At 36.3% G+C, this 72089-nt stretch overlaps 4 protein-coding genes and 1 pseudogene across 5 annotated transcripts; 2 read left to right on the top strand and 3 right to left on the bottom strand.

The window, feature by feature from the left end:
* The first annotated feature begins 23079 nt into the window (after positions 1-23079).
* Positions 23080-25799, top strand: LOC145166263 (uncharacterized). The gene is made up of 6 exons (XM_079085204.1): positions 23080-23208; positions 23380-23494; positions 24105-24356; positions 24431-24574; positions 24653-25360; positions 25453-25799. Exons 2-6 carry the CDS (start codon positions 23381-23383, stop codon positions 25675-25677), a joined length of 1443 nt encoding a protein of 480 aa, XP_078941330.1. The 5' UTR covers positions 23080-23208; position 23380; the 3' UTR covers positions 25678-25799.
* A 351-nt stretch (positions 25800-26150) lies between these two features.
* LOC145166262 (mitochondrial import inner membrane translocase subunit TIM50-like) lies at positions 26151-29827 on the bottom strand. 2 transcript variants are annotated; one of them, XM_079085203.1, is made up of 11 exons: positions 29683-29827; positions 28670-28987; positions 28326-28414; positions 27978-28014; positions 27829-27890; positions 27619-27732; positions 27412-27516; positions 27240-27338; positions 26994-27150; positions 26810-26912; positions 26151-26474 (listed from the first exon to the last, which is right to left on the bottom strand). In XM_079085203.1, exons 2-11 carry the CDS (start codon positions 28944-28946, stop codon positions 26429-26431), a joined length of 1089 nt encoding a protein of 362 aa, XP_078941329.1. In that variant the 5' UTR covers positions 28947-28987; positions 29683-29827; the 3' UTR covers positions 26151-26428. The 2 variants fall into 2 exon arrangements, with proteins under 2 accessions (XP_078941329.1, XP_078941328.1); XM_079085202.1 differs by having other exon boundaries at positions 28670-28991; positions 29683-29826.
* Positions 29828-48485: 18658 nt separating this feature from the next.
* LOC145166261 (24-methylenesterol C-methyltransferase 2 pseudogene) lies at positions 48486-49846 on the top strand (annotated as a pseudogene).
* A 5781-nt stretch (positions 49847-55627) lies between these two features.
* Positions 55628-57433, bottom strand: LOC145166260 (chaperone (DUF3353)). The gene is made up of 3 exons (XM_079085200.1): positions 56971-57433; positions 56034-56391; positions 55628-55930 (listed from the first exon to the last, which is right to left on the bottom strand). The coding sequence occupies exons 1-3, from the start codon at positions 57331-57333 to the stop codon at positions 55755-55757; spliced, it is 897 nt and encodes a 298-aa protein (XP_078941326.1). The 5' UTR covers positions 57334-57433; the 3' UTR covers positions 55628-55754.
* A 2593-nt stretch (positions 57434-60026) lies between these two features.
* Positions 60027-62967, bottom strand: LOC145166259 (putative 26S proteasome non-ATPase regulatory subunit 3). Its single transcript, XM_079085199.1, has 8 exons — positions 62855-62967; positions 62678-62768; positions 62268-62458; positions 61660-61794; positions 61440-61576; positions 61177-61342; positions 60829-61068; positions 60027-60748 (listed from the first exon to the last, which is right to left on the bottom strand). The coding sequence occupies exons 2-8, from the start codon at positions 62760-62762 to the stop codon at positions 60236-60238; spliced, it is 1467 nt and encodes a 488-aa protein (XP_078941325.1). The 5' UTR covers positions 62763-62768; positions 62855-62967; the 3' UTR covers positions 60027-60235.
* Between the last annotated feature and the right edge of the window lie 9122 nt (positions 62968-72089).

Raw genomic sequence — 72089 nt, 5'->3', positions numbered from 1 at the left:
TGGGTTGGGAGGAACGATGGAGGCTGGGTTGAGGCAAGAAAAGTTGTTTAAATAGGGTGCAAACCCTGAACATTAGGGTTTTGTCCAGACAGCTCCTACTCGTCGAGTCGGTCCCACGACTCGTCGAGTAGGTTACTAAAACTCCCGCATAATGTCGAGTATACTCGACGAGTTGGGCCTCCAACTCGCCGAGTCCTAGAGTAATACCAAATTTCTTGAATTTGAATACGTACCAAGAACCGGGTGCTACTAATCTCCCCCACTTATTTTAGACTTCGTCCTCGAAGTCTGCTGCTGAATCCGGAAAAAGCTCCGGGTAGTGCTCTCTGATCCCGTCCCCCGACTCCCAAGTCCATTACGAGCCCTTGCAGTGCCGCCGTTGCACCTTCACCAGCTCCACCCTTTTGTTCCTTAGATCCTTCGACTTCTTGTCGAGGATAGCTATTGGCCGCTCGTTGTTACTCAAGCTGTCACCCTCCTGAATATCCCCTAAAGGCACCACTGTTGAATCGTGAAATTTATACGGACCACCTCCTAAAACCAACAGAACTTCGAGCTTCCGCAAGCCACTTTTGTCTCCCAAAGTCTGAATCCCATGCTGGTCTGTCTCCCTGACGGACCGCCTACATTCCAAAACTACCATGCCAAAACTTCATCGAGTAACTGACCAATGCACACTCCCTAGTACCAATTTTCCAGACGCTATCATCAGAACAACTCCATGTCCATAACTAGCTGTAGCATACTGATACTTGACAGAGGACTCAGATAATCCTTCGAGTAGCAAATTCATCCCTGTAACGGTTAGACTCATATGAGAGCTGCGCTACAGGGTCAAACCCATTACTCTGAGATTATTCAGTTCGTCTGTAAGTGACTTAGTGCCTTCGTTTGGTGAGCTAATTCGCGCACCAGGTTCCTTACAGTACTCCCTTCTATCCGATCATCCTGCTGTCTCTTAACCACTATTCGGATGAACTGATACTACCTTGCTCGGCAACTGATCTGACATTACTTGGATTACCGGACTCCCACCGGCTACTAATTCCAAGTACAATCTCTCAGTCGCTTCCAGCGACCTCCGACGAAATTCAGCTATCGAAACCCCTCGAACCACACCCTTACTCACGGCTCCAGCATTCCTGCTGACCCTCTCGATCGTACTGTCTGACTACTCATTTGCCAGCGAATCTACTACTAAAGGTGAATGCTACCCAAAACCGTTGTATTCTTACATCACTCCTGGTCTCCAATGACCTACCGCCTTCTGAATCCAATCATAATGTGGCCTACTCACATCCGAGCGGCTGCCCCGCCCTATTTTAACTATCTGAAAGACCCTGCCAGCGAATCACGTATCTGATACATTCGTACTATCGAATAGGGACCGATGAATGCTACGGGCTACCCCGTAGTCTTATTATACTTGTTCTGCCAACTAGTGAATGCTACAGGCCACCCCCATAGTCTTACAACACTTATGCGCTACCAGCCAACTAATGCTACGGGTCACCCCACAGTCTCACCACACTTCTACACTATCTACCGACTAATGCCACGGCCACCCTGCGGTCTTACTATACTAATACTACGGGCCACACCGCAGTCTAATTATATTAATGCTATGGGCCACCCCGCAGCCGAACTATACTAATATACGATTGCTACGGGCCACACCGCAGTCTTACAACTCCCCTACTCTATCTGCTAACTAGTGAATGCTACGGGCCACCCCATAGTCTTACAACACTCCTACACTATCTGCTAACCATTGCTACGGACCACCCCGCAGTCTTACCACACTTCTCATACTATCTGACCACCGGTGAATGCTACGGCTAACCCATAGTCTTACAACACCTTCCACACTGACTCGACCGCTAACCATGGTCTTTTGCTGACTCCTAATCCGTATACCCATAATCGAGCATACAAGCACAATCTAGTACCCCAAGCTGTACTCATGTCCTAACTGAAACTCCCAACCGATTCGTCTAAAACCTGCTATTAGACACCCCGAGAATGCGATCTCATAATTGGCAAGTTTTCCGAACTTCCAATTCACACTATCCTCAATTCATACAGCCACATGGGCCATCTTTACTCCCTGACAGGAGAGCGAAACTTATCCCAGTTTCAAAACCGCTTCTGCTCCCGTAACATGACTGTTTCTCCCCCACTTAGCCTCGACTAAGTCTTTACGGCACGCGAAAATCCGAGGATTTCCATTCCTTCCTCTCTTATACAATAGGCGTGATAACTACCATCGCCTTAATCATGCTAGCGATGCGTCACTAGCCCACCCCAAATACCGTACGATTACCGAATACTAGATGAACACTTCCCACATCCCCGATACTGATAATCCCCTGAGCTCAAACTGACGTCCTTAAGGTCCGACTAACTAATGCTCAGAGCAACCTCTTCAGTGATAGACAACTTCCCCTGATGCTTCCAAAAGCTATCCCAACCACCAAGACTAGAACCACCGAGCCCTGATGATGGTGGATTCCTACTCCATGGACCCTGCCCACCGGCCTCCACGTAACGCTCCTGAACCATTTTCGTCCGTAACCGAGATAATACTGGACACTTCGAATCCGAAGTGAAAGATGACCTTACACTAGCTACTAATAGTTTATGGTATGCAATTGGCATATGACAATTCTGAAAATACAATCCGAATACAAGCAGAGATACAACTCACATATACTATCACCCGAGACCGAGGTAAGAATAATCCTAATACATATAGAATCACAAATAGCCATTTATACATACCTGCAAAATTCTCTGCTGTAATCCAGATCTCCCTCATCCGTCACTGCAAGGCCCTACCCTCTCGCCCATCCGCAATCCTCAAAGTCGTCGGGGCAGACGCACTCCCTGCTCCTCCCCTCATCGTCGGGCAGTCGGCCTTCTTGTGGCCCACCTGATTGTAGTGAAAACATAATGGGCTCGCTCCCTGTGGGCAGTCCCTGCTGACGTGACCATCACTGCCACACTTGTAGCAGCCTGAACCCCTGGAACGGCAAACTCCCTCGTGCAGTTTCTCGCACTTGCTGCACTGGCTTCGGCCCTGCCGAGCTACTAATCGCTGATCTGAAGTCTTGGGTCTCTTCCCGGGACCCTCCAAAGTATACATCTGATCCGACCTCCTCTTCGCAATGTGCTCCAAATCAATATCCCTTTCCCGCGCCCTGGCAATCATAGAGTCCAGGGTCGGGCATGCCAAGAAGCTAACATGCTCCCGAATATCAGCTCTCAACATGTCATGATAGCGGGTCCTCCGCATCTCCTCATCCCCTGCATACTGAGGCACCAATAAGGCCCTCTCCCGGAACATGGCAGTAATCTCCGCCACCGACTCTGTCGTCTGTCTCATGTCTAGGAACTCCTTGGCCAGCTGCTGAAGCTCCACAGCCGGTGCAAACTCCGCCCTAAACCTGGTCACGAAGTCGGACCAGGTCATAGCCTCAATGGCTAAGGCTCCCAAGGAATCACCAACTGACTCCCACCAGTCTCTAGCTCTGTCCCTCAAGCATCCTGTAGCAAATCGAACCTTCGACCCCTCAGGACAGAAACTCGTCAACTGTGCAGACTCAATGTCTGCAATCCATCTCCTGGCAAAAATGGGGTCCTTCACCCCGTGGAAGTCTGGCGCGCCACTCCCCCTGAAGTCCTTGAAGGACAGTGTGCGCGATCCTGACTGGCTGGATGCCATATCACTCCGGAACGCTCTGAGGCGATCCTCCATCAGCTCAATAATCCCTTCCTTTATCGACCCGAAAATCACCGGGGTCGACTCAAGGATACCTCTCGTGATCTCAGATGCAATGAACTCGCGTAATCCCTCATCCATTGGCTCGGAACCTGTACCCGAACCTGATCCTGATCCTCCCGCTCCGTGTCGCGTAATCATCACCATTCCGAAACGAAACACATGATTGTCAGGGTCGTACGTAACCTCAGAAGGTCTCACATACTACAAGTTTTCCTGGTTCTATCTCGGCCCTCCTTGACTCGAGTACGGATCCTCTGCTTTCAGTAGTACGGGCCCATACTACCTTCCACATCTATCCGTACTTTCCTCAAGGATTGCTTCGACTTTACCAAGTCCCTTCTACTACTGCTGCTCTCTGCTACCCATCTCATCCTAGGCTTACCCTAGGGAAATCTCCAATCCCAAACCCAGTCCTCAGCTGCTGAAAGACTCTTCATAATGCCAATTAACCACCACATGAATGTCATCACATGTGACGAGGCTCGGATAATCCTTCGAGTAAAGGACTCATCCCTACAACGGTTAGACTCAGACAAGAGTTGCGCAATAGGGTCAAGTCCAGCACTCTGAGATTATTCAACCCTGATCACATGTGTCTTAACGCATTCATCTAGTAGCTAACTCCCACCACTTAAAGTCCCACAAAGCACAAAGCAAGCAGCATTCAAACAAACGGAAAATCTAACCAAACAAGCCATTCTATCCTCTTATTAGGAATCTACACTAGCATGCAATTCAAGGGCTCATACAATCAGGCATAACCTAAACAGGCCATCCTACAACCGGCTGATCAGTTCCAGCATGCAATTCTACAAGTTCACATAAGCATACAAAGGCATCTCTCCTAGATCCTTATCCATAATCTAGCATGTGAATCACATAATCATAACATATCACATATCTAACATGTATTGGTATTTTGGGAATCACTTACATGAGCTCGGCCGATTACACGCATAACACACCTTGTTCTTTTCAAAGTTCCTTTCTCTTTTCAATACTTTTCGAGTTTCTTTTGAAAATTTTCATATTAAGTCCTCAGTTTGACTCCAGACACACCCGAGAGTGTGCCTGAATCCCTCAAACCAAGGCTCTGATACCAACTAGTAACATCCCAAAATTTAAGGCCAAAAATTTCGTTTGAATTAATTAAAAACCACTTAGTAAATCTCGCTCAAACATTTGAAAACGTTCCTAATAAGACAGTTATCAGAGTTTTAATCCCAAAGATCATCTATTGCGGAAAACGTAGTGTGATGCGCTGTGATCGCCCCGAGCTCCTTCCTTGGAACAACATTAGTACCTGAAACAAATAGCTGAAAGCCGTAAGCACGAAGCTTAGTGAGTTCCCCAAACACCACATACCATACATATCAACTGAGCCATACATGTCATACATACTACAAGCCATACATATCAATCATAACCATAACAAGTAAGGTGCTATGTGCCGAACATAGTCTTGCCATTATGCCACGGGTCGCCACGTGGTCTTTCTTGCCAAGCCTGGGCCACTCCCTGGGTCTTACAGACAAGTGCCAAGGGTCACCCCATGGTCTTCCATGCAAGCATCACAAAGACAACATACATACTACTCTACGTAGCTAATCAGCATATAGCATGCCAGGAGCCACCTCCGGGTCTTTCATACATAATAGCATACAGTGTGCCAGGAGCCACCTCCTGGTTTTTCATACATAATGCCTAGGGCTAACCCCCAGGTTTTCCTTACCATATATAATAACATACTGAGTGCCAGGAGCCTCCTCCTAGTCTTTCATGCATAATTCCTAGGGCTAACCCCCAGGTCTTCCTACCATACATAAACTAAATGGGCCGGCATTATGGCCGTAGACCCATACACACAGTGAGGAGACTCACCTCGTACTGCTGAACTGCTGATAACCCTCTGTCTGCTAACCAACTACTCTCTGAACTGCTGCTCCTCTGGCTCCCCGAGCTACCAATACCAAATAATAGTAACACTTAGCCTAGCTGTCCTCAAGAAGTCAATTAAGTCAACTCTGGTCAAAGTCCTGGTCAAAGTCAACCTTCCAGTTGACTCGAATCGTCGAGTTGTTCTGCCAACTCGCCGAGTCCATGCTCCTCAAATCCCAAAACAACCCCGACTCCACTCGTCGAGTCTAGCGAGAACTCGACGAGTTCTCCTTCATCTAACACTTCGGGACAATCTTCAACCGACTCGCCGAGTTCATTCTTGAACTCGTCGAGTTCATCATCATCGTATGAATATCTAGGCCATGACTCGCCGAGTTGTATGAACAACTCGTCGAGTTCATCTTCATAACTAAGAAGATTGTCTTGGACTCGCCGAGTCTGTTCATACACTCGCCGAGTCCCATGATTTCCAGGTCCAAGACAAACCCCTAGCAGGCTGAGTGTTCCTTCCACTCAATCTAAACCATTTCCAGAAGACGTTTTGGGGGAAAAAGCGTCCCGACTCGCCGAGTCACCCAAGTGACTCGCCGAGTCCCTCTTTGTCCAAAACTATACAGTCGATTACAATGGGTCTCAATGCATCAAAACCATAGATCTGACCTCCTAGGGTCAATTTCTTACGTAAAGTTCCAATCTTGACGTCCATGCATGGGATTTTTGGCTCAAAAGCCATAAAAGAGGTATATATATGAAGCATGGGTCTCCCATGGCCATAAAGTTGGCACCTTTATGCCATGGGAACCCTCAATGGTTCCAGATCTGAAGTACAAACCCACTTATGCACACAATTCCGACTATAGCTTCACTAAGGCTTAGGAAAATGTAGAAAATACCCCAAATCAAGATCTAAGCAAAGAATAGTCAAGGTTTCAGCTTTATACCTCAAGTGAGCTGGAATTGGGGCACAACCTCTGGATCTACTAACTTCCACTTGAACTTCCAAGTTTCCTTCTTCTTCTTCAACTTCAAATACACACAAAAGGCACCAAAAGTCTCAAGAACACTCAATAATGGCTTAGGGTTTTGAGTTAGGGTTTCTCTGGGTTGGGAGGAACGATGGAGGCTGGGTTGAGGTAAGAAAAGTTGTTTAAATAGGGTGCAAACCCTGAACATTAGGGTTTTGTCCAGACAGCTCCTACTCGTCGAGTCGGTCCCCCGACTCGTCGAGTAGGTTACTAAAACTCCCGCATAATGTCGAGTCTACTCGACGAGTTGGGCCTCCAACTCGCCGAGTCCTAGAGTAATACCAAATTTCTTGAATTTGAATATGTACCAAGAACCGGGTGCTACAAATTTGCCAGCCACAGGGACCATTTTTGCAATTTTGTCTAGATATAACATGTTTCATACTATTGGGTTTTTTCAAGACAAAACTGCACAAATGGTCCCTGTGGTTTGCTGAAAAATGTCACTTTGGTCCAAAAAGTTTTGGACTAGCACCACAGGTCCACATTTTTCATTTTGTTGCGAGTTTGGTCCAATTTACTTTAAAAAATTTTGTAATGACGATTTTACCCTTCTTTTTTGTTTTTTTTTCAGTTTTTTTATTTATTTAAATATTTTCATAACTAAAAGAAAAATAAAAAAGAAAATAACTCTCTCTCTCTCTCTCTCTCTCTCTCTTCCCCATAAATGACCATTTGTGTTTTTTCTAAGACCCAAAAGAAGGCAGCAGCCTCCATTACCCACTCGTCGGAGAAACACCATCCAAAACCCCTCGTTGCTGCTTCATTCCCTAACCACCGGAAACACCAAGAGACACCTCAACACCACCGAGGACCACCTTGCTCCACCACAACATCACCGCTGCCTTCACCGATCAAACCCAACTCAACACCCTTCCCTTCCTTCGTTCGTCGTCGTACAACAAGAAAACAGGAGACTGTGAATAGTACCCAACACAAGGCAGCAGAAGGAACGAAAGTGTCATTGCAAGTAGAGGAGAAATCGAACACCAACTTCGATTTTGGGGGGTTCGCTCCTTGGTTCCTTGCTTGTCGCAAGCCAGAAAGGGGACCGAGAGAGGTATTGGCGATTGCAGATCGTGAGGAGGGAGAAGTCTCTGGGTCGACGAGAGCGAAGCGACGCGGGTGGGAAGAAGCAGCGAGCGGATGTGATTCCGGGGCTGCTGGGTCGTGGATGAGTAAGGGGAAACACCCTCGTTGTTTCATCTCCTTCATTATTCAATCCACTTCTAAATCAAACCTTCGATAATCAAATATCAATTTTTGACTATCCGAAAGTCGAACCAGTTCAAAATCAATTATTCAATTTGAATCCTTTGTTATCCAAAATCGATTTTAGTCTCGTTTTGCTTCAAGCCTTCGTTATCACCTTTGTCAATTGAAAATTAGAGACCATCGATGGGTTTTTTGGTGAGGAACAGAGGAAAGGGAACATATCTGTTTGTGCGTGTGTGTTTTAATTTTTGAAATCAAGTTCCAGAAACCCAACAAACGAAATACAAAATCAGTTTCATAAATGAAATACAAAATCGATTTCAAAAACGAAATATAGGTGTGCATCTGATGCTTTTGGTCTTGAGTTCTTGAGTTACAAAATCGATTTCAACTGTGTGTTTTTTTAGGAAGAAGACGAGAGAGAGAGAGAGAGAGAGAGAGAGAGAGAGAGAGATTTTCTTTCTTTTTTTTATTGGAAAAGTATTTTTAGTAAATAAATAAACTGAAAAAGAAAAAGGTAAGAGCAAAATCGTCATTATAAAAAAGATCAATAGAAGTTGGACCAAAATCACAACAAAATGAAAAGTTTGGACCTCTAGTGCTAGTCCAAACTTTTTTGGACCAAAGTGATAATTTTCAGCTAACCACAGGGACCATTTGTACAGTTTAGTCTTTTTTTTAATGTTATTTTTTTCGAATTTCCACTTTATCAAGTAAGACATGGATTAATTTAAATCCCCTAGATCTACAAAAGTCTCTGGCACGTGCCTTTCCTTTGTTGCTTTGTTTGTGCACTTTTCCTCGATATTTTGTTTTTTTATTAACGTTCGTTAATATCTCTCTGGATTTGGAGTCTCTAGTTAGTGATGTCTCTCTATCACAAATTTGCAATCATAACCTTAGGATATTGTCTTTGGTGACCACATCTAATTTCATCTCATCTTCAGTAAGACAAAATAAAAAAATGAAAAAGAAAATCTATTCGTTTGTAGCGACTAAGGAGGGCGTTTGGCAAAGCTTACAAAAAGGGTTTTTTGACTTATTATCTGTTTCATACCCAAAAAAAGTATTTGAGTAAAAAACAATTTATAGCTGTTGGTAACCTCTAATAAGTCAAAAAATGATAAGTAACATACCCCTTACTTATTAAAAACTCCTTATTTTGACCAAATAAGTTATAAGTCAAAAAGTCATAAGTCTTTTCAAATAAATTTTGCCAAACACCATCTAAATAACTTAAGAGGCCAAAAGTTGGCTTGGTTTAGCCTAAGAGCATCTTGCTCTGATGCTGTTGCTCTCCAATGGGGATTGTACGGAGGTGATATGCATTGAAAAGTGATAATATGGAGTGATGAATGGTATGTTCATATATCTTATTAGGGATTTTATTTTATTTTTATTTATTTGTTTATTTTTATTTTTTGTGTGTGATGTATATGGGGATGAGGTGGAATAGTATAGGAGTTTTATGTATTGGAGAGTTTAAAGCTATATAGAAATGGAATGGTCATGTGGAACATGGTACGAAGGTTGTAGGATTGCAAAAATGGCATTTGTTCGTATGTAGTAACAATTGCATCTATTTTTCATTGGAAGATCTTACAGACGGATGTCAAGAATGCATTCTTAAACATTGATATTCGTGAAGAGGTCTACGTTATATGGTCTAAAAAAAACCTAAAACTTCGTTTGATAAATTCTTCACAATGATTCTTTCTCTTTGTTTTCCTCCTAGTAATCGTGATTCAGCGTCGTTTGTTAGATGCACGAGTGTAGGTCAGGTCCTCTAATCCATATATGAAAATGATGACCATTGAGTCCTTGAAGCATGATTTGACTCATTGTTTTTGCTACAAAAGACTTGAGCTTGTTCGTTACTTTTCGGCTATGACTATGACTACTTGTGAGATTGTTTGTTTGTGTTGGCTTCTTGCAGATATGAGTATTAATGTTTCTCAGTCTATCCTCTTATATTGTGACAATAGGAGTGTGATGCAGTTTGCGAAGAATTTTGTTTTTCATAAGCTATTGAAATTAACTGTCATTTCACTCGTCATCATTAACAACTTGGAACCATCTCGCTATCTTTGTTCCATTGGCCTCATATTCATGAATCGGTCGGTCTACCGGTTTCGCTTCTTGTCCGACAAACTCTCAATGTTTATTTTGTCGAATTGTGAGTTTGATAGGGATGTTAGCATAATAAGTTATCTGGTTCCTTTTGTATTGCATTTTTATTTAGAGTTTTAGCTAGTTTTACCATAGATTGTTTTCCTATTTATGGTATTTATTTCCCTTTCATTGTAATTCACTTTTCTCTCAATAATGAAACATTAGTAGTTTTGTCATAGATCGATTTATCACTACTCTCCACCACCATATGTGGCGACAACCCCCTCCCCTCCCACCTACCATACTTTTTATGTAGTACAACACTCACAAATCAAAGGATATGATCAAGTTGTAAAAGTCAAGTAAGGGGTCGTTTGATAGTTGCTAACTGGGTTAGAGTTGACTGAGTTAGAAACTGACTGAGTTGGAAGTTCTGACTGGGTTAACTTCTGACTGACTGAAACTTGTTGTTTGATTTTGCATCTGACTGATAGTGGAAAATGACTATATTACCCCAAACAACATTTCATATAAAAAATTCTTTTATGATTTACCTTTAATTGATAACATTACATTTTTTACTAAAACATTCAATGATGTCAAAGGTTATTGGCTTGATATAAAAACATTTCTCTATAGAAACATATATCTGATCTTCAATCTTTGAGCTAATATTATAAAATAGTTTATCACTCTATAGAATGATATTTAATTCTTATGTCCTGCCTCCATGTCTTTGTAAAGACTCACCAATTGTTATACCCTGCAATACACAATTACACATACATATATTAGAGATAAAGTCGTGTGCAATACACAAGTACACATTCATATATTAGAGAAAAAGAGCTCTTAAAGGAAGCAAGATGATCTAATGATCCAAGTCTTTTGAGTCTTGCAATTATCCCTATGATTTCATTATAATAAAACTAATTACACTGACAAAAGGATCCAATAATGCCACAAGTTCACAATCCAACATTAGTTTGAAGAATAAAGCTTAACGATAAATCAATAATCATACAAATACAACTTTTTGTCCCATAATTCAACTACCTAATGTAGCAAACCCCCAAATTGGAAGTAGAATATAAATCTAGATAGAATTGAAGTGATGATTTAAGGAGAAAGGTTTTAACAGAAAAGGTAATCGTATCACATACATACACATATGAATCTAATTACTCCATAGAAGGCTAAATAATTACCGTATATTCTTTCAGAGACATCGACAAGTCCATCGAGCGACTTCTTATAAAACAATTTCCGTAACAACGCCATTCAAATTGACCGAATTCGGAAACCCTAAAAACAATTTTAAAAAATCCCCCGACAGCCCGACCTCTGTAAAACAGATGTATTTGCGCGATGTTTTGGTGAGGCTGAAGTCAGTGCTGGAATAAAGTCGCCATCCTTGGGAGGCGCTGGAGTGAAGTCCAACAATCGATTGTATGAGAACCAGTGGTGGTGGAAGGAGAAGTTATGTGTTGGGTTGAAGGAGAACCAAGGTTCGGCATACGAACTGCAAAGTAGGAAGCGGGGAAGAGGGTATACATGAGAACGACACACAACAACTCGGTCAGCAGGTATTTTTCCTTGGACTGAATCAACACAAAAATGGGGACCGGATCCTTGATTTGGACCGATTCCAAAGGCGTAGAAAGGGAAACAAACAAGCTGACTTCGGATTGAGGACCGGGTCCTAACTTCGGACCCAGTTAGAAAGCAAATCAAACAACCCCTAAATAATATAAACATCCGCGATGTTACTTCATCACATCAAACTAGTACCATCAAGTGAAGTTCATCTATCATCAATATACCACACTCCACACGTATTAGAATTATTATTATTTTTTTTGAATTATTTTATATTTATAGTCTAAGATTATAAAGAACATGCCATGCCTCTTCTTGGACTTCAATGTGTGTTTAAACAACTTTTTTTTTTTTTTTTTTGTCTAGAATACATATCCAAAGTAAATTCATTTCTGTGATCATATGTATGATTTGTATCAACTCTTGACTAAGTTATCCGACTGAACACAAAGGAAAATGTAAGCGAATAATTGGAACTTAGATGGATAATCAAAAAGCCAAAAAGCCATTATAATTTATAAGAACGAGTATAAACTAAATTGAAACAAACGCCGTAATCTTCATTCATTAATGATGATGCTTTAAAACTTAATCTTCACAAAATGCTCCCATCTAGAAAGTTCCAACAAGCGAACAAGAGACTTCTAAGTACACTCAAAAATAACAAAAGGTATGTAATAAAGTGAAACAAATGTCATAATCTTCACTAATGTGATGATTCAAAACCTTTCTTCACCAAAAAAAAAAAAATCGCACCTAAAATGTTGCAATCAAGCATATGCGAGACTTCTAAGGACACTGGTCCTTTTGTGATCATCCATTTCCAGAACAACGAGATGATGATACACCCAGTCGACTAACTTGAACCGTGGCATCAATCGGTCGCCTTCTTGAGGTTCTTCATTTGTTGTCTCATCACTTGTTGCGATAGCCATGGTAGACTCAGATGATTGACCATTCTTCCTTGACTTTTTGGTTGGCCTTGTGTCTCTTTCTGCAACTGTATCTGCAATGTTGTGGTTCACTTGAGCACTAATTGGTGGGAGAGAAAAGTCGGTCTCGATCTCCATGGTCCTAACTTCATAGGAGCCATAAAACCTTCTGGCAACTACACGACTGTACTTCACTGGATTTGGATTGCGTGGTACAATGCCTTCAGCAAAGAACTGCCAATCATCAACATCCCTCACTCCAAGATTTGGAGTACATGAAGTTCCAAGAATATAAGCAAGGTTGAAATCCTCATGATTGTAGTTACCTTCAGGAGGAAATCAAGAGCATACACGATTTCCAGTGTGCCAATCGAACAACCAACAAGGTCGACCAATCGCATCATTAGATAGGGGAGTGAATTGCCAACGACTTTTTGCTTTCATGATTTGGGTAAGACCACGAAAGAGCGCTTTTACTGGTGTGAAGTTGTTGATGCCAAAGGGATTTGGATTGTGGACATTGATATTGTCGACTATGATAGGTATGTATTGGGCGTTATCAAGCGCATTTTTAATACAAGTTGGACGGATTGATGCGTTGAGTAAAGTAAGATATTTGTCGTACTCGTGGGAGAATCGGAAAAGTTCCTCCTTGATATTGCTCATGGAATGCATCTGCAGAAAGCTTCCTTACAGCCTCACGGATAGAAACATAAAGGTCGATGAACCACATGGAGATGTAGCATCGAGCAGCATAGATTTGTGGAGACACGCCTGGTGGAGGAGGAGGAAATGATTCCATGAATCTTGTGTAGTGATGCCATTGAGCCATAAACATTTGGGCATATAAATTAACCAGGTTGTCGAACATCTCTTGTGTTCGAAGGTTAACACAGCGATGACGAAAAGGACGGGTGTTTCCAATTTGTGAATTTTCAAAAAGATATTCCGAAAGTTTGATTAGGTTTTCAGGCCATTTTTGAGAGGGAACGCTGTTGTTTGCAGTCATTTTGTTAGAAGGAATGTGAATACAGATTTATGCTTAGGGTTTTAGAACATGTCAAATATAACCATCAGGAGACAATAAGCTTTCTCTGGTGTATTGCTTCAACGCTGAGTCTTCCCTCTTCTAAGGAACTACTGCCACAGATCAAAGTCGATATATAACATGATTGTTCAAAGTTAAAAGCAAAATGACGAACGACAAAACAATTCTACACACAAAATTCTCAAAACCATAATGAATGCAGAAACACATAAGCACTTTCACTGAAGAAACAACAGAAGTTTATCCAGGATTCTTTGGTGAATTAGCGAAAGACTTCAACATCGAACTCACAAGATTGACAAGCGGACCCCTTGCTTCGCAACTTGTAGGCCAAGAATCGACAGTGACATTAAAAAAAATAACAAAAATCTCAACAGTGACATTGAACAATGGAAGAAAAAAATAAGGCATATTCACCAATAATAATATTAAACAGTTGCATTACAAAAAAATAAAATAAAAGGATGGAATGCAATTTCACCAACAACTGAAGAAAACGGTAAAATTAAACAATCGTGAGTACCTGAGACGATAGAACTGAGAAGATGAAGACGATGAAGAGAGCAGAAAAACGACGATTGGTCAAAGAACTGAGAAGAAGTTGAGACGGAGGACCAAGAAAAAGAACCGTCAAGATGATTTTTCATTTTTGGGGAGATGAGTAGATGACTGATACGGCTGTGAAAAAGTAAAATTGGATGGTGTTTGGTAAAAGAGTAGTGAGCTAGTAGGATACAGTTACCGACTTCAATTTTTTTTTTTCCAAAAAAAAACATTGTAAAATACTAAAAAAATAACGTAAATAATATTCTCATTTTCAATCTTATAATTTTTTACATAAAAAATATATTTATTAATATAATTATTTTAAGTTATATAGATCGTTAGCTTTCTATAAATTTACTTATTTCTTTTTTCTATGATAACTTTATAGTATATATTATTACATAGTATAACTAAATAATTTATTTGTATACTATTAATATGAACTATTTTTTATTATTGAATTATATATTTTTCATCTTTGAGAATGCCAGTAAGTAACTTAATTTTTAAATTACATATGTTTATGGAACTTTTATTTTAAAATTATTTTAATGTTCAATATTTTTATATAAGGATATATGATTCGACATGTTTTCACATACAATCAAAGAAAAGAAATATAACAGATATGTATGTCTATATTATATTTTTAGCCATACATTTGTCCTAAAAATTTGCAATTTGATTTTATTTTAAATGTAAATAATAATACAAAGGTTTTTCTGAACATAAAAATAATATAAGTATTTTTCTACATATACATGTGTAATTAATTGTGTTTTTACATACATCTCATGTAAGTATGTTGCTATAATCAGTAAATAACCAAGCATGTTGATATTTGTGGTAAGGAGATGAAAGTACGTTACTTATGTGGAATATCCATATACTTCATATCTTGTAATACTTTTCTTTTTCGGATCATTATATGCAAAAATGATTAAATACAAATATTATATTGTACCAAAGTACTTGTAGCCTAACAATATCAGGAGTTAAAAAAAAATATATGTCACTCATCTGAGGGATTGAGGGTTCAAGTTTCATTTGAGACATTAATTAGTATAGTTTAGGATTAGATTGGGACCTTAATAAAAATTGTAGAGCTCTTCGAGAGGATTCCAGAGATATAAAAAATGTCAAAATTATATGGGGTGTGTCTCAGATTAATCTTTTGTATATGGAAACTGTTTTTCATCAATATAATTTTGTTTCAAAGAAATAATGTGTTACTATGTTTCATTGTGATTGCATACTACAAGACCAACAAGTTGTATCACGGCAGTATTTAGAATTATCTAAACCGATATATGAATCTTCCAATCATCATGTCTCCTCTCACTTAAATACCTTTTAATCAAACTCTATTAGCAAGTGTCATTGCTCTCCAATGAAAACAAATTCATGATGTGGCTTAGCAAGACCCTCATGGTGTTGGAAACAACGTACTACAACATGTTAGAGATCATCATTGATGAGCTTTATCATCTCATGAGTCAAGTCATCAAGGAAGGAGTGTTTGTTCAGAGCCTCAGAACTATAGTGACTTAATGGGCTAATTATAACAAGCGAAAGGTTAATCTTGATAATAGGGCCAAAAGCTAGGGGTGGAAAAATTCGACACGACACAACAAAAATAAACGACACGAAACGAAATTTGGGACGAAATCGGATGTAACACCCCGTTTATTTATTAAATAAATAAATGAACCTCGGGATGAGAAATGTATTTCTATATTATTTTTTCGAGCCTTAAATCCATAATTTTTGGGGATGTTAGTCATGGGAGTTAATTGTCAAAATTGTTGGAATTTTAGGGTTAAGTGTAAATGTTGGAGCCCTTTTTGTAAAGATTTATGAGGGCAAGGGCTAAATGGTAATTTCCAAAATTAATTTGTAAAGATTTCTGAGGATGGGGGCTATTTGGTAAGTTTTAGACCTAAAATGAAATGAAATCATGGAATCAGGGGTAAATATTGGATTGAATTTGAAAAGATGAAAGACCCACACTTTCATATTTGACAATTGTTACTCCAAAACATGCTACTTGCATATTCATAAATAATATTTTACATTGATAACTTGTTTACATAAGACTGGATACAAACCGACTATTACAAAGTGTTATATATTACATAACTTCCCCAGGATACTATAATTTATACATACATGAGTACAAAATACAATAGTTTCAAACTATTCAAAATCTTCCAACAGTATACGATTATATTGGTTACCTATCTCCTGCAATTTGTTAAACATTGAGATGGGTAAGAGGTGACGCTTAGTGAGTTCAATAATAGATACAATATAATGTTATGTCATATATATATATATATATATATATATATATATATATATATATATATATATATATATATATATATATATATATATATATATATATATATATATATACTTCAATATGGCCGAAGCAAAGAGGAACAAGGAACAACAAAGGCATATGTGAATCATGTGACAAACTTTCCATATCAATCAATGATTTGACTCAAAGATATACAATCAATGAGACATAACAATTTCCATACTTGATATACATCAATAAAGCTTCGGCTCAAATGGCACAGAAGACATATACTTTCTGATTAAACATTTTGGTAGATTTCAGGCTTTTAGCCCTATCTAACCTTCTACCAATACCATAGAATAGAAGTCATTCTCTTACGAGACATGCTCTAAATGGCCAGAGGCTACATACCAGTACCACCGTGAATCTAAGTCCTTTCACTGATCACATGGTCGAAGGTATAACTTTGTTGTCATAAATAGCAGAAATAATAACAACAGAAAATCACATAGCACATATAACACATAACATACAATTGTTCCTATATATTGAACTCACCGTGAATTAATCGGGGGTTAAAATAGTAATTTGTCCAGCACTTCGTTATAATAAATAGCTTTCTTCGCTGAAAACCGGGAGCTTTATTGAAAATCGGACTTTGCGAGGGTTGAGCTTCAAAACCGAAAAGATAAATTTTTTCGGGTCTTCGGGCACTTCGGAACGTATTTCAGGCGTTTGGTATGATTTCGGGGGTTCGGGGGATTAAAAGTGGCTTGAAATCGGGTTTAGAGGTGAAAATTGTGAGAAGTTCCAACCAAAACCGGGAGATCTCGCACTTCCCTTTATATAGGGGAGGCTTCGGACCGAGGGGGAACGTGGCTCGCATGCGAGGGTGCCAGGCGTCGGATGCGAGGGTTGCACACGCGGCTGATGCAAGACCGAGACACGGGGAAGGCAGGTGGCGGCTTCTGATTGGCCGAGCCTTCGGTGCGAGGAGGGTGCGACATGGGTCGACAGCTGGCCTCGGATGACTCATCAATTCAGACACGCGGCATGCTGCGAGCGAGGGTGATGTGGCCGAATTCAGACCATGCGAAATTCCTCGGATTTTGGGGTTTTTCTCGAATTTTGTGCCCCAAACTTCAAAAATCCATAACTTTCGCATACGAGCTCCATTTTTGACGTTCTTTATATGCACGCGTAGATAAAATTATGCTTTACAACTTTCGTTTAGACTTTGTTAGCTAATTTTGACTCTATTTTTAATATTATTATTTTTAACAGACCAGGACAGGAAAATCCGTTAAAAATTCATAACTTCTTCATCTGACGTCCATATTCGTCATTCTTTTTACCATTGTACTAATATTGACGAGACCTTCGATAATCGTTTAGGTTGCGTCGGCTAAAAATCACTCGATCATTATTTCGAGTTTTTAGCTGTCTACTGCTATTCCGAAACTTAGAAAAATCATAACTTCCTCATACGAAGTCAGATTTGGACGTTCTTTTTATGAAAATTTTCGGTTTAACAAATACTACGACTTTAGTTTAGATCACTAAGGCTAAAAAGCAGTTTATCAAAAACTCACTTTTTACGTCATTCGGTGCATTGTCGGTTTTGTCGCGGATCTTCGATTGGTCATAACTTCTTTGTTATAACTCGGATTTCGATGAGGTTTTCGCCTAAATGTTTCTAACGAGATTCTTTACAACTTTCAATAATAAAATTTTACTTATTTCAAATTTTATATTTTCGTTAAATTTCGATATTTGTCTTTTGATTGGAATCTCATAAGACTTCCAAAACATTCTGAATGATTCTAAACATAGTTTTACTTCATTTCTAGTAAAAACTATCCGTTAGAACTCAATACTCATAATTATATAATATTTCATAATATTATTCACTTTTAAAATTTACAAAACACGATTTCAAAACGTGTATGTTACAAATACCTCCTCCTTTTGAGGATTTCGTCCCCGAAATCACATCGATATAAATAACTGGGGATATTTTGCTCTTATCTCATTCTTATTTTTTTTCCTAAGCATAATTTGGGCCTCGATGGTGTTTCCACTTGACGAGCACCAACTCCAAGACATATGCACAAAGCATATCTTCTACTGTTTGGATGGTTCTCTCCGTCTGACCATCCCCTTCTTCAGTTCTCTGACTGAAATTTCGTCACTACACAAGACATGGTTCTCAGATACAATCAATTCACTTCGCAGATCTATATTAGTTGGACTCGATTCTTTACGACCATTTAGGTCTGAACGAAAATCATCTTCTTAGTCATCACCGAAACGAAGGTAATGACATACTCGAACAAAAATGGAATCAATTACTAGCTTCTTGATAGCCTTGTGACTTTCTCTAATCCAAGTGTGAGTCCTGTGCTTCCAGTAGTATAGGCCTCTACTACTATTCACACCTACTCATACTCGTCCCAAGTATTGTCTCGCAGTTCTCAAGTCACCATTCATAAGTTTTCACAAAGAAATTTTTCATGCCTAAGTGTGTTATTTAACAACCATTCCATGCCGAGAATAATATCAAAGTTGGGTAAGGAGATATGAATCAGATTGGCAAGAAAATTATAGCCTTCAATTTCTATGATACAATCTCTATAGATTTTATCATCAAATAATGATATACTTCCTATGATATCTACGTGAAATGGTTGCGCGAGTGCATAGCAAGCAATTTGAAAAAATGTGCAAATTCATGAGACACAAAAGAATCTGAGGCACCAGAATCAAACAGTGAGGAGACTCACCTCACAAGCTGATTGCCGAATCCCGCGAATGAACCCCTCGCTGCTAGCTGGCAGATCCCTGAACTGCTGATCTCTCGACTTCCCGACCTACCGGTCATCATACAACTTAAATAAGTCCATGATTCTTATAACTTAAACATAAGTCCTCACTGGGGTAGAAGACCATTCCACTCCTCACATACTCTTGTCCAAAAACCTTCATAAGTCAAACTAGGCCAACCTTGGTCAAAGTCAAAGTCAACACACCGAGTTGACTCAACTCGCCGAGCTGCTCCATTAACTCGTCGAGTTCCAAAACTCAGAATCCCAAATTCGCGACCCACCTCGTCGAGTCAACCCCTATCTCGTCGAGTTTCCTGGATACTCATGGTCGTGACTCGTCCCATCAACCCGCCGAGTCACTCCTCGGACTCGTCGAGTTCAAATATACAGAATCAGGACAATCCACCTCGACTCATCGAGTCCCTTCCTGGACTCGTCGAGTCCCTCAGTCTGATGAGCTAACTTAATGGGTTAAGCCCCTATACTTCAGATCCCAACTCCAAACTTCGAATACACCCTGGAAATGACCTTAGAAGGGTAAAGTTTCTAACTTTACCCGTTAATACCCTCACTTAGAGGATATAACTCAAACCCTAACTCTTAAGGGCCTAGATCTTGGTCTACAAGTCACCCATACACCACATTAATGCATCCAAACATAGATCTGGACCCAAACATCTCATAACCATGCAAAGCTCCTGCCTTTTTCCTTCCATACATGGCCTTTTGAGCTAAAAAGGCAAAAAGATTGCTCTATTGCTTGCATAGGGGCTCCTATGGCATAAATCTTACACATTTATGCCATAATAGCCCTTAATGGTTCTAGATCTGAAAACATTAGCCTTTGGGACGTCCATTTCTCACATGCTAGGGTTCTTGGAGCAAAAACCCTCAAAATTAACAAAGAAGAGATCTAAGTGCATAATGATCAAGGTTGGAACTTTCTTACCAGAAAATGATGAAGAATGCAAGAGGTCTCTGGATCTACTAGCCTCTTCTTGTATCCCAAGGATTCTCCTTCTTCTTCAAGCTTCAACGCACTCAAAAATACTCATAAATGGCTCACAAGCTCATGGAATGCACTAGGGTTTTGTGGATTAGGGTTTGGACTGTGGGGGCTGAGAATGGGGCTGAAAGATGGAGAATTAGATGCTTAAATAGGGGACAAAAGCCCGAATTTAGGGTTTCCCAAACCCATACCAACTCGCCGAGTTGGTCCTCCAACTCGCCGAGTAGGTCACTTAACCTGCGTCACAAAAACTCACTCCTACTCGTCGAGTCATCCCTCTGGACTCGGCGAGTAGACTTCTTGACTTGAGGTTTTCCTTTCTTTTCTAGGTCTTGTGAATTCGGGGTGTTACACAAGAACTTATGTATGACAGTATGCAACTTGATACTCTTTTGTTATTTTGGTTGTGCTATTGTGTTTTTCGTGTTTGTTGTGTTTTAATTGAGTCGTGTTCGTTTTAACGAAAAAACACGTTATCGTTAGGCAAAAACACAAAACAATTGCCCGATTTGTCATCCTAGCCAAAGCTACAATATGTAATGCATTACCATACGATGTGTATCACATGGTTTAAAACGACAACTCTGTAAAATAAATGAGCACTCAACTTATATTTTTATCCATATAAAATGATGACAAGTGTTTTAAAATATTATTAATTATATCAAAATACTTGTTACCGTTTCATATTGCTACAAACATAAGTACCAAGAAAAACTTGGAGAATATTAAATTCCTCATTAGGAAATTAACTCTAAATTTCATATATATCTTTGTTAAGCTTCAAAATATTGTATTATCCAGTCTAAAATTGAAATATCTTATTTACCTTTCCTAACTTTTTAAATATCATAGTTGCCCAAATATATGTTTAAAATGTTTTATAATTAATTTTTATATTTATAATCATTATAATTAAAAAATAGATTAATCGTATTGCCTCTGAACATCAACACCCTTTTAACATATAAGTCTGGTCTCTTAGCCTGACATTCTTGAATGATTAGGAGATCAACATTCCATGGAACGAGAGTCATAGTTTAGTGCCCAATCTTTATTAACATTTTAGGTTCCATTTTCTCTTGCTATCAATCTAGATCAATGACAACCGCTTGCAACACCGAATCGTTAGCTACAATCTAATCTAAGGCATGGGACTCTTCTTCGTTTGTAGCATTGATTGGGAGCAACAATGGAATTTTGGGGTAAATCGATTTGGATTTTTGGAAGTGAGAATTTAATTTATTTATTCTTTTACTCCATGGCTTGATTTTGTAATACTTATGTCGATCTTGGTTGTAGTTGTTAAGGTTCACAAAGTTGTAATGTGGAAAGGAAAATCGTGAAATTCAGAGCAGAAAATCAAGATTCTAAAAAGAGTATGTGTTGGATTCCATAAAACTAGTATCTATGCTACATTGGAATATGTCATTCTTGAAGGATTTCAAGGGGATCAAGGTGAATCATGAATAATTTGTAGATGGCTTATCTTATTATTAATATCATATTTATTTATTCTATGTTTTTAGTATTTGATAGTTTTTTGGTTCAAATTTACAATTATAATACTTTAGTTTGGAAATTGGAAGGAATATTTATGTGTTAGAAGAAGATGGTTGTCTCTATGCTAATGGAAATCCCATATATTGATTTGTAGAATCTGAATTAGTACCTATAAATGTCATTGATTATGGAAAGGTTGGGACGTTTAACAAGTTACATAAGGTTAGTCTCGTATTTTATTGGTGTATGTTTGGTGATCATTGGTTTGGTTGTTAGCTTCTAAGTTGTATCTATGTGTATTCAGAAAACGCCACAAAAACGCCACAGGGAAATTTGGGTAACTAGGGTAACTCATTCAATCCAATATATGACAAAAGGGTTTTATATTAAAGGGCAATTTGGTCGATTATTATTATTTTTTTTGGATAAATTAAATTGATTATAAAATATAAAAACTGATTAAAAGAGATTAAAATTGTATAAAACTAAATTCATGTAAATATGATATTTTAAAATCAAAAAAATAAATATAAAATTTTAATTTTAAACGGAACAAATACCATATTTTAAAGTTTAACGATGTAATATACCAAATTATAAATAGAGAAATTTCATCGAATGACCAAAAGGAATGGGTGTTTGAACATTTTGACCATGAAAATTTGAGTTGTGTAGAATGACCAAGGGATCCTCAGAGGGGGCTCTGCAAAAGCCTTTTATCTTCTGAGGAATGTAAATAGTAACGAGAAATTGAGGTGGCTGGTAAAAAGACAGGAAAAAAACCCATTTTTTTTGTCATGGTTAGCTGAAGAACAGTTCCTCAGAAGTGTGCTGATGAAGAACAGATCCTCAAAGTCTCAGCCACCTTTCCTAAGAGCCCCCTCTGAGGAACTATGCAACAAACCCTTTATTTGTCTTTTTCCCAGCCACCTCAATTTCTCGTTACTATTCGCATTCCTCAGAAGGTAAAAGACTTTCGTAGAGCCCCTCTAAGGATCATTTGTTCATTCTACAAAACTCAAATTTTCATGGTCTAGGGGGTGTTTGGATAGGAAAAAAATAGGGTATTTATTGCTTATTGCTTATTTCCACCACGATAAGCTAAGTTTAAGTGTTTGAATAAAATCCTTAAAAATTAGCTTATTGTGTTAGAAATAAACTAAATAAGCTGATGTTAATAAGCATCTTCCCTTAGCTTCCTATAAGCTAATCCACCCCTCAATTTCAAACAAACTTTCCTTTTGTTCATTTGATCAAATTTCTAGGAATTTTCAATTGACATAAAAATGTACGTGCGTGTGAGAGACAGAAGTGGGAGGAGTATAAAGTGAGGTGTGTTCATCTCCTGTCGACACATAAGGATCGTTTCAATCCTTTTCAGAGGTCGATCCTTCTACTTCTAGGTATTTACTTACACTCAAATTCAGGTTTTCTTTTCATCAACAATTCAGTTTGTTAATTTCATTGATCCACGATGTCAGATTCAGTTCCACGTGAATTCGTTCATGGATTAATTTTGATTTGAAACAAGAGAGATCAAATTGTTGCGTGTCTAATAGTTTTTATCATTGCAGGATGATGAAGAAAAGGAACAGAGCGAGCGTCGATACGGCGGTGGTTGATATATGTCGCCGTGAAGTCGGCCATCTTTCCACCAGAAAATTCGCCCATCGTCTCGCTGCTTCCGAGGTATATGTTTGATTTTACTTAACCTGTTGATCTGATTTTGTTTTAGGGCGGATTTATTAGGGATGTTGTCTGTAATCGTAAACCCTTTGTATGTCAATCACGCGTAACATATTTTCCTGTGTTTTCCGCTTTCTTGTATGCGTAAATATCAATTTCACATGAATCAGTGACCAGATTGACGCACATTGTTAATACACCAGTGATTCCTTGGTGTACCAATTTGTACACTGGGAATATATCGAAGATTTACATATAGACAACAAAGATTCCTAATCTATGTACTTGAGTGAAAATCGATTTTGATTTGCTTGATAAATGATAATCCTAGTTATTTTCAAGTTGTTTGTGTAACAGCATCACAATGCATTGAACTCTATAGATTTTACTGATTGCAACGTCATCATTGTACTTTTCATTCAACTCTATCATGTTTCTCCTACAATGCATTGAACTCCAAGGTGGCATCCAACAAAGGTTGAGTTTAATCCATAGAATGCCAACTAGGCTTTCCAGCACATTCAACTCAAAACTATGCATTGTGGATGCTAGTCCTGAGACTTGATCTTAATAGTAATAATCACATACATGATCGATTGCTTTGATGTGGTAGGATCTAGTCCTGAGACTTGATCTTGTAAGAAAGCTGGAAAAACACAGAGGATGTGTGAACACTGTGAGCTTCAATGGAGATGGAGACATTCTGGTATCTGGTTCAGATGACAAAAGAGTTATACTCTGGGACTGGGAAACCGGAAGTATTAAACTTTCTTTCAATTCTGGCCATAATAACAATATCTTCCAAGCAAAGATCATGCCAGGAACCGATGAACGAACCATTGTCACTTGTGCTGCTGATGGCCAGGTATGCTTTTAATATTTTTAAATAAATAATTTCCCAATTTATATACTTTTTTTATGATCATTTGATTATTCTAGGTGAGGCATGCAACCATCTTAGAATGTGGAAAAGTGGGGACAAAATTGCTTGCAAGACATCAAGGAAGAGCTCATAAACTAGCCATTGAGCCTGGAAGTCCACACATCTTCTATACATGTGGCGAAGATGGATTGGGTCAACATGTTAGTCAATAGTCACACTCACAATCAATCTAATTACTTTAACTCAATTCTATATTTCATAAACCCTACTTTTTTCAGTTTGATCTGAGAACAGGAGAGGCAACAGAACTTTTCAGTTGTCAACCGGTTCATGGTAGAAGCTTCATGCAAGTTGTAAACCTAAATGCTATAGCAATAGACCCACGAAACCCTAATTTATTCATGATCGCTGGATCCGATGAATTCACTAGATTATATGATATCAGAAGATACAGATCGAATTCGAATTTGAATTCTTCATCTGCTTTTGGTCAACCAGTTGACCATTTTTGTCCCAAACATTTATTAGGAGATGAAAATGTTGGAATTACCGGATTAGCCTTCTCGGATCAAAGTGAACTTCTTGTTTCATACGGTGAAGAGTTCATCTATCTTTTCTCAAAGGATATGGGGTGGGGTAGTAATGTAAATTCAGTCTTAGATGTTGATCGGACGATGGAATCTGATTCCAAACCGGGCCCACAACAATACAAGGGGCATCGGAATTGTATGACAGTGAAGGGAGTGAACTTTTTTGGGCCTAAATGTGAGTATGTTGTGAGTGGATCGGATTGTGGGAGAATATTTATTTGGAGGAAAAAAGACACGGAAGTTGTTCGTGTTATGGAGGCTGATAAACAAGTGGTGAATTGTATTCAACCGCATCCACATACAAGTATGCTTGCGAGTAGTGGGATTGAGAGTGACATCAAGATTTGGACACCTACTGCACTTGAAAAGGCACCTCCCCCAACAAATATTGAGAAGGTGTGTTGTTTCTTGTTATTCCATTCCATCATATCAAACAGACGTTAACATCTTTTTTTTTTTTTTTTTTTAATGTTTTTTTGGTTATTTAGTCGAGGCCTAAGATGAATACTTGGATGTATCAAATGGTGTCACCGAGAGAAATGGCACTTCAATTGCTGTCAATGCGAAGCCAACAAGCAAGCCCAATTGAGAATGTGAGTGTGAATAGAGAAGGTAATATGTTGGAGTTTATTTTGAGTTTTGATGCTAATAGCTCCGAGGAAGATGATAATGAAGAGGGAGGGCCCACAAGTGCTCATGACTACTTCTATTAAGTTGTTTGTGCCATTTATTGGTAAGTGTACATAGAGTGTAGAGAAATAAGTTGAAGAGAGGTCTTGGATGATGAGTTTGTGAGACCTTCAAAACTATAAATATAATACATAAATTTGGTTCATCTATGGTTGTTTCTCTTTCTTTTATGTTTTAAAAAAGAGTATATACAACACCCACCCTTGGCATTATCTTCTAATGTAGATATTCTTTAGTATTTTATTGACTTTTTGGATTAGGAACATATTTGGTGTAAGAATTGGTATTGGGTTATTACAACTGGAACAACTTTATAATTGATGCGGTTATACAGTTGTAAAAAGACATAAAATATCTCCCTTGGTGAACTTCTGTTTTTCAGTCATTGATGAGACCCACATTCATAAACAAACTAAACTTTACATAGTAAAAAAAATGAAATGAACAAATAAAAATAGGAAAGAAACTAAAAATAACCTTCAACTACAAGCAAAAGTAGCAAAATTGGCAATGGGCCATGTACGAGTGTATGTATATTTATTCTCAAACTTGAGAGAAAAGTAAGAAAGACATTTAGGGGATCCAAAAATGGTTATACCAAGCGACAACAAAATGAGATGGAAGAATCCAATCTCACTAACTAAATCATTCTCTATATTTTATGATATCATATCATCATATATCATACGCATGCAATGCAGCCTAACAGTTTCATACTCATTAATTCATTATATCATCAATTCTCAATCTCAAATCCTCCGCTAACAGATTCACTCAGCGTCGCCACAGACGCCCCGGTTGCTTCTGCTCCTGCATTCTCCTGAATCATCCATCCCAACAAATATGTCAACTTATTTAGTCAAATGTCCAAAATGCCCTTCAATCGTTACCAAATTTAGGGATCTTTTGGACCATAAATTGGTAATTTTGCAAGCATCCAATTTCAAGACAAAAAAGTCTCGCAAGGATTGGGGACCAATCCGTAAGTTTTGAGAATTTCTGTAACTTATAATAGTAGTTAAGAGGCTAAAAGAATACAGTAGTGAAAGTAAGTTGTAGTTTTTAGTATTTTGCCTAGGACATTTATTCAGGTCCCATATGATTAGATTAGTTAAGAGTTAAGAACAATCTTGAAAAGTTTTTTATTTTTTTTACCTTTGATGTTCTTTAGAACGTTCAATGAATTCTTTGGCTATATCATGTCCTTGATATGAAGCTAGTACAGGCCGAATATCAGCAGGCCTATTGCGTGCAACATCTGCAGTTACAATACATAAATCCTAAACCCAACATTATAATTAAATATTTATAAAGTGAAAAGTAAAATTGTTGTGCTTACATTCAAGAAATGGTATAAGATCCACAAGTGCAGTGTCTTCAGCTTCACATTTCCATGGTTTTACTGGTACACAGTTCTCTGGCTGAAGGCAACTCTCAAGAGCATTACCACTCACATACAGAATTCTTGAAGGATCTCTGTTAAGTTTTGACAAATCCTACCAAAAAGTAAAAAATATATATATATTTTTTTTTATGTCTTGATAGTATTTATTATTTAATAAAAAATCATATTTAAAAAACATACTCTGTAGTGCTTCCCATCTTGATATCTAGTTGCAGCCCTTGAAAGCCTGTACCTTATGCAGTGATTTCCATCCAATCTATCAACAATAGGATCAACATACTGCAATACAAAAATAAAAAGCCTCAGATTTGTTAATTAAAGAAAATGGAGGAAGGGTAATAAAGTAATATACCATGGCCTGCTGATCGGAATAGACTATGATTTCATAATACCGAGCTAGTTGCTCTAAAAAGTCATCAACTCCTGGTCTTTTAAATGTTCTCCAACCTCGATCACGCTTTAATAGAATTACAAAAAGTTACTTATCAAATAGATATAATTGAAGATCAAATTAAAGATAGAAAAAGAAATGATGGAATATTTTTTATATATAAATTACCTTCCAATCGGAGTATAGTAAAGTTTCATTGAGGTCTAAAACCAATGTAAATACATGTTGTTCTTGTGGGTGCAAATCTGGAAGGAGCTTATCTGACAAGGGTTCAGTAAAACCCTAGAAAACCACAATTTTTTAAGCAAAAAAACAAAGTGAAAAATAAATAATATATATTATTGAGGAAAGAACAGAAGGTTTATATTGTATACACACTCGAACATGTTCTTCTGTAGATGCACGCAGATCCAAATAAAGCTCAACTAACTTAGCAGGAACTGAAACATCAAGAAGATAGAAAAAGTTAAAATATAAATATAAATAATAATAAAGAAAACAAAAGGAAAAAGATAATAATGGTAAACCTGTCATTGCAGTTGATTTTAGCATAGCTTGAAATTTCTGCATTTACAGTAAGTTATATGTTAGAATAAGATGGTTCACACTCCAAGATCATTATAGACCCTGTTATATGATAGAATGCTTCATTCATAAATAGTGAGGTTAAACCTCATATAAATAGGGATACATAAGAGACCTAATCTAAACCCTAATCACTAACAGAGCCTACTCTTGATGCTATGCTATCTACTACCATACAATCAGAAGCAACAGATTCATTATCATATCACTAAAAAAAATAGTTACACAACATATGTCAGTCATGCCATTAAACACATAAAAATAAGGATGGAATTTTAAGTCACACTCACCTCAAAAGAAGACAAATCATCACCTATAGAGACTTTGGTTGATGCACGAAAAGCCTTAGTCTTCTCATCAACTTCTTCTAAACTGTATGCTGCAAAAAGGAGATGTATACAGAATATAGATGCCTGATGATGCATAAAGAAAGGCATGAAAAACAAAAATATACTACTTGTTACTATGTGTGTTTGATGTTGAGTCATTTCTATATTTCTCCTTCCATTTGGAGTGAAGAAGATGATAAGAAAGGAGCATCAAGCAGAATTACAAGTGATTTAACTATTTAAGATTTTAGCAATGAAACTTCTGAGATTCACATGTTGTAGATGTAGAGGGAAAAAGCACATACCATAGGTTGCATACCCAGCAGTGGCAACACCTCCAGTAACTGCTGCAATTATAGAATACTTGAGAAAACTCCATGGCTGTCCACCACCTCCTTTGGCGGCTGCTGCACTTTCCGGTGGTGGAGGTGGAATTGAAGATGCAGCTTGATCACTGAGGATAGAAGAGGAGATAATGGGTTCTTTGGGAGCATTTGCAGTGACACTGGAATACAAACGAGGATTCTTATTGCTCTCCAATACTATGGAGAAAATCCGTCTGGATCTGCTAATAATCGACATGGCTCTTTATATTGAAATCTTGGGATCTTGGTGTCAATGATCTGTCTTCACCATTACAAAACAATGAATTATTGATAATCTTATGTTATTAAACCATACTAATTTGCTAAACTTCAAAGGACATAAAAGGGTTGAAACTTAAATTTTGATATTTCAACGAAGTGTAATGTAGCACTGTGGCAGTAGTCACAAAATGATTGAACTAATTGTTCATAAGACTAAAACAAAACAATTTTGTCATGACATGCATTCTATTAACCAATTGTAGACTTACTCTATGAGAACTACAACGTTTTTAAGCTATAAGGAAATGTCCTAAGATGAATACATTATAATTATTATATATTTGTAGCTATTTGCATTTCTCCAACGATATGTATCACACCACCTGAGAACAGAGATTACAGTTTACAGAAGCTTCTAAAATTTTAATCCAACATTGAAGCTCGGAAGAATCACACAAGAGTCTTCACAGAAAGGGCATAATGTTAAGCTTCAATAAACCTATAATCAGAGATCATGATACAATACGAATTTAAACATCACAACAACATTGCGATGTTACTGCTACAGCAATATGCAACAACCAGTCGTACAATACATGCAATACATTAACTGCGATTACATATTTCAAAAGTAGTTAATTCCTAAAACCCTAGATCAAAGTTAAACCTCGGATGGATTAAGTGAAGAACACGTTACATCCGCGATTGGTACTTGGTAGATAAGAGAATACCTGTCCAAATTGCCCGAATACGGAGAGCCGTTCACCACACAACCGGCATAGAGCTTACGGGTGAGAGCGATGGCGGTAATTGTGAGCTGAAAACGCCGGCGGCTTGGTATAGAAAAAACTTGATACGTCTTCGATGGAGGAACGTGGCGTTAAGCCCAAGTCTGTTGGTTCAACCCGAAAACCCACATAATTTAAATCGGGTCTCTTTTTAGTATTTTGCCATTTAGCCCAAAATGTGATCTTATCATACAGCCCAAACTTCTTACAAAAATCTTTCACGTTTTTCTTTACAAATTAATTTATTTTTAAAAATTTTGACTTGAAATTTTAAACAACTTTGTTAATTAATTGTCTCTCCAAGACAAGTTAATCAATCCAACTATGAATCATAACATGGTATGATGGTAGGGTAGGGTATGGTATCCTATCTTCAACCTTGAAACTAAAATCTTTCTTTGACCCTTTCTGGTACATCATTAGATGTTATAGAGACGTCTTATTTCCAAGTGAGGTTGCAGCTTTTCTTATTCTCAAACCTGAACCCCAAATGTAATCTTTGAACATCATACACTTGTATATTGAAAGACTATATACTGATCTTTAAAGTTGGTTGTAACTTCCTAAATTTAAAATTTAAGACTAGAATATTAAATTAATAAGGTAAATAGATAAAGGGTGATTAATATAAATAAATCATTATAGGATAATCATATCATTAATTGATATGAAATTTAGAAAGTTAAAAGTGGAAGTAACAGCACTTTATAGTTTAAGGGGCAGAAATATCAACTTGGCATAGTGAGTTGATAAAAGGGTTGATCCACTTAATGAAAGGTAGGCCACCAAGCCTATAAAATGTAAGATGAATGACTTATTATGTTAAAACTTGAGTTAAATCACAAATATTGAGGTTTGTTGAGTTTTAAACAAAAGATGTAAACTACATGGACCAAATGTGAAAATATTGGGGAAATAAGATGCATCTATTTCCCCCTCATTCATCCATAACGTGTAGAACAAGTGAAGAGCTTCTCTGAAATAAATGGTTTCAACTTCGCTTTGATTCATTCATTGATCGAGAATATATATCACATATTGTTCTTATCACAAAGAATTCAAATTAATCTAGATATAAAGATAAACATAGAAACTTTAAACTAAGATATGATAAGGTCTAACATCCCCCCTCAAGTTGGAGCATGGGGATCAAGAATGCCCAACTTGTCAGTTAGACGATCAAAGTGAGTTTTGCCAAGCGCCTTAGTAAGAATATCAGCCAGTTGCTCAGAGGTATGAACATAGGATGGAGCGATCAGACCGTCAACAATAGCATCTCGGACAAAGTGACAGTCCACCTCGATGTGCTTCATACGTTCGTGAAAAACAGGATTCTCAGCCAGGTAAAGAGCGGCCTGATTGTCGCAGAATAAGTGAATAGAGTGAGGATGACGAATACCGAGACTCAAAAGTAAGCCCTTCAGCCATTTAAACTCACAAATAATAGCAGCCATAGACTGGTACTCTGCTTCAATAGATGACCGTAAAACAGTGTGTCGTTTCTTTGTTTTCCATGCAATTGGAGAATCCCCAATATAGACAATCCAACCAGAAAGTGATCTTCTAGTGATTGGACAAGCCGCCCAATCCGAGTCACACCAACCAGTCAAAGAGAGCTTGCTATCAGCTCGTAATAGGATACCACGACCTGGAGTACCTTTTAGGTACTTAACAACTTGCAAGGCAGCCTCCCAGTGTTCAATTCTAGGAACTTGCATGAATTGTATCACACCCCGGACCAGAACGGCGGAAACGTCCGGAGGCGGGTGATGTCACACCCCCAAACCAGACGGCGGAAACGTCCGGGGGTGGAGGACTTCATTTGTAGTATCACAGCACATGCATCATAGTAATCAAAGTACAAACAACCATTGTATTTAGAAAGTATAAGTATTTACATATGTTCAATCATTGTATATTGAACCCAAAATAGTTATACAAAAGAAGAAGATATTACTCAAATTAGCTCCATCTTCTCAAAAAGCTCGGGGAGTACCTGTTTATTGTTTCCCTGAGAATACAAGTAATTCGACAAGAGAGCATCAACATAAAGTTGAGTGAGTGCATATGTATTTATGTTTAACAGGATGTTTCGGTATCTCGAATATGTAAACTATTCTAGAAAATCCTATATTTTCTGTTGTATATGAAAAATAGTTTTATTCCCATAAAATCGTTCCGTTTGTAAACCAGTGTTCTGTATTTGTAAAACTTGTAACTGAGAGTGTGTCTGGTGATTTGGACAGGTGGTGATTTGGACAGTGTTTTGTTTCCTGGAAAGGAGTTTATTTGACGAAAAACAGGCTTAAATCGAGCAGAGTTTCGACTGGAGAAAGTTGTTTTTCTCGGGAATCTCGGGGCTTCGAGGCTTGATTAGGGTTTTAGACTTGATATCGGGGCTTTAGGGGTTGTATGTAAGTTTGTGGAAATGAAAGAAGTGAAAAGAAATGGAAAATGGGGTGAAAAAGTGTAAAAATCCGGAGAGTCTCGCATGCCTTATATAGGCCGAAGCCTCGGATCCGAAGTTGGGGGAAGTTGCCGCGTGTTCGGACATGTGGCGAGGGGAGAAGGCTAGCTTCGGACAGCTGACTCGGTGTGTCGGATGGCCATTGGACCGAACTTCGGTCGAATCAGAAGAAGGCGCGTGTCCGAGGGGCGTGTTCCTGCGAGGGTGTCGGCTGGCTACTGGACCTCGGCTTCGGTCCAATCAGAAGGCGACACGGACAACTTCGGTCCAATCAGAAGGCGACACAGGTCCGACACGGGGAAGCCTCGCATGCGAAGGTGACGTGGCCGAAGGTACATCATGCGAATTTTCCTGGTTTTCAACATTTCTCGATTTTTGTGCCCAAAACTTGCGAAAATCATAACTTTTGCATACGAGCTCCGTTTTCGACGTTCTTTATATGTACGCGTAGGTAAAAATATACTCTACGACTTTCGTTTAGACTTCGTCGGCTAATTTTGAATTTATTTTTAATATTATTATTTTTAACAGACCGGGACAGGAAATCTGTGAAAAATTCATAACTTCTTCATCCAACGTCCCTTTTTGTCTGTCTTTTTACCGTTGTACTACTATTGACGAGACCTTCAATTCTCGTTTAGGTTGTGACGGCTAAAAATCACTCGATCATTATTTCGAGTTTTTAGATGTATACTGCTATACTGAAACTTAGAAAAATCATAACTTGTTCATACGAAGTCAGATTTTGACGTTCTTTTTATGAAAGTTCTCGGTTTCACATAAACTACAACTGTCATTTAGATTGTTAAGGCTAAAAAGCCTTTTATTGAAAATTCAGTTTTTACACTGAATAGTATTTTGTCGGTTTTGTCGCGGATCTTTGATTGGTCATAACTTCTTCGTTATAACTCAGATTTTAGTGTTCTTTATATTTTTGGAAACCTTGTTACAATCTCTACCACTTGGTTCATCCCAATCGAGATTGTTTAATACTTTATTTTTGAGGGTCAATTATGTAAATATACACAGTATGCTGAAATTTCTCTTTATTATTATAAAAAGAACTACAAATTGACCTACATTATTACATAGGTTTGAAATACGGTTTGTTACAGGTGACTTCGTTGTGTAGTATCATAACAATTGCATATAAATGATACATAGCGGATCCAAACATCATACATCAATATAACAAACTTGCATTGTTTTACATCATGTTTATGTTCTCAAATTTTACACAAAAGAAACATCAGTAAGCAATTCCCAAAATACAGCAAAGTAATCCTGAGTCCGCGATCCATAACCTGCTTATTGGTTTCCTGAGAATACAAGTCGTTTGAAAAGCGTCAACATAAAATATGTTGGTGAGTTCATAAGCATTTTCGTGTAAAACTTCGATGATAGTTTAGAAATCCAGAAAATCCAATATTTTCTTATCAAAATAGTTGTAAGTTTTGTTTCAAATCGAGTATAGTTGCATGTGTGTCTTAGTTCGTCATTTTCGAAATCGTATAAAATCGTTTCCTCCAGAAAATCCTATATTTTCTGATGTGTAAAATAGTAGCTTTAACAAAACAATAACACTTGTGTGAAAAATGTCTCATTTGAGGTAATCAAAACATAGTTGATCGTAAACCAAAGGTGAAATATGTATAAATACATTTCTGATAAATTCTAGTGAGTCGTTATAACCATACTAATATGACAGAGTGCATGTTATGACGTTCTTCAGGCGTCGGTTTTGTTTAAGACATTTGTCACCCTAGACTGACTGGTCTAGCTGTAGCGAACAACGAAGGTGCGGGGTGTCAACCCCGTATAGATCTATACACAAATTCTCGCTCCCCCTCCAGGAGACTCTGGTTATAGCTCTTACATGACTTTAAGCGTACACTATTATATATAAATATATGTACTGTGAAGATTTGTCTGACTAGAATACTAACAGTTTTCTGAGCAAATCGTTGAAATCCATTATTTACTAAATAAATAATAATAGTTGTATTCGTTGAATAGATATTTCGTTGAGTTTTGTTTCGTTTGTTAAAATAATCCACTTTGAATATTTATCAAATCGACCTAGTATTAGCGAAGTCAGCAAGACGGCTCTTCCCTTTATAAAATATTGAGTGAGACCCAATTTGTCAGAAAGTGTCAAGTTATGATTTGTATACAACTTTAACTTGTGTGAATTCTAATGACAACGGCTTTATGACATGCAAATATTTCTGCCATAAAGGCTCTATTGGTACATTTTCTTAATGAAATTATTTATATCAAATATTTATAAAATACTCCCTAATAGTTTGCAAAAAGTCATTGACAGGGTATAAAGTTCCAAACTTCGAAGATTCTATAAATAGTGTCAACTTATAAGGTCTATTTCAACAACTTTTATTTCTAGACATGGAGACATAGAATAAGAGAGTATACTGGACACACTCAAAAACCTTGGGAGGCTCTTTTGTAAACACAGTATTCTTTATGTGGTGATTTAGATATTTTCTGATTTTCATGAGATTTGTGAAATCTCACGTTCTTGAAAAGTTATAATAAAATAATAATATTTCAACACACACACTAAACATACAAATACATGCAATTATCCAAGGATTTAGACAATATTTGACTTGTATTCTCCCCCAAAAACAAATAAAACTTACAAAAAGGTGGGGTATGAAGCTCACCTTGATTTAGCTTGCTGGGTAATTTGAAGAAATGTTAAGGAGTTTCCAAGTTTCAACACTTGAAAGGTTCTTTGAACTTTAGAAGATCCTAAGAATAATTTTATGTGTAAATATAATGAAATCCTTGGAATAATGTGGAGAATTACAATCAAAGAAGATGAATTACTTACAGAAAGAAACTTGGGAATTTTCCTTGAAAGAGTGGGACTTGAGGTTTGAATGAGTTGAGAGCACTCTTAGAAGTTTACTGAATGTGAAAGTGAGAAGTGGAATATGGGGAGAAAAAGAGGAGTTCACGTATCAAGAAGGAGGGGGTAAGGGTGACATGACACTTGCTTAAAGAACTGGTGTACAAGGCTTCGTTATCCATGGACATTTTGTGTTTAACTGGGATTTGCATGGGAAATGAAGGATTTACATCACATCACAAGGTCAAACCCATTATCTACTTAGGATCCCTTAAATAAATATTGGGTATTATTTTATATAAATATGTTTAAAATAATTAATTTTGGCATAAAATAGGGGTTTAAGGGGTCTAAGATATGAAAAATACGAGTTTGGAAGAATTCCCGACGTCAAAATGCCTTAAAATGAAGAAAAAGTCCGAAATGGACAAAAATTCGGAGTGGAGTCCGGAGCCTGTAAGGGTCCAAAGTCAATTCCTAAGTTTCGGAGCCATTCTCAAAGATCCGGAGTCATTTATCAAATTTCGGATTGTATCCTCAGATCCGGAGGCACATGCGAGATCCGGAGGTCCAGACTGGAGGCGCGAAGCGGGCAGGGTATTCCGAAGCGGGGCTAGTCTTCCGGTGCGAGGTTTCGAAGCAATTCTGAAGGCTCCGAAATGGTGTGGTCCGGATGAGAGGCTTCTCCCTAGTCCATCAGAGGGTCCGAAGTAGAGAGGGTTCCGGACCAAGAGGGTTCTTTTGGGTTTTCTCCTTATGTTTTAAGTTGTTTTCGACTGAGGAAGGTACATAGAGAGATTTGAGAGAGATTTAAGATACGTGGAGAGATTTGGGAGAGATTTCATATTCTTGGAGAGATTTGGGAGATATTTCATATTCTTGGAGAGATTTGGGAGAGATTTCATATTCTTGGAGAGATTTGGGAGAGATTTGCTATACTTGGAGAGATTTGGGAGAGAGAGAGAGATAGAGTGGGAGAGATTTAGAGAGACTTTGTCGAGGGGGCTATATTAATGTTTTTCTTCGTAGAACAAGGACCTTAAACTTAGTTACACCCTATTTTGAGTGTCATACACCCCCGAATGGCATGTAATAGTGTTTTATAGAGTTGTTACTTCCCTTATCCTGATTAGGATCTAGAATTTTTGAACATTTGAACTTTCAAGTGATACTTCTCATTAAGATTTAGAGTCATACATTAGTAAACATAAAGTACTCCTAACATATAAACACTAGTTGAGTTGACCAGGTTGACCCGTTGACCTTGACTTAACTTTGACTTGACCAGAAGCTTGCCGGTTGTTACAAATTGGGACAAGATATGAACCGAATAACTAAGATCGGGGCGTGTAACAGACAAGTAAATTAGACGCCCGAAAAGTCGTCGATAGGCCTCTGGATCGACTAAGACAGTGCCCTTGGCAAGACCAAGTTTGTGATTCTGTTCAAGAGGAAACCCACTTGGTTTAGCACCAAGAAGACCCGTTTCAGTAACATTATCCAACGTATACTTGCGTTGACATAGGAAAATACCCGCAGGACTCCGAGCAACCTCTATACCCAGAAATTATTTCAAGGTGCCAAGATCCTTCATTTTGGAACACGTGTTGAGATACCTCTTGAAGGTGCAAATAGCATTGGAATTATTTGCCGATATGATCAGATCATCAACATATACCAGAACATTCATTTGTACCTGTCCCCAAGTCTAAGTGAACAAAGAATAATCATAATAAGATTGTTTAAAACCGTATCTCTTGAGGGTTGTGACAAGCTTCGCAAACCAACACCTTGAGGCTTGTTTTAAGCCATAAAGAGACTTACGAAGCCGACACACCAAGTTTGGGTTGGAGCTTTTGAATCCGGGAGGAAGACGCATGTATACTTCTTCTGTTAAATCGCCATGCAGAAAAGCATTGTGAACATCCATCTGATGAAGTTCCCAATTTTTAGAAGTTGCAACAGCCAAGAAAACACGAACAGTTGTCATCTTGGCTACTGGGGCAAAGGTTTCATTGTAATCGACCCCGACTTTTTGATGATTTCCAAAGACAACTAATTGTGATTTGAGGCGCTCAACATCTCCATTCGATTTATATTTAATCTTGTACACCCATTGACTTCCAAGAGCGTGTTTACCAGACGGAAGAGAAGTCAAGGTCCAGGTGTCATTGTCTTCAAGGGCACGTATTTCTTCTTACATAGAAGCCTTTCAACGTTCATCTGTCATGGCTTCTTTAAAGGATTTGGGTTCTTGACTCGAGACTACAACTGCTATAAAGTGTTGATAACTAGAAGAAAAACGATCACAATTAATATAATGTGCTAGGGGGTAAGGAGTACCTGAGGAAGCCGATGGAGATGGGTTTACGGGAGACGGATTGTGAGTAGTAGACGAGTTGAGAATAAAGTCTTTAAGCAGAACTGAAGGAAACTTGAGACGCTGACCACGTCCCATCTCAGGTGTAATGTTGTCCGAATCGAAATCAGAGGGTGAACCCGTAGGTGAGCCGTAAGATGACCCGGGGGAGGTTGTATCAGGTTGTGAAGTTGCTAGCGGTGTGGAAGTCGGGTCCTCAACCTCTTCATCGAAATAAGAGGGAATTTATTGGATAGTAGGAGTGTCAGTCATATGGTTGGGATCCATATTCGTGTAAGGGAAAATGTCTTCGAAAAACTTAACATCACGAGAAACAAAGAAATTTCCGATGTCTAAATCATAAAGTTTCCACCCTTTCTTGCCAAATGGGTAACCTAAAAAAATACATTTTCGACTACGAGAAGCAAATTTGTCACCCTTGGCCTTTTGATTGTGAGCAAAACATGAGCACCCAAAGGTTTTTATCGTGACATATGAAGGCAAAGTGCCAAATAAAAGTGTAAAAGGAGATTGATTTTGTAATAAAGGAGAAGGAGTACGGTTTAGAAGATGAGCAGTTGTATGAATACTTTTTCCCCAAAAACGTATGGGTAAGTTGGCTTGAAACATAAGAGCACGAGCAATGTTCAAAATATGTTTATGTTTCTGTTCCACTCTACCATTTTGTTGTGGGGTTCCCACGCAAGATGTTTGAAATAAAATACCATGGGTAGCAAAACAATCAAAGAGACAATTAAACTCAGTACCATTGCCACTTTGAACCATTTGAATCTTTTGAGAAAATTGTCTATCGATCATAGCTATAAATGACGTAAACATTTGAAAAACTTCGGTTTTGTCAATCAACAAATAAACCCAAACAGATCTAGAATAATCATCTACTATGGTTAAAAAATAACGTGCACCACAACTTGAAGCATGTTTATAAGGCCTCCACAAATCATAGTGAACTTTTTCAAAAATTCTACTTGCTTTATTAGTACTTAAAGGAAACTTGTCTCTAGACTGCTTAGCCCGAAAACACACATCACAGGATTTATTCAAAGTACCCCTAAGATTACTAACTGTAGGAAGAGATTTCACCACTTTCTCAGAAGGATGCCCCATTCGTTTATGCCAGAGTTCCAAGGTTGAAGTAGCCCTGTTTGCTGAAATATGTAAAATAGAGTCTCCCTTGCCAAAGTAGTACAATCCGTCCCGTCTAACTCCCGTTCCAATCAGCCTCCTCGACCGGTCCTGTATAGCACACATATAAGAGTCAAACTGAGCAATACATTTCATATAATCATTTAACTGTGACACTGAAATCAAGTTGCAATTTAGTTTGGGAACCAAAAGAACACGTTTAAGTGTAATTTTGTTTGACAATTGAACACTTCCCTCATGGGTTGCTATAACCTTTTTGTCATTAGGTAAACCCACAAGACATCCTGGTATCTTGCGAATATTTGTTAACCAACTCGCATCACCTGTTACATGATGTGTAACCCCTGAATCAATTATCCAAAGTCGTTTTTGAAACTTACCATTTAAGCGCTCATTAGGTATTTTTGAAGTACTCATAAGACCTGTAAGTGCTTTCCATTGTTTAGTTGTGAAGAGAAGTGGACTTGTATTATTGTTGCCCCCACCGGATTGACCAGTCAATGTGGAATGAGAATTGTGACCTACATACAACGAGTTTGCACGAATATTACTTCTTCCTCGTCCACCTGATCTACCTCCACGTCCTCCTCCATCATTTTTACTTCTGTCTTCCCACCATTCAGGATATCCCACCAATTCAAAATTGCTTGAAGACTCATGACCTGTCTTCTTACAGTGGCTACAGAGAAGATGAGATTTATCAGGGTTGTCTCCTCCCCTACCTCTACATTTATTCATGTTAGCCCGAATTGAGAAACCAAGAACTTCTGGTGGTTTCTCTTCAACAGTTCCCTGATCAGTCTGTACCCTTTCGTCTTGTACAACTAATTGAAACGCTTTATCTAACGAGGGAAGAGGGTCCTGTGACAATATGCTTGATCAGAGAGTAGAGAAATAATCTGAGTGTAGGCCCATGAGAAATTTATGCAGCATGTCAGTGTCTCTTCTGTTTTCGTGTCTACTACCTGCTGTACAATCCTCATAGCATGTACAAGTATAAGCGGATCATGTCTGTGAAGTTCTTCCCACAAGGCAGTAAGATTGCCAAAGTATTCCGACACATGCATGGTTTTAGACTGCTCACATTTGGCGATAGATGATTTAACTGTTGTATTCTAGGGCCGTTAACTACAAGAAATCGGGATTTCAGAGTATCCCAAAGTTTCTTTGCATCTCTGTATTTTGACAAATAACACTTTACCTCAGGATCAATAGTGTTCATTATCCAGGAAATCAACATTGTGTTGATAGTGTGCCAGTCAGATTGAGTGCAAGGGGGTACCGGTGCTGTGATTGATCCGTCCAGGAAGCCGAACTTGCGCCTTGCCTCCAGCGCCGTCTGAATATCACCAGCCCAATCTTCATAATTGTCTCCACTTAATTTCGTTGGAGTGATAAAATCTCCTGGTCTATCTTGAGGACCAAGATAGAAGGGAGAATTAGATTCGATTTTTGCAACCGGTGGTGGAGGGTTTGCTCCCCCGCCAGACATGGTTTTAGGTTTTTAAGCCTGCTCTGATACCATGAAATAAATGGTTTCAACTTCGCTTTGATTCATTCATTGATCAAGAATATATATCACATATTGTTCTTATCACAAAGAATTCAAATTAATCTAGATATAAAGATAAACATAGAAACTTTAAACTAAGATACGATAAGGTCTAACATTCTCTAATAGTGGGTTTCCTCCATTTTTACATCTAGGGTTTGAATCAAGCAAGTTTTGAAGCATCCAAGCAGAGAAAGGAGGCAACCAAACGCTAATAAGGTATAAAACTTTCTCCTCTAACTCTATCTTTCGATTTCATCATTAGGGTTGAACCCCAATGCCTATTTTGGCTTCAATTGATGATTTGGGTTTGTTTTTCTAGCCTCCCTTTAGTTGTTTCCATGGTTCTAATCTCAATATAATCATCCTATTGATGGATTTGATGATTTGGGTAAAAATCTTCATGAACCCTAGAAATCTAATTTGGGGATTTTGTATCTATAAGTTATTATGGAATGGATTTAATGACTTAGACGATTTTTGATGACAAATAATCAAATTTGAATACTCAAACACATCCATGATGGTAGAATATTACATAAACATCGATTTTATGTGGTTTTGGAAAAATATGACGACAACAATGGACTTTATGTATAATGGTCTATATGTTGAGAAAATGAAGTTCGTAACCATAAATGGATACCGTTAGAATGATTTGGATGCAAAATACTAAGTGTTGATTGATTATTAGATGAATTCTTGGAGTTTGCGCTCTTAAGGGAAAAATAGGAAATTTGGCATGGAATTGGACAGTCCATAACTTCATTAAGGACTTAACATGATATTTGTGTAATGTTAAACACTTGTCAATATCCAAGGATGTTTTGAATGACTTTGTAATAAGTCATAATGGTTGGAATGCAAGGGTGAGTAACTTAAACTCTTAATCCCTTCAATTATGTAATTTAGAGCATTATGAACTTAACATTTGGATAGAGAACTTAATGAATTAAGTATAGTGTTTTTGGATGATACAAAACATCCTAATCATGTGTCAGAACCTATATAAATAATACAACGTGAATTGGAAAGGGACTTCAAGAACTATGTAAAGTAGAGTGACATTTTGAGAAAAAAATGGATTAAGAAAGTGTGCAGCCACGTGAACACGGCTTGTGTTCTCTCAAGGCTTATAGGAACATGGCTCGTTTTCCCTTTTGAGGAATTTTCAATTGTTTTTCTAACTTTTTCATACGAACTAGGATTTACGTACGGTTTTCACCTACATTCATATTTTTACATAAGGAATGAGTTGAAGAAATAAAATTCAATAATGGAACATATGAGGGGTATTTTGGTCATTTTTTTTACCTTCGCCTACAATGTATAGGTGGAGTATAAGGAGTGCTTGCTCGTGAATTTGATTTGGAAAGGAGTAGCAATCTACAGTGGTGACCTAGGTGAGTACGTGTTGGAATTTTCTCACTTTGGGGTACATGGCAAAATAATTTATGATAATGAAATACTAATGATTTGATATAGGAAATGTTTTGAAATAAAGGTGTTAAATGCTTTTGAAAATAATGTTTTGGAATAATGCCTTAAAAACAAGAAAGTTTTTTAAAGCAAGGAATGTTTTTCTAAGAACGAATGTTTGATATGTGAAATGTGGCTCTTCAAAGTATATCTTTCTAGTAACATATATTATTATAAATAATGATATGAGTATTGATAATGTGGAATCTGGAATCAGAAAGCTAAAACGAAAGTAAAAAATGCATATTGAATATTGTCCGGGCTATGATACCCTTATAAGAGGCCTTGGAAGAATCTAATGGGATGGTACCTCCCTTCGTGAAGTAGATGTCAATATATAGCATGATAACTTGGTGGATTGATTTTGTTCTTTTCACATTGGCACTGGAAGCATGATACCTTGGTGGACTGATTTTTCTCTTTTCACCTTGGCACTGGAAGCATGATACCTTGGTGGATTGATTTATTTTTTTCACCTTAGCCTTGGAAATATAGAAGGACTCTAATAATATGATACTTTATGATATGTATGAAATGAATTTCTTTGAAAGTGCTTTGAAATGTTTTATGGTCTAAAACCCATGTAACTCACGAGATTTTTTGTCTTACATGTCCGTTTTTAGTGTCATGTATCCCCGATTATACGCAAGGATAGAGTGATGCTTTATATAAGCTTGATGATGTGTCATAATAGATGGAGTGGAACTTGATGAGTTCCTTAATAATGGTATTGATGTAATTCGTATTTGATTGATATGGTTGTATGATGCTTAATGGTAACACTCAAGGTTTAAACTGTAAACGTTTTTGTGGGACTGGTTTTTTGTTAAATGTGGTTTAATACCCAAAATGATTTTTATAACCATAGCATTCTAAAGTTTGAAAATTTTAAGGTTATATTGTTCCTTATGGATTTCGTGATATAAAATATTTTCATACATGTTATATACATGGAATTTTTGATTAATATGTTTATGCTATTATGTTACTTGTCGTTTATATTGGTAGTTAATGAAAAATTTTTGGTTACATATATTGAAAAACTATATATTAACCTTCCAAACTAACAAATAGAATACATGGTGTAACACCCCGACTCCCATGTATACTATTTAATTAATTTACATTTACAATGTCAGAGCAACTCGACGAGTTGGATGCCCCAACTCGCCGAGTAGAGGAGTTAATGGCCGTGTGATTTTTAGAGTCTACTCGACGAGTTGGAGGACCCCAACTCGATGAGTAGGTGTTGAGTGAGAAAAAACCTAATTTTCAGGGTTTGTGTCCTGTTTAGAGGACCTTAAGCCTCCCTTTCTGCCTCCCTTATCACCCAAACACTCTACCCTAATCGAGCCATAACCTTGTGTGAGAGAAAGAGAGGCTAATATTGTGTGGTTTAGTGCATTTTTGGAGGAAAGTTGAGGAGCAAAAGGCTTGAAGACGAGAGGGAGCTTTTGGATTCGATGTTCATTCATTCCTAGCTTCTGATTGAAGGTAAAAAGTCAACACATTGCTCATTGTTTGGTTAGATCTTGTTTATAGAGAGTTTAGGGCCTTTTTCCCATCCTTCTTTGAGTTCTAGAGTGTTTTGAGCTTGCCATGGAGTTGAGACTTCAGATCTGGACCATATATAGTCCCTTGAGCCCAAAGATCCAAGCTTTATTAAGCTAATGACAAGCTTTTATGCATTAAACCCCATATAGAGCTTATTATGGCATTTCGAGCCCTAGATGCCATGCATGGACGTAAAGCTTGTAGCTTTACGTGGTATTTCAGCCTTGGGAGGCTAGATCTAGAGTTTGGGACATTATTTCTACCTGGAATCGTCTGAATGAGAATTGGTCTAGAGGGACTCGACGAGTGCATGAGCCAACTCGACGAGTCAGATAGGGTTTTCCCCGATAGACTGGACGCGCTACAACTCGACGAGTTGATGAGACAACTCGACGAGTTGAGTTGGATTTTCCCGATACTTCAGAGGAAGCGAAGGAACTCGACGAGTTTAATCAACATGGACTGTTGACTTGAGCGTTGACTTTTAGGGTTTGGTCAACTGTGGACCTTGGAGACCATGGAGGGGTAAAATGGTCTTTTCACCCTTTTTGAGATTTAGTGGAGGAGTTAGCTTAGCATCTCAGATTGGTTATTTCGATTTGCTTATTAGAGATAATTATATTGTGTAGGCGGAGTCTAGACTGTTCGTGGGGTACTAGATCTACTTGTTTACTTCCGGGGTGAGTCTTCTCACTATACTTACCTGAGTGGTAATACCGAGTGACCAGAGGGTCTTATTTGAGTTATCGACCGGAGGGTCCTATGTGCTTATATTGAGTTATGTGATATTATGCATTTTGTCTTTGTGATATATGCTATATTATTCTGTGCTTTACTGAGTTTGGATCGGAGGGTCCAAACCGAGTTGTGAGACCGGAGGGTCTTCACTAAGATATATGACTGGAGGGTCCAACCCGAGCTGTGAGACCGGAGGATCCTCACTGAGACACATGACCGGAGGGTCCACACTGAGCCGTGAGACCGGAGGGTTCTCACCGAGACGCATGATACCGGAGGGTCCATGTCGAGTTATAGCCATGAGAGGCTTATTATTTGTGTATGTGGTATTTTGGAGAACTCAGTAAGCTTCGTGCTTACCGTGTTGTGTGTTATGTGTTTCAGGTACTTCTCAGGATCGCGGGAAGGCGCCGGCTTGATTGTACACACTTGTTTGAGACTATGTCGAGGATTCTGGGATATTATCAGTTGTTTTGTTAAATGGTGTTTTTGACACTTGATACATTGTGATTTTGAGAAAATGTGATACTGTTTTTATGTCATTTAAAAAATGAAAATTTTGTTTGAAAATTTAGAGTGTTACACATGGATATGAACTTCAAGGTACATACATAAAACATATCATTATAAGACAAAATTATTATTACATATGTTTGACCCTCTCAATAAATGCTAACTTATTATATATCATTGCATCAAGAACCTCCATTACCGTTTTCAAGGAAGCTAAGTGTTATATATTTTTCTTTATTGAGTTCGTTATGTACACTTTTAATATGTATTGTTTTGTGTTATAAGATGGGCAACAAGTCATAACAATATTTCTCTAGTGATTATGTTTTTGTTTAAATTAGAACTCTTGAATTTGATTTTGTGTTTGATTGACCACTTTCATTAATTGAATTTTTGTGTAGTTAATTAATTTTTAAGGCACCTAATCGTTCTATTAAGTTAATAATTTGTAACAAACAATAAGTTTTCTTATTGTAAAACATATATCACATGTTTTCACACTTCCGAGCGTATGAGAATAAATAAATATTGTTGGGAAGCTTGTACAAAACTTAATGCAGTTTTTCAATACAATCTAAGAGCGTGTTTAGGTTGAATTAGTAAAACTAGGTCTAGTCAAAGAGCATGTTTTGGTTAGATAATTTGGCAAGCGAGAGGTATTAGAGCGTGTTTATATCTTTCAGTACCTACTTAGAATAACAATCACGAATTACATCAATTCATAATCAAGTTGAACAACAACATTGAGAACTAGAACTAGAACCATTTAATCAAATTGTTTACAAGTTTATTTCGATTTTTGCATGTTTTAAAATATATTGTTATTTTATTATTTTACTTTTGCAAACAGAACCCTCCTTTTGTGATCAAAGTACCTTGCGCAAAGAGGTATAGACTTTTATCTCGTGTCTCTGTGGTTCGACCTTGCTTGCCTTGTACTACTTCTTAGTGTCTTGTACTACTTTTTGTTGGGTTTGACACACCTAATAACTATCATCTCCATATTTTGACTTTACTTTAGGTATAGTTAAATATCTTGGAGAATATGATTGGTATTCTTTCGTAACATATAGTCTCTTAGCTTGATTAAGTATACTCTCGAAGTCATGAAGATTTCTATGTGATCCTTGAATGGCAGAAATCTACATAGTTTTTCAGTGAACTCATTCATCCAGTCATATTTGATTTCAACTTCTAGAGTAGTGTATTCTTATTTTGTAGTAGATTGTATCATTATGTTTTGCTTGGACCTCATTCCAACCAAACTTACTCTTCATTCCACAATGAAGTCATAATCCAATCATAATTCATAATTATCTATATTTTTTTAGAAATCAGAATCATATGCAACTCTTTACATGACGATTTTATTCTAAACTAAGTATCTCACATACATTCTCTTAGTTCTTTTAAAGCACTCTTAGAATGTCCTTATAGTATCTTATCATTCCTAGAATGTATCTTATCATTCCTAAGTCTTTCATTTTAAAAATACTTTTCAAGTCAAAATGAAATGACCTTGCATAGTCGAAATGTAATTTCAAATGATTAAGTATGTCTCATTCATACAATATTAGGAATATAACTATCCTCCCACTAGTTCTTAGTAAACACACATGTTCATTTCATTTTGATATAAAACATATCTTGTATCTCCATATGAAAATGACTATTCCAACCTTGAGATGTTTGGCTATTTGCTTTATATCCACAAGTGGATCTTAAGCATTACACATTTTGTTAGGATGACATAGATTAAGAAAACCTTCTGGCTAAACTATATAGATATCTTCTAGTAGATGTCTATTAAGAAAAGCAATATTTCTTGAAATCTATTTGTTATATCTCATATTAAGAATATGAAGTTATATTAAATCATATCCTTGTTGATCTAATCATAGCTACTTGTGAAAAGGTTTGATCATAGTCAATGTCATCCGTATGATAAAGACCATAGTCAATGACACGAGTATGATAAAATCCTTTATGACAAGCCTTGCTAAATGTGAATGTGATATCCATGTATTTATTCTTTCTAAAAGGATCTTTTACTCCTTCTAGCCTTGCTATAGAGAGGAAGATTAATCAAGCTCATACTTGATTATTATACATGAATTACATCTCAATGTTCATGACTCTAAGTCATTAAAATTCAAGATTTAATATAATATCTTGGTAGTTGATGGATTTGTCAGAAACCATCAAGAAGAACCCATCCATATTTCTCAAGTTAAAGATGATTTCTATCATCAATGCGAACATTTTGTGTTTATGAATAACTATTATTCAAGTTCAACAATTCCTTGTTGAAACTAGTTCCAACAATTGCTACATCAGATTATGGTTCTTGAGCTGCTTTAAGTTCTATATGCCTTCCACTTGCTTTGTCGTTACAAGCTTGATTTCTTCTGACTCAACATTCAGAAAAATAAAAGAACTTATTATTGGCAGGTTTTTATAATCTAAATGTCCTTTTAGAGTATTCTACATACATGTAATTTGTTGGTGTTTGTATTCAAGATACATTTAATAATGATTAAGGTATAATCCCAATAGCATAAAGGAAGATAATTTCTACAGATTAGAAAGTAAACTTTCCTTTAGACTTCGTCGGTTAATTCGCATTCTATAAGAAATACATTGTAAAGACTTTGCGAAAATCATAACTCTTTCATACGAACTCTTGACGTTCTTTATATCGATTGATTCATATTTTTGAGCACATGAACTCTCTTTTACACTATTTTGGCTAAAAACCAACCGATCTCCATTTCACTTTTTATGAGACACATTGTTATGTTGGGTTGAACGCGAAACTTTGAAAAATTATACTTTCTTCATACAAAGTCATATTTAGGCATTCTTTGTATCTACAGACTCGTGATCACGACTACTAAAACTTTCGTCAATACTATTTATCTTAAGTAATATTTTATTTTTAAATATTTATTTAACTTAATTCATAAATTTATAATAAGGTTTTATACAAATATTATAAGCCCATAATATTTGTTCATAAAGCATATACACGATATATAAATATTATTTATATAACCCGTATCGTGTACGAAAGATTCTTATTTGTTTACGATTATCCTATTCAGGGATTTAATTGTTCGATAAAACGAATATTTATAATTTATAATCTTTAAAACTTCTAGCTCGAATTCGTAGGCGTTACAAAATCTTTATCAAATCATTTTTCCTTCATTATGCATAATCCACGCTCAAATACTGCGACTTTCTTTTTCGACCACTCTTCTAAAATGCACAATTTATCCCTTTGGTAACGCTCCTTATTTTCATCTAATTTGTTGGTTATTTTGGTGAGCTGACAAACTTCATCCACGGGGTTTGGATATCAATCGAGTTTGCTTGCGCTTTCATCGTTACGGTTACAGTGTCGATATTGATACTTTATCTTGAAGCTATGCACCAAAAACATCATCACCCCTTAATTCAAGTGACTTGAAAATTGGGAATATGATCCACTTGTGGACGTATTTGAATAAGATGTTTTGCTCATTTTTTATGAATGATTGGGGGATTGTCACCCATCAAGCCACCGGTAAGACATTTAGCATGATATTTAAGAACATCCCATGCCGCCTCTTGTGGAAAATGTTTCGCAAAGAGTTTGTGGTACTCGCTATGTGTTGCCTTTAACACATCGACACCTGGTCTTCCGTTTGGACGCATGTTGCATTTGTTGTTGTAGATGCAATTGAACTTGGTAACTTTTGCTTGCAAATCCTTCTATATGGAATTGAGTTGATGCTTATTACAATGGCTAACCCGTCAACCTCACCATTCCGAACCTACTTGCAGGAAGAACCGTAGACACCCTTAAAAACCAACTTCTTTTATTGTAAAGAGGAAAAAAAATGATATTTCCTTTTATTTGGACTAGCTCAATTTCAAATTCAAAAATCCAAAACTCAATCTTATACTCCCTCCACTAACTCATTTGACATGGCAAAACGTGGTCGGGACCGCATAAAATATCTAAAATTAAATAAAAAATCACAGGACAGACAGAACTCACTCATCATAAGAACCGCACTTCAGACCCCCACACTTCTCCACACACACACTCTCCCCCATCTCCCCCATGGATTCCCTTACCCTCGTCTGCACCGTCTCTCTTCTCGCCGGCGGCCTTTACTGGTTCGTCTGCATCCTTGGATCCGCCGAACAAAAAGGCAAACACGCCAGTCAGCTCACCGGAGGCTCAATCCAACGTGAAAACGTTCAAGACAATTACAATGAGTACTGGTCTTTCTTCCGTCGTCCCAAAGAGATCGAGAAGACGGAAAATGTTCCGGCTTTCGTTGACACCTTTTATAACCTCGTTACAGATATCTATGAATGGGGTTGGGGACAGTCGTTTCATTTTTCTCCTGCAATCCCTGGGAAATCCAACCTTGAGTCCACCAAAATCCATGAGCAGATGGCGGTAGATCTGATTCGTGTTAAACCCGGACAGAAGATTCTCGACGCCGGATGCGGCGTCGGAGGTCCGATGCGTGCAATTGCGGCGCATTCAGGTTGTAACGTCGTTGGAATCACCATTAATGAGTATCAAGTGAGTCGAGCTAAGGCACATAATAAGAAAGCTGGGTTAGATGGGCTATGTGATGTCGTTTGCGGAAACTTTCTAGAAATGCCGTTTGAAGATAATAGTTTCGACGGCGCGTACTCGATCGAGGCGACTTGCCACGCGCCGAAGCTGGAAGATGTTTACGGCGAGATTTTTAGGGTTTTAAAGCCTGGATCGATGTACGTTTCATACGAATGGGTAACAACAGAATTATACAACGGCGAAGATCCGGAACATGTGGAAGTTATTCAGGGGATCGAGAGAGGTGACGCTCTGCCGGGGTTGAGGAGTTATTCCGACATTGCTGAGGTGGCGAAGAAGGTAGGATTTGAGGTGGTGAAGGAGAAGGATTTGGCGAAACCTCCGTCGCATCCATGGTGGACGAGGTTGAAGATGGGGAGAATTGCTTATTGGAGAAACCACATTTTAGTGATGGTGCTTGAAACGCTCGGTGTTGCACCAAAAGGAACTGTAGATGTTCACGAGATGCTGTTCAAAACCGCCGATTATCTCACCAGAGGAGGAGATTCCGGCATTTTCAGCCCAATGCATATGATTCTCTGCAAAAAGCCAGAAAAGCCCCAAGAATCTTGATCGTCTTCTTCGTTGAGGTTTATTCTCAATATTAATCGTTTTTTTTTTTTCCAAATCAGGCCCTTTTGGTTATTTTTAATTATTAGTATGATTTATCTGTTTGATTACAGTTTGATTTTCTATGTTTAATTTAATCACTGCTTCTATTTAGTGTTTAATGTAGCTCCTAATCAAAGTTTTGGAATTTTGTAATCCATGGTATTTCCATATTCACTTTCTGGATTCATGATTTCATATCAAGTTATGCAATCATGGAGTTCTAAGTTCTTGATGTTCCTGTAATTATTCTTTGGGAATTGGTCATAGGAAAGATTCTATCTTTTGAATTTTGGAGATGATAATCAGAAATTGTAGATCTGATTAGGCTGGCATTACAGTTGTAAAAGAAAATGGCAGTAGTATTTTGGAAAAAAGATTCCAACTTTCTTCTAGTGTTGATCATGTTGGAGGAGATGATCACGTGAGAATTGAGGTCAAAGTGTTGGCAAGTCATGTGATACTTTTTGAATAGATTAATTTATTCACATGACATGACAAGGATTCCGATCCATTGCTGAATGAATATGTCAGTAGTTGGTTAATCATATGTTGTTCAAAAATGGTACTTGTTTAATAACCCATCAAATAACAGTTTAGGATGTTTTCTGTTTTGCTCATTACATGTTTTTAAACAAAATTCTTGCTCCTTTTGTAATTACAAACGGGGCAATATACATAAAAAAAATTTACATGACACCATTTTTTTTTGGGTTTAACCACTATATTTTATTCTGGTCAATAAAAGCCATCAATTTTAGAAAGAAATTTCCAATGTAACTAGGCCTAGCAATCGGGTTGGGTTCGGGTTGTCAGGTCAGGATATATTGACCCAACCCAATCCATATAATATACTGGTTGACGGGTCATAGTTTGGTAGGTTGGAAATATCAATCCAACCCAATCTACATAACCTGTTTAAGTATATGGGTTCGCTGGGTAACTTTTCACATGTTAAATTTATACGAATTATATGTGTCTCTAAGTTAATTAATAATTACCATTTTATATTAATTAGAATGAAATGAACAACCAAATACACGCCTCTCACGTCGGAACACTGCATTTAGAATTGGATTTGAGGTGGAGTGTTAGGACTTAGTAACTTGGTACACTTTGTATATTGACTAGATTCTATTAATTCATAAATAAAAAATTATTTTTTTGAATATAATATATATAGTCGTGTTGGTGGGTTGATTCGTGATCCCAAACAGGTAACTCAACCCATCTATGAAATAAACTGGTTGGTGGGTCAAAAATTTCAATCCAAACCTATTTATTTTCGTGTCGTGTTACAAGTTGGGTCGATAATTATCACCCCTAAATGTAATTCATCGTGACATTCTACTTCTGGTTTAGAAGGTGAAAATTTCATTTTTCCTTTTAAGTGGATTTAAAATACTAAGTTTAGAAGGAACATTTTTGAAAATGTTTTCTTTCTTTATTAACAAATTGACATGGTTTCTCATTAACCTACATGACATCATATGTTGTCTTAAAATAACATCTAACATTCTAAAATGGTTTCTTATTATGTGTATAACCTGCTAAACGGGAAAATGAGAAGACATTTCAAGAAACAAAATACTATTTCATAAAGTAGATATAATGCATTAATGCCCCATGGAAAAATGAGAAACAATGTTAGTTTTAGCATATGCTAAACCGGAAATAGGGGTCATAATGATCGCAATAAAAATTTCTTTAAAAAATGGAGCACTTTTATATACTGAAATAAAATATAGTAGTTAAACCACAAAAACAAAATGTATTTTATATAATTTGTTGTTACCTGGAGTCTTGTTGGTTTATACTTTGTAGATCAGAACAAATCTAATTTCTGAAAATGAATAGTATAATCTTCTGCAGATCTCAATGAAAACAACCTTCCAGTGGACCCGACAAGGTTTATTTGTAATTATAAAAAACCTTAATCAGGACAATGAATCTTGAATCTTTTTGGTAAGTGTTGTGTGCCGGCTGGTTTTTAGGAAAATAAAAAGGTGTATTCAAGTTGGTTTTTGTTATTGGGTTGTCCAAAAGAAGCATGTAGGTACAATAAATAATGGTTTTTGGTTAGATGTTTGTATTTGCTTTCTTTGGGTTTATTCAACATTGTTGGCATTACATGTTTGTACTTCTATTTTTAGGCTTATGTTAATCAGATTTTGGCTTTTCCCTTTTGGTTTTTGGTAAAAAAAAAGAAAGATAAAACTTATTTTCTGATTTTAAATTAGAGTAAAAACAATATATTATAAGAATATTCTTGTTTTAAATTTGGTTAACTTTAATGTCTTAAAATTTTTGGCTCCACACTTTTTTAGGGTGACTTAATATAGAGACATGCACACCCATTTTACATATAGGACAAAACTTTACTAATGGCCTTTGTGGTTTTAAAAATTTCTCTCAAACGGTCCTTATGAAACTTTTCCTGCACAAATGGTCCCTAACTATGGATTTTGTATCACCACTAGTTCTTATGACTAATACCATTAGGTTTTTTGTTAGATCCAACATGAAGTCTTTTTTTTGCCCTTGTGGTGGCCCCACTCCACCTTTCTCTCTCTTAGAACACAACGCCCCACTCAGTCTATAATGCAAATCTATGTGTCTTCTTCTTCCTCCAACCTTAGTGTGTGTATTTGTGTATAGTGACAAAACAAAATCGCATCCCCTCGTTCCTAAATTGATTATCGATCGTACCCTTTGTAGGTATTTGTGCTCCGGTAGCGGCAATTAGGAGAATCAAGAAATCCAACCCATCTTTCCATTTGAAACACCTTTCGAATAAATAGAGTTCCATCGACTTGATAAAAAACGAACCTTCATCGAAATAGTCATCTCAAACAACGAAAATTATATCATGTTCTTTAAAATCACGTTTATCATAAAAAAATCCAGGTATTTGATCAAGACCCACTTCATCTCATCCACCTGAATCAAATCATCAGCGAAACCATTTCGATCAACCTTCATTCCTTCGATGAACACATCCAGTTCAACCAAATCAAAATCTCATTCAAGCAAATTCGAAGCTCATCAAATCAAATTAGTACCCATCAAAAACATTATCAACTCGATTTGAAAATCAATTACCATATTTCAAAGCACCACTGAATCGTAGACTTGTTCATGGGTCGGGTTTTGACCCTGATTCGCTCCAAACCCATGGAAATTTTACGGGTTTGAAATTTAATTTTCGATCCATTTACCTGTTTACAACCTATATCTACTTACCTATTTATTAAATGGGTTGGGTATGGATAATTTTTTATTCGCTCCATTTACAACCCATCATATTTAATTACGTCTCTCTCTCTCTCTGTGTGTGTGTGTGTGTGTGTGTGTGTGTGTGTGTGTGTGTGTGTGTGTGTGTGTGTGTGTGTGTGTGTGTGTGTGTGTGTGTGTATATATATATATATATATATATATATATATATATATATATATATATATATATGCGTGTGTGTGTAAAATACTTGAAACATTTTTTATTTGCACAAGACATTTTATTCATTTTGACAACTAGTGTTGCATCTGAGGTTGCTTTTATTGTTGTAGGAAAAATAATTGATAATGTCATTCCTCCATGCTACCTTTAAATTGTAATGACTTTGGTGACTACACAAGATTGACTAACCTCGAGGAAACAAAAAAGTATGCAACTCGATCTCTAACTAAAAGGTAATGCTTAATGTATTTGATTTTGAGTATTAAGTAATGTAATTCTTATTGTAATGAGTTTTGAGTATTAAGTAATGTAATTCTTATTATAACAAACATTTATCCTTTTTGAGAAATATTACTTTTTGGCACACATCAAAATTATGTAGTATTAATGTTGTAACAGGTCGGGTTAATAGATTTGATATTCGTTGATTCGGCGGATACGAGTATGGATTCGATTATTCAAAACCATGAGGGCTATTGGAGAGGGGCGACTCAGGTTTTCAAAGTTGTTAAAAGGGTTTGGATAAAGGGTGATTCGCTTCAAACCCGCCCCATTGATAGGTCTACAGAATCGACACAGTGAAATTTGTTCCAATATGTCCTCTTCGATTCAACCCAATAAACACAAACTATAATTTCAAATCAAACACATGGTATCAAAGCATCATCATCGTTTCAAAAAAAACTCAGTCCAACATCCAAATCGATACTACCACAGATCGACAACAATTGAAAGCCATTAATCAAGATCTAAATGATTAAACAAACATAAATACGACAGATTCTGGAAAGTGAAGAATATGATAGGAGGAAAAACAAAAATCATAAAATCCCCGATAGGTTCAACCAAAATTTGAAATTGATTGATGATAATGAGATAATAAGTTCGATTGATAAAACAAAAAAGATTAATTCAAGATTCAGAGTTTACGAATAAAAATGATGATGAGGTGCCTGAATTTTGAAGAAATGATGAAACAAATGAAGTAAATGACCAACCACGTCTATGTAAAGCCACAAAGGGTATTTTCAATATTTTTTCAAATATTTAACAGAATCTGTTAACAGAGTTAGTCATAAAGACCACTGATGATACAAAATTCATAATTAGGGATCTTTTGTACAAGAAACTTTCACAAATATTTAGTAGAATTTGTTATCAGAGTTGGTCTCATAAGGACCATTTAAACGAAATTTTTAAGATCACAAGGACCATTCATGAAATTTTGTCTACATATAATTATATTTAATGCATATTTTCAACAATTATATTAAAATAACTGGAAAATTTAGAAAGTCATTTGTATTTTTAGGCTTTTACTTGAAAAGTCATCATGAATTTAAAAAAAAAAAAACTGATAATTTTGAAAATGTTCGTTTAATTTTTTATTTACCTACCAATTTACTCAAATTGGTTAGGATTTACTAATGCTTACAAGAACACATGTCAAAAAAGAGTTTAGTCCCAAAGAGACTACTCCATAACAAACCATTGTCCATCCATAACAGTCCAAAACACTCTAAAACAACCGAATGTAATATAAATTTAACTAAAATTTTCAAAGTTAATTAGTTCAAAACAATAAGATAATTTTTTAATTAATTAGTTAGTTGATGATTTAAGTCAAAATTCTTTGGATAAGGAATTAAAGAATGACAATTGAATAAATCTATTTAACTAGGGTATGGACTTATTTTTTCATACTGTATGAAATTTTTTCATTTAATGTTGAAATATAAAATAAGAAACTAAAAATGTTTTATAGAAAGTCAATTTGGATTAAATTGAAAAATAATATTTTAATAAAGATTGACTTGTATCACATTGCTAATAAACAAATACTTGCATAAAAGAAAAGTGAAGACCGAAGATATTGAAAAATCTGCCTTCCACAAGAGGTACAATCACTAAGAGTTTCTAGTAATGTCATTTGCGCCGACTAAGCCACCAACATCAACTTTGATGGATTTAATGATTCGAGTTTGCAAACCGTTTCTTGACCGACTTGTTAAACGAAAAGTTGTATTTTTTATTTTATTTTTTCATCTTGTTTGTTACATACGAACATTTTTGGCATCGTCCATGCTTTCATAAGCTAACTAAAATCACTCTTAATTACTCACTTCTCATGTTCATTTAAAAATTAAAACTACACTGCAAGGAATTATTTATTATTTAACTAACGGCTTTAGGTTTGAAGTTTTCAAATATACATATTGTATTTCGGTATTTCCCAAGACTTGTTTGAACAAGTGCCCTTTTTAAAACTTGTTAATACTTCCACTTTTAGAAAAGAGCAACACATTCATATGAAAATAAATCAAAGCATGTTGTGTTTTATTCAGAATGAATTAAACAAGTAAAATATAACTCTACAGTAAAAAGAAAAGAATATATATATATATATATATATATATATATATATATATATATATATATATATATATATATATATATATATATATATATAGTTGAAAGATGAAATGGAACTCCATGGTAAAGAAAGGAAAAGCATTGACTGATTTAAGTTCTACAACATCCATTTTGTACAATATATCATCATCCTAGATCACCAATTTTGTAAAGGCATATATCGTAATTTAATATTGAATTTTGAGGCATAATTAGCTTAAATACAGGGACACCAAAAATTGAGAAATAAGAACAAATTCACTTACCACAGTTGCAGGAGAATGTATGCCTAAAAATGGGACAATATCTACTTGCAACCAGTTTTCAACTACAGATCCCACCACAGCACCAGCCACCAAACCCCCTATAGTTATCACTGTGGCTTTTCCTGTAAATACAATTCAATCAACAATAAAAAGAGTTATTACTAATACTATAAAGTATAAACCTAACAAAATTATCTGAAAAATAAATCAAGAAATGAGACATACCTAGTTTAACATTTCTTTTGGTCATGAAGTATAGAGAAGCTCCAAAACTAGTTGCCAAAATAAGCCCTGGAACATCAGCACCTGAAAGGGAACCCACTGGAGAATTGGCACCATTTACATAAGTCAACACAGCTAATGCTCCATACACTCCTGCTTCAATGCCCAAATCACGAGCAGATGGTGTATCTACTGAAACAAGTGGATTTTTCATGGCACCTTGTACCCATTGTGGCATTGATCCCATTTGAGGAGTATTTACAGGTTTAACATCAGCATAACGAATGCTACTATTTACAACTTTTCCTGCTCTCCTCTGTGATAAGCTTTGCATAAGTAACATGTCATATGCAGCCTCCACCTGAGAGGAACCATTCGGGATACTTTAGTAAATTGGAAGCAATACAAATGATATACACAAAATTCATCTTCGATTGATGCTTTTACTCAACATTATGTAAAGGAAGAAGATGAAAGAAGCTTCTGTTTGCTGTAGGAACTCATGAAACATCATCACGTAGAAGAATTGAGAAGAGAAGATGAATATAATAGAACAATTGGCTATAATGGTTCAGACAGCATAGCAGTGATTTAACCATCTCCAATGGAGATTAAGCCCTAATAGTCAAATTTAAGCTTCTTTAATTCCAATTTCGTTGTAATAAATAGTTTCCACAATTATGGCAGATTATGCAAAAACCACATGAAGCCTAAGAGCAGTAAGTTTAAAATTTAATGCGATTCGAGTCAAAGAAACTATCCTCGTATATATTTCTTCAATTATAAGCAGGTTTTAATCGGAAATCCTAAAGGATAACAATAAGGACATCGAACTTGAAATAAATCGTGTAAAATTGACACAATCTGTTTAGAATTTCACATATAATCTACTAATAGAAGTTCAATATGATAAAATATGACCGCAGGAAACTAACTAAACCTGTGCAATCGACTCTTGGTCGTCTTTACAAGCAGCCAAAACTGAATTCTTAGCTCGGAGTATATCATCAAAGGAAGCTCCTTCCGATACGCCTAATAATTTCAAAGCCGTATCTAGAGACATCTCGAACGACGATTCGTCGGCTGTCGAGCCACCGCCGGCGGCGAGGACGACGAATCTTGGTAATGAGGTACGGCGGTAGGAGGAGAAGGAAGAGGTGAGACCCAGTCCATCGGCTTTGAATAGTTTTGAAACTGTGTGATTGTTGGCCGTCGTGAATGGGCGTCGGTGAGAGCGGAATCGGTCGGCGACGCCGAGGAGGGAGGCGCGAGTGGGACGGGCGGAGAGAGGAGTGGTAGCCATGCGTGGAAGAAAAATCCGTTGGTTGTTTGAGTGTGTGTGTGATTGTCGTATCGTATAATTGAGGGGTGTATTTGGCTTTGCTTCCAAGTTACAAATTCTTTTTATTTCTTTCGACAAAAATAAATGGATAACTTAGTATAGTTTTCGTCAATTTAAAATAATATTTATATTTTTATATTTTAAATTTCTAATTAAATAAAAAGTTGATAACCAAATGAAAATCAATTATCGACAAGTACCATATTATTAAATTATTAAGTGTTCATGTATAAATTAATAGAAAAAAATATATATGTATGGTAAAATTAAACCAAAAATAAAATGCATCATCAAAGACCATGTATGGTGTGAGATATGCTTTATGATTAATTTAACCCGGATAAAAGTGTGGATAGTTTGATTAATAGAATATATTAAAGTAAATTTAGTTGATTTGGACAGTTTATGATTGTATATTTGGTTTGAAATTTTTGAAACCAAGCTTACTTAATTTGGCTTATGGTATATAATGTCAAACTCTACCGAAAACTTGGACACTTATATAAAGGTGTTGTGGTTATATTTAGGGTTGTAAATGAACCGAATGTTCGACGGGAAGTTCGTTTATTTACTAAATGAATGAATATGAACATAAATTTTCGTTCGTTTAGTTAAAGGAACGAACATGAACAATGATCTCGTTCGTTTAATTATGTTCATTTACGATATTATGTTCGTATATTTAAGTTTCTTTTATGTTTATATATTTTCAATTGTGTTTGATTACATTAATATATTATATGTTCATATATGTTCAATTATGTTTATTTATCTACGTTCATTTATGTTCGTTTAGCATGTTTACGAACATAAGCGAACGAACATTAACAATGTAATTTGTTAAACAAACGAACATGAACAAGAAAACTTGTTTGTTTATTCGTTCGCGTTCGTTCATATGTTCGGTTAACTTAAACGAACGAACATAAACAAACATTTGTTCGTGTTCGTTCAGTTCGTTTACACCCATAGTTACATTCACTTTTAAAGTTTATTACATTTTATAAATTGTTGTTTTACTTTGTATGATCTAGATTTTAATCAAGAACTGATGAGGATTTAAATTTATCACCTAAAGTTTTTTAGAAATTTCCACTCTGTATTAAGTATATCTATAAGTCTCAAGCTCATTCTGTATACCATGTAAATTGATCATTTGTAAATAATGGTTGTAAACAAAGAGTTCCATATAACTTTCAATTAAGTTGATAGCAGTGCGATTTCAATTCTTTTTATTGAATTCAAGAACTTTTTTACATCGACATGCATGGTAATTAAGACTCGTGTCATCCACCTAATGACCGTAAATTGAAGGTCATTGAGTTCTAAAGTTGATAAATGGGATTTCAAAGTTAAACAATTAGACTCGCAAATACTGCGAAATGAAGTCCTACGTGTTGTTATCAAAGATATTGCGGTGTCTGACCTCCAAGCGTGTCACTTCAAATTATGTCAACAAAGGTGACAACATGGATTGTTGTGATTATGACCAAATTAGTAGATTTTAACAACTAGATTTTGAAAATATTATTCTAAGGCAAACATTATATGATTCCAACAAGTTTTTCGTATTTCAATTTGAGGTTTTCATTTCAAACATTGTGTTTGAACTAAATTATACATAATGTTAAAGATAACTACAACCGGTATGACTTTAACTACAACAAAACACATACAAAATTCATAAAACTACAACCAGTATAACTTTAGCTACAACAAAACACATACAAAATTCATCTTTTAATGCAAAAATACTCAATTTATGGGGTTTTCAATTTGAAAATTGTTTTCTTGGTTTTTAGCTAGTTGATATGCCATCTGTACTTTGTGAACACTAAGGTTATTGTAATCTATTTCCAATCATAGGGCATGTTTGACACTACTAGTTGGTAGCTGGTAGTTAAAAGTTGTATCTTTTATTTGTTATATGAGTGTTTGACGAAACTAGCTGAAAGCTTTGAAATATGTAAAATTACATAAAATAACAACTGTTTAAAAAAGATAAATATGTAAATATATTTTTAAGGGCAAATTTGAAAATTAATTAAAAAACTCAATAGTTTTTTCTTAAACGCTACACGAAATAGTTTTTAGATTTAAAGTTTTTTGATAACTAAACGCTAAATGCTAAACACCGATATTCCCAAACGAAGTTTTTCGTTAAAAACTAAAAGTTAGAAGTTTTCAAATTATTGCTGCCAAGCAGATAGTTTCGGCTCTAGACCTCTAGTTGACAAATACTCGTTGCCAAACAAGCCCATGGTTTCAAAACTGCATTTCTTGATGTGATAAATACCACATTTCTAACTTTTTTTTTTAATAATTAGTAGGACCACATAGACAAGTATGCATCGATCCAAAATGACCTACTTTCACAAGCAAGCAATATCATATCATTTTCTATAATTCTAAAATGTCGTGTGGTCATGTCCCTTAAGCCCACCAAAAGATCGAGTTCAGAAATTCGTGTTATTTTTTTCTGGAAGATCCTAATCTGGGCGTTAAATAAAAATAATTATTTTGTTTCATCACGATATCATTGTCGATAGAAAACAAAGCGGCATGCGTTTGCCAAACTACTTGAATTAGAAAAACACGATTAGCCATTTCATATCCAAATGGCATAAATATACTTACACAACAGGTCAGCATCATGCCGTCACAAATTAATCATTTTCAGAAGTAGCCACATAAAGATTCAACAACACAAGTCTACCAAACATAAAATATAAAAACGCATAACAAAATCTATCAATCCCAGAACTTAATTTCAACATATAATAATAAAACAGTAAAAACAAGAACACAACCCAAAAGCCAAAAAGCTAGCTTCCCTTTTAAGTTTTCACCTCAACAATCCGAATCAAAAATCATCATCATCTTCCTCAGCAATATGCTTAGCAAGCTCCTGCTCCTGTTGCTGCCTTTCCCTCCTCTTTTCCGCACTTTCTTTCTCCTTATGAGAATTAGGAGGAAACCTCAACGCACGAACAGCCTCATTATGCATATTCAAACAAAAAGCAATCCTTGAATTAAACGCAAGTTGAGGCTCATTTGTCGAATAAATATCACCAGTTTCCTTGGACACCATCCACCCATTCGCATGGTCTAGAGTCGCGTCGATTGCACCATCACGGATTGCCTTTGACACGATGCTCTCCGCATCCGCAATTGAGTTTGGTGAGTCGAGTCGTAGCTTCTTTGCCACGTCAGCAAGGGAGATACGCGAGTAGGAAATGCTGATGTTGCGGAGCCCGGTTCGTATCACATTATGGCGGAGTCTCACGATTAGGTTGTTGGTTCGGTCTGAACTGAAAGTGGTTGCAAATTTCTCTGCTACGTTTTTAAACAGCTCCAGATCTCCAATTCTAACCGCCTAAACCAATAAATAAATAAATAATAAACTCCAGTGAAAAGAAACTAAAATACAAATAAATACGAGTCAAGGGGACTCACGTTTGTCAGCTCAAAGTATGGCCTCAAGGCCTTTTCCATGCCTTTTTGCATGAAGACAGTTCGTTCAGGGATCTCGCCTAGAAGTAAGCGAACGATCACAGCCCATTTATTGCATTGGACTCTGAAACCAAGGGCAGCTACGGGCGCTTTCCGGGCAGCTTGGAGGAGGGATTCCTTTGCATCAGTGTACTCGAGTTGAATTGTTCTAACCTTGCCCAAGTAAAAGAGGTAGCGACAGAACTGAAACAGATATGAGGGCAAATTTGTCATTTTACAAGGACTTACGAGCTTTTTTGGTAATTTGTATCCACCTTGTTTACTACAGTAATTTTTTTTAAAGAGTACTACCTGTTGATTTGAATGAGCTTCAAAACGTGGGGCCTTTGACCTGAGCTTTTCGGCTTGATCATATAAATTGTAATGAAGGTAATTGCGAAGTAGCAGGTTGAGAAGAGTTTCCTGGCCCAACTCATCATGGCGCAATGTAGCAACACGGTGCAAAGAAAGGAGATTACTGGAAAAATAAATAAATGTCATGCTTTTAATCAACAAGACAAGAAACAACTGATTATGAATAACAACAAGAGACAATTCAATAATTACAGTATTACCCTCTGATTTCAGAGAGATCGCCAGTGAGTTCATAGCTGAGAGAGTAATAGAAGTAGAGCCTGGATGCAAGAACATCAACTGTTCTTCTGTTCAGGTTTTTCAGACGGGTAATGCTTGCTGAAGAACAAGACTTGGCCTGTGTGTCATGAGCATAATAAGTGATCTTGGTTAATTGACTATACAGATTCATGTAGAACTTGGAAAATTAAAGATGCTGACCTCGCTGTATTTTTTCTGATCAATTAGAAAGATTAGGACAAGCAAGTAGCAATAGATTTCAAGCTCTGGGGAATGCTTCACGGTGGTTTGAGTTGCAGATGATGCAGTGTCAACTTCCATGTCATTTTCATCATCCTTTAGAGAACACGAAAATCATCAACCAATGGACTTAAGCAGAGATTTATCAAAGTTTATTCTTAATTTGTTTTTGGTTTATTTCATTCCTTTTACATCCAGAAACTCTGATTATCATACATGAAATAAACCGCTTGTGTCTCTAAATGTTCATCAAGGAATCTGTATCTACTCTATAGTTGATGATTTGTACATCTGTACCCTAATCGTCTATGAGTTTATCTCGTGTCTCTAAATGTTCATCCAGAAATTTGTATCTACGCTATAGTTGATGAATTGTACATCTGTACCCTAATCATCTGAGTTTATGTTCAAAATCATAAGGCATTGCTTAGTCAAGGAAATTAAAAACGGAATGTCCAATACTGTACAAAAGGTTTGTTTTCATTCAAAATTTTGTACTTCATGAGCAATAAACAGACAAATAGCATGAAAAAAAGTTGTCTTTCATAACACATAGTACAGAAGCTAACCTTTGGGAGATATGAAGATAATCGAGTGTGTGCTTCTGATCCAGGTGCAAGAGCAACATTAAGGAACGAAGAAATTATAGAAGCCTTTAACTTCCTCCTCAATGCGATTGTCAGCCTAACAGCCCTCAAAATCCGACGAACTTCACGAGCGTAAGCTCCCGTCTCAATCAGTGCCGCGATTTCCTTCAAATCTGAATGTCAAATTGACATAGTTTCCGCACAGAGAATCCAAAATTATCAACTGTTCATACTTTATTTTCATCGAAACAGTAAGCATTAATTGCCTAGGGTTAAGTTCTAACACGCTGGAACATCACTTGCTCGTTAACACGGATTCAGATGTACTTTCTTCCGCAAAGAGCATAACATAAAGGAGACAACAAAGTTAGACTGAATTCATCGATGCTTACGCTGTAAAACAGGAGTGGTAGATGAAACGGAATTCGAAGGAGCTTCCGGGAACTGCTGCTCTTTCATCTCAACATCCTGAGTCATTTTTCCCTGTAAATTTGCAATGAAGTTATACGAGATCGAAAACGAATAGCAAATATCAAACTTCTCGAACCCGATTTTAACCCTAAATTAACCTGGAAGAAGATAGATTGCAATCGCAAGCTCTTGGATCAATCAGCAAGGGAATTAGGGCTGCTTTTCCCCCAAGTTAGCTCTGTAAGTCTCGTTTTAGAAGTCTCGAATTTTCACTTTCACCCCCTAAACTATAAACGAAAGAACGATTCGGTCGACGAGTTATGATCATTTATTCTATAACAACCCCAAACCAGCAATCATTGATTTTAGCCGTTTAAAACCCAATTGCTAAAATGAATGATGAGGGTTAAGTCTCATCTTTGATATAAGTAAGTGAACTTAGGAGTATTTTAGAAGAAAATTAGATTTGTCATATATATATATATATATATATATATATATATATATATATATATATATATATATATATATATAGAGAGAGAGAGAGAGAGAGAGATAAGTTCATGTATTTAAAGTAATTATTGTGTTATTGTATGCATAAATGTGGGCCAATCAAAATTAAATAAAAAATTAAATAATTAAATAAATAAATAAGGGTAATTTAGTAATTTGTTTAGTAACTTCCAAAATTAATCCCTATAATCATGGTATTGACTTTTAACCTAATCCCTCCCGTTTAAATCTCGTTCCCCTCTTTATCTAAAACAAAATGTTGGCCGATCTGCAAAGGAAAAGGGATGCGAGTAGCAGCAGCGGTTAAGCGAATCTTCGAAGGCTTCGCTCGATAGGAACAGAAGAGAGAGCGAGGGGTGAGACCTGAAGAGGGTCCGACGACAGGTGGGGCGTCGGTGGCATTGGCTCGACGGAAGAAGAATCTGTCTGCAATTTAGGATCCACCTCGTGATGAGGTTGATCCTGCTATTGAAGAGTGTCGTGGAGCGGGAATAAAAGTGTTGGTGATAACCGGAGACTATAAGTCAACCGCAGAGGCCATTTGTAAAGAAATTAGGCTGTTTGATGAATTTGAGGATCTGAGAGGTAAGAGTTTTACAGGTCTTTAAATCCAGCGATGCCCTCATAGACTCATGGGTTCTGTTTCGCTACTTGGTGATTGGTTGTTATGTCGGGATTGCAATTGTTGGTGTGTTTGTTGTGTGGTACACACAGGCCTCCTTCCTGGGTGTCGATCTAATAGGAGAGGACGGGCATACACTTGTTTCGGTATCTCAGCTCACAAACTGGGGAGACTGTTCTTCTTGGCACGATTTCTCAGTCGCACCATTTTCTGTCAGCAGTAACCGAGTCATGGCTTTCTCAAACCCCTGCGACTATTTCACCATCGGAAAAGTCAAAGCAATGACTTTGTCCCTCTCGGTGTTGGTGGCCATCGAGATGTTTAATTCCCTAAATGCCCTTTCTGAAGACAACAGTTTGCTAACAATGCCTCCTTGGAAGAACCTTTACCTCCTTGTTGCCATGGTTGTTTCGTTTGGACTCCTTAGATGAAAGGAACATAAACAGATAGAGGTGCGAGATCATCAATGTGAACGGAAAGGTAACTCCATCAGGAATAAAAAATTTATTCTTTCATTTTCTATATTTTCACTCGCTTTTTTACCATCCCTGATTGTAATTTTATTTTGAATTTCAATTTTTTGTGTTTGACTCCTATATTTCTAGGGCTTTGTCAAATGAATGAATCAGAATGAGCAGTTTTTTGGCTGCATTTTATGAATTGATTCATATTTCAATTTATGTTTTTTTTTCTGATTTAACACTTCATTTATGTGGACAGTGCAGGTTCTTGACAAGGTTGAATTCTGAAAAGGTATCAAGTATGTTTATGTAGATGATTCAATGGATGATATTGGTGAGATTCCAATTCTATTGGAATGGAATCACGAATTCCAATTCTGTTGGAATCACAGAAGTTGATGCTTGAAGAACGGACCACAAAATTGAAACGGACCACATTATTCTTTTAGAATGTATTAGTTGTTATTAGATTTTGATGTTTTCTTTCCCGTTTTGAAAGTTTTTTTAGTTTTATTCTTTAACAATTGTTACACGTATTCTATAATAAATAATGTATTTTTTGTTTTTATTCTTCAATTGATTGTTCAAGAATTTGTTATTCTACAAGAAGTTTTTAAATTCATGATCAAGAAATAGGTTCAAGAATATTTTTATTATTTATGGTTCTAAAATATTTTTATTTTTCAACATACTCATAAACATATTCTGTCGGAATGTCCGAATTAAAAGAATTATTATTCGTAAAATCAGATTTTTAAAATTAATAGAATCTATGATCCCTTAAAAAATGCAATTTTCCTTTATTAAATATATATTAATTGACTAAATTACCCTTGTAATTAATTAAGATGATATTTTTCAATTATATTTAATTCAATAATATATATTAATCACTTTCTATAAATAAGTACATTTGATTGGCCCACATTTATGCATACAATAACACAATAATTACTTTGAATAGAATAACCTAAGTCTATATATATATATATATATATATATATATATATATATATATATATATATATACACACTAGGTTAAAACCCGTGTGATACACGGATTGACAAATTAAAATAGAAAAACTAATACATAATAAGTGGCTTGCAATAAAAAAATCAACAATATTCAGATCTATTTGGATGACATGCGATAATTTGGTAATTTTTCAAAATACAATGTTATAACAGGAAAAAATAAAAGTGTGATGCTATAATAAATAAATCAACAAAAATACGTTGCCATTTCTTGTCAATTATATAATGTCTTAATGAGAAAAATAATAATAAGAAAAATTAAGAGTCAATTTGAGTCTTAAGGAAGCCATGACTGAATAACTTGAGAACCTAAAAAGATGCAACAAACTTTAGCAACCAACTATTAAATACATTAACACCAACCAACACTTTAACAATGAAACTGACTGGGAATTAGGAATCAATCACCACAACAGCCCCAAAGGCACTAAGCATTAGAAGACATTTGTAGAGACACAAGTATGATGTTATAATTGGGTATATTTCACAATACATTGTTGTAATAAGAAAAAATGAAGTAAATTGTCTTTTTCCAACGGTTTACACAAAGATGCAATAATATACAATCAATTTTTTTACATTGTTATTTATTGAATATAGGTAAAAAAGGGTTTAATACAAAATGTATTGTGGCCTTAAGCATCCTATTGTAACCTCAAAAAGAGTAGCAAATTTTTTATGAAAAAAATGGTCTAAACTCTCAAATTGCTCGAATAGAACTTATTATAGTTGGTTTACTCGGTTTAGTTGATTCAAGCATCCTACCTTGAAGTAATGGAATTACATTGCAATTTCAAAATTGATGGACATATACAAAAAAGATGAAAATGGTTAAATAGATGGACTTATTTAATTATAGAATCAAGAAATTACTATAAATTTTATAAAGTGTTTTGTTACTAATTATGAAAAAGAAAATGTCATTTGAAAAACCTTTAAATGAGATTAAAAAATAAAGAAAAAAGATATATTAAGTGAGATATTAATATTTTCTAATTTATGGTATATTTTGCATGAATGTATTTTAAGTCTATGATGTAACTTGTATTATTATTATTTTTCTTTTTAATTAATTTTTTTCCAAAAGGTTTTTTACTTTTTTTATAATTGACCATAATTCTATTATAATTATTTATTTTTTACTGTGCATAAAAATTTTGATGGGTATGCAACCTCTAATTTACATTATATATGGCCCATTGAACTGAATGATATAAAGTTTTATATTTTAAAACTTATAACTTTAAGGAGTTATATATAAGCGTAGTAAAATAATTTTAAAAATTTAGAAACATAGTTATATATAAACTATCATATTTCAATCTAAATTAGCAAGATTAGTCCCTTGCTGGACATGCAATATTATGATTTGTTAGTTTAAAAAAAAAAACCATAGTGCCAGGCTACAATGTACAAGTTTTAAAAAACAAAAGTCAAACTGCAATATTATAATTGCTTAGTTAAAAGAAAAAAAAATAATCAAAAACTTATAATACAAGTAAATAAAGAACACATCAAACAAAAGTAGATAAAAATCTTATTTAATGCATGTATATATAATTATTTGCAGCTTCCTTAAATGTTTGTGTGTACTGAACTGCATCATATGAAGAAACTAATGTTAATCATACGATCTAAATCAAAATCCTATATAGTTGAAAACGGCCGTTGAATTCGTAATGTCAAACTCCAATGTAAAACCGAAATTAGTACCGAAATACTAAAATTGATCTTCTCTCCCAATTGATGCTGTGTTTCCCTCTCTAACACAATCTTACAATCCTCTGATTTAATGTCAAATGATAGAAAATTGAACAACACCAATGTTCTGCTTTTATTCACCATAATACCGACCTATCCTGTTTTTGAGGTTTTACAATTTGCATCTATACAAAGTAAAAAAAAAAACCCCAAGATTATAGTACTAATGGTTATTGTCTGACTTCAAGCAATTAACATTATAGCTAATAAATTATGTTCTCTCTTTTGCCACCGAAACCACCTGATATATGTTCCTTTTGTATTGACATTAGTTTATATGCATATTAATTAATAATACAACCATATTGAAATATTTGAATTCCAAAACATTAAAATTTCCTCATATCAGTCACTTTGTTGCAAAATGCATTAATTCCACATATCTATGTATTAATATAATATATGAGGTTAAACTATACCTTTTATATATGCATTCCAAGGCTTCTTTGAACTCCATAAGACTTGATACAGATAAATAATCCAAGATTTGCAGATCTATAAACAATATCGAGTCAATGAAACAAACATTAGAATCAAAATGTCCATGTTTTTTTCTTTAATGTAAAGAAAGAACAACCCAAATATGCTAAAATGAAAACAAAGCCACTCTGAAATTAAATACACCAAATTCATATACATAAGGTAATACAACACAAATTAACATATATCAATCCCAATGTAATCACAAAATTAAAAAATAGAATGATATATGTATTCATTAAGTATTGTTTGTATCTTATTGAACCTCTCCTCCTGCAGCACGTTCCCCCCTCCATCTCCATCATCCTAAAAGAAGAAAACAAAAGATAATGAGTTATGCTCATATAAATAATATTTATATTGAAACCATATGAAATTAATCAATTAAATGAGTGAGGACATAATTCAGATTTACACCTTCGCATTCATCAAAAATAGTCTTTGGTGTTCAGATCCTTTGAATTAAGGGCACCGAAGTGAAGTTATTGTATGATCCTTACCTTCTCAGCCACGAAAGGCTACTATCATATGCTCTCTCACATTTATTTATTCGATCATAAAAGAAATAGATGATATGGACATTACATCAAGCACGTGGTGTGCACAAGCAACATTATCATTATGGATTCAAGCATGAGATTTCCCTCGTTAACACAAAGAAAACAGAAAAATAATAAAATATAATAAATTTACCTCTAGCGGTTTCATGTTGGATATCTTTTGGCTCAAAGATTTGTTTAATTAGTTTTGGTTGTGACGAAAAGATTGAAACCATCTCCATGTGAATCCTGAAAAATATCAAGGAAGCTATCCAAAAGCAAAGCATCATACTCTTAAGTTTTTCTAGACGATGTCTATTTCCATCGCATCTGTAGCACACACACATAAACCATAACACAAGGTCGATGTTTTACTTCTTTCTTTTCAGCATTGAAGAATGAAATTAAAGCTACAACAAAGGAAATCATAAGAAGAAAAGGAAATGAAATTCATGATTTGGTTCCTCATATCATCGTTAGTTACACACAATCCCTAATTTTGTGGGATAGATTGACGATTTCAGTTGATTGAAACCAATTTAAAAGGATAGTATATGGGCGCAGGGAATTTAAAATAAGAGAAGGGTAAAGCCGGAAATTCACTTTGGTATTTTGAGCGGAAAAATTCGATGGGGAGGTGCTTAGAGAATGCCACGTGGCAAAAATCTACTTATTTATTAGATTAGGATATATATATATATATATATATATATATATATATATATATATATATGTGTGTGTGTGTGTGTGTGTGTTCATGTGTTCTAACTATCTATTGTATGAATGTAGGAATCAATGTAAGTCAATCATTTAAAAAATCTATATAAAGTTAATTTTGTAATCTTAGCTATTAATTATTTATGGTAATTGTTAAATGAATTAAAATCTCATCATATCCCTATAAAATTGCAATCGGTTTCTAAGAGAGAACGCCTCAAAAAAAATTTCATGACCGTTTCTTTCGGACAACCCATTCCCCTCGGTCATCTCTCCAGCGGGCTTTATACAGACATCATTCCATCGTCCTTCACGTCGTCTATTATCACTGATGCTGACTCGGGTGATTTTCTCAATTATCTTTCGTTTTTAGTTAAGTATTTAAATGTAACACCTTGTTTCAGGTTGTGGCCCGAGGATCGGTTATCATAAGGCTTAGGGCCTTTGGGAAAGAGAGATCTAGACCCATTTGGGTATGGGTAATGTAAGTTAGATGAGTCGGGAGTTCGGTCTGTGATTTGGAGCCCAAGGGTGTAATCGTAAATGGGCAGTTCAGACCTTTTATGAATTTTGGATTTTAGTTCGGAAAGTTTTAAGGCAATGATGAGTTGATAGAAGGGTAGAGTTTCTCGTTACCTTTCCGTGGATATAAGGATCGTCGAAATCAGACCTAGAACGAAGAAGTTATGGCTTTCGTAAGTTGGAGGTTTAAGGGTTAAGCCTGGTACGTTGGACGTACTTTAACAGTACACTGGGTGTACTAGGGAGGGAAGTTGTGGATGCCTCGTGGAGTACGTTGGGCGTACTCTAGTCATACCCAAGGGTCTTGGACCTTATTTAAGCTTCTTAACTCAACACCAAACCCTCTTATCTTTAGCCTTCACCCCCTTAAACCCTAGAAACGAAACCCTAGCCTCCATTGGTGTGGTTCTTGACCTTTTGGTGTGATTTCATGCATTTTGGCGCTCATTGAAGAAGAAGGAGCTTCTTGGAGAAGTGTGGGGATGATTGAAGCATGTGGATCCAGGCTTGGTGTATCTTGATCTACCTTTTGGAGGTATAAATCTTCAAACTTGATGATTCTATTATTAGATCTTGCTATGGCATAGTTTCATAAGCTTTTTGTCCTAAAGTTTGGATATTTGTGAGTATGGAGTACTCCAGAGCATATTAGTTATCCTTTCTGAGGTCTTGGAGTGTTATGAGTCATAAAAATGTTTACTTGATCGTTTCCTTAGAACCATGCAAGAGTTAAGTGGTTTTGAGTGTTGTGAAAATAAGGATTTTGGAGATTTAGCCCTCTTTAGTCATGCAAAGGCTTAAAGCTTTTAACTTTATGGTTTAAGACATCATTTAGGGTTAAGATAAGTGTTAGGATGCTTTTATCTTAACCATTAAGAGCTTATTATGGACTTTTGAACCTGTGATGAGTACGTTGGGCGTACGTAGGAGGGTACGCTCAGCGTAATGTGAGTTTCATGCGTTGGAGACTTGTACATCGTGCTTTGGCGGTCGGTACGCAGGGCGTATGTTTGGAGTACACAGGGCGTACTCCCCATTATGTCTATTTTGGGCCTTTTTGGGTTTAGTCATTGTTGGGCCAATGGACTTCTGACTTTGGGCCATGGATTGTCTATAGGATTTCTTGGAATTATGTCCATGATGGTTTTTGGTCCCATTTAGGAAGATGGGCCATATCGGTCCTTGGGATGCCATTTCGGAAATTGGGCTTTTTGAGCGAATGGGTTGGGCCTTGATTTTGGGCCAAGTAAGAAAAAGGTAAAAGGGTCTTTTATCCTGGATATTGGACAAGTAATTTAGATTCATGATTATGGGTTGAGGTCCAATTATTAATTGAATATTATTTGATGGAGCTGGCGCGCGAGGATTTTCTGGATCGGCAGACCGAGATTTTATTTGAGAGATTCAGCGGCTTGAGGTGAGTTTTCCTTCACTGTATCTGCGGGTCGAAGGCACCAATGTCGACCCACGTCGACCTACTAGTTTATGATGTAGTGTGATGATTGTCTTTGTGGTAATTGGCAGTTATGCTTGTATTTTCTTGATGACTTTGTGATTCCTGTTATAATATTATGTGGTAGTAGTATGGGTGAAATAGACCGAAGCAGATTGCAAGCACGCAGATATGCTTGGTAGTATTCGGTTGAAATAGACCGAAGGGGTAGGCAAGCACCCATATATGTTTGGCAGTATGTTTGTATGGTATGTGGTATTTTGGAAAACTCACTAAACTTTGTGCTTACGGTTTTCAATTTATGTTTCAGGTACTTATGGTTCGAAGGGGAAGAGCCCGTGATGATTGCAGTGCACTCACCACATCGCTCCGTATTTTATATTACTATGATATATTTGGATGTTATTGATACACTTTGATTCACTATGGTTTTGAAGATCTTGTCTTGGATAATGGTTTTATTAATTTAAAAATCGAAATTATTAGTCTTAAATTTTGGGATGTTACAAGTTGGTAACAGAGCCTTAGTTTGAGGGATTCGGGCATACTCTCGGGTGTTTCTGAACTTAAACTGAGGGTTTGGTAGATTTTTCAAAAAGAAATGTTTAAAAAAAGGGGTTTTCTAGTAAAAGAAAAAGGGTGTGGTGCATGCCATCGCCTGAGCTCAATTAAGTTTTCCCAAAATACCCATGCATGTTTTATGATATGATTTGATTTCAGAACCTGTGAATCGCATGCCAGTTAGGGCTAAGGGTCTGCTCAGGATTTGCATGATAGAATGCTAGGAGAGATGCCTTTATATGCCTACTGTATGAGCTTGTAGACTTGCATGCTAGTACTGATCAGTCAGTGATAAGATGATCTGTTTAGGTTATGCTTGTTCCGATTACTCGATGCTCGAATGTTGCTTGCTTTGTGCTTTAGGAGTTTCCATTAACATTAGCTAACTAGTAAGCAAGTATATTAAGTTACATATTGTTGCGACTATATATTTTAGAAGGTTAGGTTTTAACTCTATTGTGCAGCTCTTGTTTGAGTCCAACCGTTGTAGTGTGAGACCTTTCATTCGAATAATTATCTGGTGCAGGTGATATGTAATTGTATTTGTGAGCTAGTTAGGGGATGTCAGGGGGTTCCTTATGCAGTTGATGGTGGAGAGTAGTGTGGTGGTTGCCCCAGGTATATTGATCATTTTCAGGGTTTTGGCCTGGGTGGGTCGGGTTGCTTATCGCATGGATATTCCCAAGTTGTTTAGTTAGATCCATAGCGCGTTTCACGTCTCTCAGTTGC

The sequence above is a fragment of the Lactuca virosa genome, chromosome 3, assembly GCF_052849685.1.
Source record: "Lactuca virosa cultivar CGN04683 chromosome 3, Lactuca_virosa_CGN04683_v6, whole genome shotgun sequence".
NCBI classification, from domain to species: domain Eukaryota; kingdom Viridiplantae; phylum Streptophyta; class Magnoliopsida; order Asterales; family Asteraceae; genus Lactuca; species Lactuca virosa.
This window is presented reverse-complemented; position numbering and strand designations above follow the sequence as displayed.

What these genes read in the sequence shown, in the direction of transcription:
- LOC145166263 (XM_079085204.1), top strand. Translation starts at nt 23,381, where the DNA reads ATGATGAAGAAAAGGAACAGAGCGAGCGTCGATACGGCGGTGGTTGAT. An exon ending in AAGATGGATTGGGTCAACAT is followed by an intron (nt 24,575 to 24,652) that starts GTTAGTCAATAG and finishes TACTTTTTTCAG; the next exon opens with TTTGATCTGAGAACAGGAGA. An exon ending in CCCCAACAAATATTGAGAAG is followed by an intron (nt 25,361 to 25,452) that starts GTGTGTTGTTTC and finishes TTGGTTATTTAG; the next exon opens with TCGAGGCCTAAGATGAATAC.
- LOC145166262 (XM_079085203.1), bottom strand. Translation starts at nt 28,946, where the DNA reads ATGTCGATTATTAGCAGATCCAGACGGATTTTCTCCATAGTATTGGAG. An exon ending in AAAATCAACTGCAATGACAG is followed by an intron (nt 27,891 to 27,977) that starts GTTTACCATTAT and finishes TTGATGTTTCAG; the next exon opens with TTCCTGCTAAGTTAGTTGAG. An exon ending in TCTTATACCATTTCTTGAAT is followed by an intron (nt 26,913 to 26,993) that starts GTAAGCACAACA and finishes TTGTAACTGCAG; the next exon opens with ATGTTGCACGCAATAGGCCT.
- LOC145166260 (XM_079085200.1), bottom strand. Translation starts at nt 57,333, where the DNA reads ATGGCTACCACTCCTCTCTCCGCCCGTCCCACTCGCGCCTCCCTCCTC. An exon ending in ACCAAGAGTCGATTGCACAG is followed by an intron (nt 56,392 to 56,970) that starts GTTTAGTTAGTT and finishes GGTTCCTCTCAG; the next exon opens with GTGGAGGCTGCATATGACAT. An exon ending in CAAAAGAAATGTTAAACTAG is followed by an intron (nt 55,931 to 56,033) that starts GTATGTCTCATT and finishes TTGTATTTACAG; the next exon opens with GAAAAGCCACAGTGATAACT.
- LOC145166259 (XM_079085199.1), bottom strand. Translation starts at nt 62,762, where the DNA reads ATGACTCAGGATGTTGAGATGAAAGAGCAGCAGTTCCCGGAAGCTCCT. An exon ending in ATCAGAAAAAATACAGCGAG is followed by an intron (nt 61,577 to 61,659) that starts GTCAGCATCTTT and finishes CATGACACACAG; the next exon opens with GCCAAGTCTTGTTCTTCAGC. An exon ending in AAGCTCATTCAAATCAACAG is followed by an intron (nt 61,069 to 61,176) that starts GTAGTACTCTTT and finishes TATCTGTTTCAG; the next exon opens with TTCTGTCGCTACCTCTTTTA.